The following is a 69,359-nucleotide window of genomic DNA, read 5'->3' as shown; positions in this document are numbered from 1 at the left end:
TAAGCTTTCTGTTCCACACAAGAAATATTGGTTAAAAGTTGCATCTTCTTCTTCTTCAACAGATTGATCATGTTTGATCAGCAGGCTGTGATCTCCCTTATGAACATATGAAGAGTTGCATCGCAGAGTAAAAAGCTTCACTGCTTTCTACAATTTCAAACAGTAAAGCAACTACTTTTTACATTGAACGTCTGCAGACCTTAAATCAATGTAAAAAATAATTGATTTGCTGTCTGGGATGTAAGGTAACACATTACTGTCAAAAGTTAAACGCAACTAAATTTAATAATATAAATTGATAAGACCAACTCTGATGGCTGGACTTGCACAACTAACTGAGCACCCGGAAGGATTATGACATAACAAAGTATCACATTGCAGCAAACAACTCGACCACATGGCATAATTATGAATCGAACAGAAGTTATGACGTAACAAATCGGGCAAACGAAGTGCTCATTGTTGTTTCTACGAACATCTGATGAAAGTAACAAAAACACTGCATTCAATCAAAATGTAGGCCCAATTTTGACAAGCAAATTTGAAAGTTGCTTATTTTTGGATTTTTATATGCATTAAAACAAGTCTTTCAATGTTGTGAAAGTTTTCAGCCAACAACCAGCAAACCCACTTAACATTTAAGGCACAAAACCGACAAACGAAATTGAAAGGACCCACTGACCAAAGGGGTGCCCAGTTTCCACATTTTGCTTTCCGGGGCATTTCACTTCTCTCTCAAGTAAAAATGGGATAAACTTTTTCTTATGAAATATGTAAAAAGCTTCACCTGAGCAGGCCCGGATTTAGGGTGGGGCAGAGGGGGCAGGTGCCCCGGGCCCCCCGACTTTTGAAGGGCCCCCCTACGTGGAAAAAATGTAATTTTGTGTTATTTTTTCTTCCTTTCAAGTTTCTGCAAAATGCTGTGTAGTGCTGGATTGATGCTATTGTAGACGCAGAGGTGGTTTTTCGCAGGGAGCCCCCCGATCTAAAAGTGCCCCGGGCCCCCCATCAGCTAAATCCGGCCCTGCACCTGAGAAACGGTATAACCTAATCTTGTTTCTGGCAAACCAAGTTTATCTACTAACTCAGGAAAGATGATAATGAAATACCAGCTCACTGGCCGAGCGGTTTCGCCTTCGGTTCCAGTGCTGGTAGATCTGAGTTAGACCAGATCGGGCCAAACCGAAGACTTTAAAAACGGTACCGATTGTGTCATAATTAAGATTGACAAATAAATCCGTTGTTTAAGGAAACAAAGTTATTCATTACAATTAATGTGTAATTTAGGCAGATATGTAACTAAATTAAACTTCAAATTAAGCGGTTTTGCTTAATTTCTATAAAGTTATGTGTTCATCAGCAGGATCCCTGACATTGAAGTGGATGTTTTATCCGAAAATAAAATGTTTACTGATTCGAATATGTTTCTGCTATGAAACTTATTCGGTTTGCGTTGTTCTACTTGATCACCCAAAACAAACTTGGTCTATTCATTAAGGACGTTTATGTGATACAGTAGACTATTTCATTTATTCGATAATTTTAACTTATGCTCCGATTTTCAGTGGAATGTTATTTTGTTATTATTAAAAAAAAGGTGAGTCCCATATATCCAAGCATCGGGGTATGAGAAGATAAGGTTCTCATTGTAGCCTACTTAGCCTTCGGCACTAAGGAGAGTTGGGTGGCCAGTTCCTTTCTCTCGGCCGCCTTTACTTCAGCAACTACGCCCACCTAATTTATTACACCCTGGGTAGAGGTGAGCGGTGTTTGTCAACAACCAGCATAAGCCGGGAGTCGAACCAGGATTTGCATGATTGGAAAGCGAGCGCCTTACCCGCTGCACCATCCCACCGCCTTGTTATTATTACGTAATCGCAATTAAACAAACAAAGTATGATTGCTATAGGCCTGTTGTCATGTTCGCTTTTTAAGCGACATTTTAATCAAGCCACATTACCACGTGCCCAACAAACGGGTAGATAAGTTTACACAGTTCCATGAAATGTTTCAGAATTTGATGGCCCCGATAGCTCAAGTTTGTTCGTTCACAAAGAAACCGATAGAATGAGCAGGTCGACTCTCAGGGTGTGCGTTTGAGCAACAGACTCCTCTCTATTCAACGACACCTAGTGGATTTAGTTTGTGATACGACTGTAGTTAAAAGTTCACACAAAAAATATCCATACGAAAAATATCCGGACTAGAAAATGTCCATATTTTTTAGAAAGAGGATATTTTTCCATCGGGATATTTTCGGTATGGATATTTTCCGGGTGAATTTTTTCGGTATGCGAAACTGCCAGATTACGATCTCAAACACGCTTTCTCGGAGTTAAGCTCATTGAAACAATGTAGTAGCCTGGTGTTAGCAATAGTTAGGGGGTGCTGAGTAGTCCAAACTTGTTTATAGAAGGTGCTAAGGTCAAAAAAAATTAAAAATACTGCTTTAAAGTAAACAAAGCCTGAATAGTTTGCAAGGATTTGATGTTTAAAAAAAATATTTAAAAATCTTTTTATAGTTTTGATTATATTTGTGGAGCGATTGATCGGCGCACTTCAAAATAATCTCAGAGGTAATTTTTTGTTTGCACAAGACTTTCGCTTTGTTAATTTAAGCCCATAAGTTTCAGACACCCCCTTTTTCCACTTTGAAACATTGCAAATGAAAGTAAAAATAGAAAATTGAGCAACCGTGCCAACAAACCAGATCTTTCTTGCAACTATTTGACGTTTACAAACGTTGAATCAATGTAAAAAATACACTGATTGTTAGCTAGGATGGTTTATTATTTGCTCTAGTGATCCGAGTCATGAAAAAGTGTGAAGTTTAAATAGTACTCAGTAATTTTAAACTTTCATCTTTAACTCCTTCGCATTTCCAGAATTCTTAACAAGTTCCAGTTTACTCTGTAAATAGTTTCTTTATGAAAACAAAAATAATTTAAACCGCCAGCATGAATGATGTCTATTGCACATCGAAGCTTAGAACAAGCTCAGATATTTCGGTTCTAAGTTTGTTTACAAAACCATCGCCACAATCTCACACAGTGACCTAACGAAATGTTTGACAGCAAAAGGAAACCATATTCAACTTTGAAGGGTTTGAAACAGTGATCTCCCAATATGGTTGAAGAAATCACTATTTCAAATCCTTCAAGATTTTGTATAATTTCCCGTTTATTGGTGTGCTGATTTATCGCCTGTCATAGCTAGTGCTGTACTGTCTTTTATGTTTTGGATCAACAAATGAAGATTAAATTGCAATTTCGTGAAAAAAAACAGAAAGTAATTTTTCATGGACGATAAAGAGCCACTTTTCTTCATCTTTTTCTTAATCAAGTTTTCAAAAATTGTAAAGAGTCCACAAGCCGGCATTTGGAAATTTCCATAATATTCCTCAATGACAGTAGGCATGATTAAATTACTTTTCTCAAAAAGAACAAGGATTCCTCACAATTTAAATTTATTCGATGACATTCTTCCACATCGTTCTAATAAAATATTTTACTTCTCAAAAACTCAGACAGGATATGTTTTATGTACTCACCTTTTATGCTTTTCAGTTCCTCCTTCAAGTATCTATTCATACCATGATACTTGTCGTCCGAATCAATGTCATCTTCATCTGTGTCTGTCCCGTCTATCGTTGAGTCAAAGCTTGAAGGGAAGAGGCTTGTCACCGACTTGCAGATGAGATATTCCTTACTTTTGTGGCTAGCAGCAGCCCACGAAAGCATACAGACTAGCAAAAGTAAAATGTTTGATAATTTCATTTTCGAAAATTGAGCTTTTCTTAGTGTCTCAAATCGCTCGGCTGCATAAACTTACGCCACCAACGTACTTGGAAAGCGATCTACATTTTTTCTTGCACTAACACAAAGACCTCATTGCAACGAAGTTTTATAAGATGCTTCAAGTCTTTACTGAAGTTTCAAATTTTTTTGTCAATTTCTCGTTTGAGGCCGACAAATTGATGAAAAAAGTTCTGCCCTGTTTGAACTGCAATGGTTTCCGTGACGTCACTGCTTTGTTGGAGCAGTTGCTTGATTGAGGTGAATTCATCCAATTTGTGCAGATTGCGTTGACAGATAATTTCTTGACGTTGAAACGCAGAAAATGCAACGTATTGCAATTGCTGAGAAAATCACCATGCCAACACTTCCTTGCCTTAACAAAGACAAATGTTCTTGACGAGTTAAGACGAACAGAACTTGTTCAAGTTCAAACAAAACTTACAGAAACGCGATAAAAACACGTCCTTCAGTCACCACAACGATAAAGAATGGATTGGCAAAGATAAGTTGTTTATATTCTCTTTATTTTACCAAAGTCAGTTTTATCGCAGCAGTGGTGCTTGGTGTAAGTCTGCAACATTTCCATATTTGACAAGTTCTGTTTCAAACTGAGAAAAACTTTTTTCACCATGCCCTCTAGCCTACTTATCCCAGGTAGTAAAATCTGTCGTTTTTACATTGATTCAACGTCCGCAGACGGATTTTGTTGTCCAGGTAATTGTTCCGAGTTGGTTCTCAGCCAGAATGCAACGTCAGAAAGACAATGCTTTCGCAAAGAGAATGGACACAACTCAAAATCAGAAAAACTATATCCTAGCCACCTTGAAAATAAAGTATTGTTGGTTGCGTGTGGTGAGAACAGTTGCGCGTCGTTAAAAATGACGTCAGTTTGACGCAGCTTCAGAGCACTCGGCTGCGTCTTGGCAAAACACTAAATGGGCTGATAAAATTGGACCAGCTCACCACGATTACCATGTATCTCTATGCTGCTTCCAGCTGTCTCTTGCTTTGCTTCCGAAATTGTCATCCGATCGTGTCATGACAATTGGCTCGAAATAAAGAACAATATTATGCCTATTATTACAAAAGAATTGCAGCGTATGACACTATCAACCATCATCTCCTTATTTCAATGATCCTCAATATCTCCAAGAACTTTCGATGTCAACTGCCGCTTCTATGTTTATTTCTGTGGCAAAAACCCAAGTTGGCCCCTTACATAAAAATCCCATATCGAAGAAGTAAGAGCGAAGGTTGATTTTCGAAACAGCATCTTACAGAAACTTGAAAACTCTGATTGGGGCGCCCTTCTTGATACAATAACCTACTGTCAACTGCAGTATTCTTATGCAGTTCATTTGCAGAATATGCTTGCCCAGTGTGGGAACGCTAAACACATACCAAGAAAATTGACCCATATTGAACCAAAGATTCCGTTCGATTACAGGTTGTCTCAAACCAACCAACATCACGTCGCTGCATACTCCGTCCGGAATTGCTCCTCCCAGCATCAGAAGAAGCGTGACCAGCAGAAAGGAAAGATTTTGTCAGGTAAGATCTTGTCTTGATCAAAAATATGAGTTTATGGACATATCTAAATATCCCAAAAACATAGACATATCTAAAAACTAGTTATAGAAGATACAAAGTATGGACACGGAGATTGGAAATTCAAAACATGGGCAATGGGCATAAGAAGCTCAAAACATGAAAATAAGATATCCAAACATGGGCATAAATAAAAAGCATGGCCATCAGAGCTCCATTACATGAGCATAGGAGATCGGTTATGCCGATTTTATATCAGGTTTACGATATCATCACATTATTGCCCGTCATCTTCACCGCGTTATGCAAAAAAGAACGCAATCGGTACAGCTTTTCAAGTCTTCGACTTGACCGGACCTGGAATCGAACCCAAATCTACCATCACGAGAGCCAAAGTCGAAACCGCTCGGCCAGATAAGCTCCAGTCATACTAAATGAGAAATCCAGTAAAAAAGATCCGGAATCACTGTCTATAAGCAATTAACTAATCCGTGTTTGCTTGATTGCCGGAAGTGACAGAGGAAGCGCGGAAACAGATAAGACACCACCACGTATCATTCAATCATGTGACTTCCTGTTCAGTTGGTTTGGAACAAGTGAGAGCAGTTTGTAAGACTTTTGGAACCGTCACTGCAACGAAGCACTGCAAGACATTTTGGTAAGTACAATCTAGAATTGTTTGAAATCACCCAACTTTGTGATAGTCGGTTAGTTAGAAAGATTGTTGGAAATATAAATATTTTTAAATTATTTGGAAACGTAACTTCGATTTGCTTCTACACTTTATTGAAATTAACAAAGAGTGAATTCGAAACTTTAGTAAACTAATGGTAAACGTAGAAACGCGATCAAACCGTTATTAATTCGAGAAGTTAATATTTCTGAAGCTTTATGTTTCTCGGCAGCCGATTGTAGCAAGAATTAACAGCGATAAACACGTGTTTCGCCCATGAGGCCTTTTTTTTCTTTTCTTTTTAATCGCACCGAATTCTTGCCACAAGGGTATTCGACCACCGCTTTACCAGTCTGTTTAACTTTTATGTTAGTAGAAAGTAAAAGATATTTAGCTTCTTTTTTTCAATTTTAAACATAAAAATCTCCACCTAGCACGCACCACTGTTCGACAGACCGAGTTCGACACAAAAAGTAAATGGTATTTTATCATAATAATAACAATCAAGTTTTGTTTTGCTCCCATTGCTACAACATAGGCTACAGTACACTGCGATGATCACAGATGCAAAATAACCCGAAGCAGCAAAGTGTCATAGCCTGTAGCCTTCGAGTCCGCTTTGAAATTAAAACTACCGGTACAATACAAATATCAGATACAATGATAGTAACAGCAAAAAGACCAGAAATATGCACTTCGAACGACTGTTTCTACAAGAAACCTCAAACAGTGCATAGTTTTTTTTCTCAGTCTTTTATTGTCACTGGCTCTGCTGTGATACGCTGAGAAGTTTTATCTGCAACTGCTGTATCGTATTTGCGAAATTATTGAGTTACTGCAGACAGTGGCACACCGTTTCGGCCTTACAGCCTTATCAGTGTAGTAGGTACACTGGGTATGACCACGGACCTATAGCCTCCCGCGCGGCGATTTTCCAGTTGTTTGTGATAAATGAAATATACTTCTGTTAAAGTATATTTAGTATCCAACTCGTAACTGCAACAAGTTACGTTCCCGGATGTACAAATGCCAAGTCGGACCCGAACCGTCACGTGACAACTTACACATTCCATTCATTTTGACTCAGAAATGTAACAAACGAGGTCGTTGCTGCACTTTACGCTCTTGGCGCACATCAATAGAAAACTAAGTTTAACTGCATGACCAGTGGTTTTCAATCAGTAGCCACTTGATTCCGCGAGAAAGTTGATCATTTCTACCAGGAAATGTGCTGAAATGACGATTGTAGGCTACATGTTTTTTAAAAATAGATTCAATTTCATGAGTTGTCTTCTAATCAATTTTAAATTATTTGTTTTTCATTGCAGATTTTGGATTTCTATTTTCGTCAAAGCATGGACTGTCTTTTCCTCACGGTTGTTGGGAAATTGATTTATTGTGAAAAGTGTCCAGGCATTGAAGATTAACCGTGCTAGAGATGAAAGTATTGGTAAACTGAAACCTAAAAGAAACGTAAGCTGCACTCTCACCAGCACTGTCTTTGCCTTGCATGAGTTGTTTGGTTGCGAGTAGCTGGCTGAAACTGATTTAGGAAATTCTTTATCCTTTGAGATCACATTTAAGTATTTTGAACATGTAGATTGTAGAGTATAAATATAATTTCAGCGCATGAGACCAAATCAGGTAGAAAGCGACTAAAACATTCTGCGCCAACATCACGTCACCATGCGAAACTTTATACAAATTAACTACCGCTAGGTGACCTATCTGGCTATACCACACTCCATTGATCCGGATCTACAAACTCCCGGATGTGTTTTGGGGTTTTGTCTGGATTTGAGACACGAGTAATCACGTGGCAAGTGTAATCGATCGCGATGCCATTGTTGTAAGAGGTCCGAGACTCCTTCAGGCGCCCGAGATTGTTGAAAGGCGTGTGATGCTTTCGCGAGACTTCGGAGACTTTCGTAAGATGTCTGAGACAGTTGAAGACGTCCGAGACTTTTTAGGATGTCCGAGACTTTCGTAAGACGTCCGAAGCTTTCGCAAGACTTTGGAGACTTTCGTAAGACTTCGGAGACTTTCGCAAGACGTCCGAGATTGTTGTAAGACGTCCTAGGCTTTCGTGGACATACGTCCGCGCCTGTCGTAGACAGACGTCGGAGACAGTCGTAGACAGACGTCTGAGATTGTTGATGAAGTCTGAGACTGTTGAAAAATGTCCGAGATTGTTGTCGGACGTCCGAGATTTTCTAAGACAGACGTCCGAGATTGTTGTAGACAGACGACGGAAATTGTCGAAAGACGTCTGAGATTGTTAAAGAGGTCTCGTGATTGTTGAAGACGTCCGAGACTTTTGTAGACCGGTGCCTGACGCTGTTGTAGACAGATCTCTGAGACATGGCGTCGTAATTCACTTCATTTTGATCTGCATAATTCCGAAGTACATCAAATGAAGTTACTATTTACTAAAAAGTTTAACACACTGTTTCACCCCTATTGGGATCATCAGAAGGTTCTTATCTGAATAGAATATTTTTTTCAAATATTCTAGTTAAATAAGAACCTTCTGATGCTCCCAGTAAGCGTGCTGAAACAGCTTGTTAAGCTTTTTAGTGAATTTATAATAACTGTATTTGATGTGATGCGGAATATATATATTTTCTGAAGAAAAGGTACAAAAAACTACATGTATCTCTTATCTGGTCTTAACGTAAACATTTTTAAATTAATGACAGTTAAAAGCATCAAATTGTGATCGATTAACATTTTCTGATTACTTCATGGCTGCGCCAGATTGTGCGAGTCCTTGGCTTCCTTGTGACTTGCAGTCAGGGGGTGACGCGCCGATGTGCCGATCCTTCCGAGAATGTCGTCCATGGTTGCCCTGGTCTTGTTAATGCGGGAATCAAGGTGTGTGGTTAGCTTGTGCCTTAAAAGTAACCTTCAAAATGTAGATACTTATCGAAGTGATAGCACAAATTTCTTAGATGCTATACGTAAAAATAAGTTTCAATTAACATGACGCTGCGTAAAATGACGCAAGTAACATGACGTTGCGTAAAATGGCGCAAGTAACCTGACGTTGCGTAGGATACAAACATAACTCAATGAATGACTATCGAGACGTTCGAAATCAATAGAAGATGCTCTGCACTCAGATGGTAATGATTGCGCATGCTTCGGTAGTCATTGATTGGGTTGTACGCTATTCGTAAAGATTCGTTAACGATTGAAACATGCATAATCAACATCAAAGTTTTGATGCGGATATAACTTGATAATTTTTGCTGCCAGGTTCCAGGTTTCATCCAGTCCACTTGGCAACATCATGTAATTGTGTCACATTTTGTTGTTTTCACATTTGGATGTTCATGTATTTCCTTTGCATGTGTGTTGCATAGTTTCCTCTGATGGTTCCTCTCGTGATTCATCTTGTCTAAATAAGTCTGCTCATTTGTATCCATTGTTATTATTATCTAAATTTATTTCAATCACATTTGTTTACACAGGTGGAATGTAAATTTACAGTAGGCCTACTTTCCAGAACCTATCATTTGATAACTGTTGGATCCACTTAATCGGATCGGACCCATCTCAACTATTCAACTTGACTAACAAAAGGTAAAGATGATCTCCAATCTTCATATTTGCACCCAACCATTCAAAGAGAAAAAGATAATGTTCTCATTACACTGAGCGTTCGGCTCTAACAAGAGCATGATGGCCAGTTAATACCTTTCTCTTGGGCGCCTTTCCTTCAGCTTCAAATCTACCTTATTCATTGTATCTTGCGTAGAGGTGTGTGGTGTTATTACTTTAGCAACTACCTAAACACTTAACAGTAATTCAAGATCGCGTGGTTTAAAAGCGAGAGCCGTTGTCACCACGCTATCCTACTGTGAAACTCAAACTTAAAGGGGCTTCAACTATAATGAGTTCCACCAAAAAGGCTCCAACTGAAAGGGGCTCCAACTGAAAGGGGCTTCAACTAAAAGGGGCTTCAACTAAAAGGGGCTTCAACTAAAAGGGACTTCAACTAAAATGGGGCTTCAACTAAAATGGGTTCCACCAAAAAGGCTCCAACTGAAAGGAGCTCTAATTAAAATGTGCTTCAACTGAAAGGGGCTCCACAAAAAGGCTCTAAATATGAGGGACCAACTAAAAGGGACTCCACTAAATGGGACTCCAACTAAAAGAGGCTCCAACTAAAATAGGCTTCAACTAAAATAGGCTTCAACTAAAATGATCTCCAACTAAAATGATCGCCAACTAAAAGGAACTCCGACTAAAGGAACTCCGACTAAAGGAACTCCGACTAAAAGGAACTCCGACTAAAAGGACCTCCGACTAAAAGGACCTCCGACTAAAAGGACCTCCAACTGAAAGGCTTCAACTAAAACGCTTCAACTAAAAGCCTTCAACTAAACGGCTTCAACTAAAAGGCGCTCCACTAAAAAGGGCTCCACTAAAAAAGGGCTCCAACTAAAAGGTGCGCTCATAATCCTTTTTCCTTTAACCTTTTCAATCGTTATTCTTGTATACTTTGTATTTGATTTTCAGGTGACTTCGTTGAAATCATTCAAAATGAAAAAAATCTTCATGTTTTCAAAGAACAGTCGCTTTAGTTGCTGGTTAGGGTTTGTGTTTTATTTGTATTTTATTTAACATTAGCGAGAGCCTTTTTTGCTACGCTATCCTAGTACTACACTCTAACAAAAAAGGGCTCTAAAAGGGACTTTGATAGTCCACTAACATAACTAGATATGTTGTAATCGGAAATAATCTTTCTTTTGCCTTTTTAATCATTATTTTTGTAGTTTAAAGGCTGTTTGATTTTCAGGGGACTTTATTAAAACATTTTGAATATTTAGAAATAACAGTCGCCTGAAGTGTTGGTTGGGTTTATATTATTATACTGACCGTTATTGTTTTCTCGATGCTGTTGAGATAACATGTCGGTTGCGTAACCGAGTGGTGTGAACGTCTACGCGACCTTCAAAAAAATGTGAGTTCGAGACCGCTCCAGAGCACACGGTTGTGTCTCGGCAAAGACACTTAATGGCAAGCCAAAATAAGGGGAGGAGCTTACTCGAGGACTATGTCACTTCTTTCTGTCGTCTGTTTTATCGCATCTGTGATCGCAATGGACGCAAAATAAAAAGGAGAGAAACATGATAATTTTATGACGTAGGCCGCCACTTGCCATTCTTGTCACTTTCTTTATAGCACTAACTTACCATTTCGTGATTACCATTTCGTGATTACCATTTCGTGATTTTTGTATTGTTTTCATGTGATTTTTGTCTTGATTTTATTTATATCTGCTTTCAGCTTTACAGAAGATAATCTTGGACAGGGAATGAAAATTAAATTTTAGCTGGATAGGATTGAACTGACTAAACATGAAGTTGATCGATTTGTATTTCTAATAGCATTGAAAGTGCTTTATCTGAACTTAGACTCGCGTACTGATATTTTTATTAAAATTGGGAGGCTAAACCAAAAATACAAGCCGGCTTGGCTGGTCCAATTAATCAACCAAAACATAGATGTTATACACCTTTTACAAACAAATAATTTAAAACAAAGAGTACCGGTACTTAAAAAGAAATGTTGAAAGTTCTAATAAGAATGAAAAAAATATTGGTAGTTCTACTACACGAGTAACTAAACAATAGCCTAGATTGCCATGTATCAAAAAAGCACTAAAGTTTTGATGGTCAAAATGTTTCAAAGGATTAGCCGAACATATGATACGTCACCGATAACCTACTTTTGGTTATTTTATTAGTAATAATAGAGAGGAGGAACGATGGAGCTTGAAAGTGGAAAAGAAGGATTTTCAGTATTCAAGAAAGAAAATACATCGGAAGAAGAACTGACTAAAAAGTAAAAGCTACTGATTTAAAACGACCGACACCAAACGGTATGAATAAAATTGACTGACCTAAACAGAATGACAGAAAACTAATTGACTTAAACGTATGACCAACTAAGAAATGACCTAAAAATAAGTAACCAAAAACTAATGCCAAAAAACTGACTATCGAAAAAAATTAACATAAAAGCGACTGACCAAAAACGATCAAGCAAGCAGATGTTGATCATCTCAAATTTAAAAGGAATGTCTGAAAATAGGGAAAATCGTGTAAACCAAAAAGTTTAAGTTACTTGCTTTAGCTTATTTTCACTGCATCGTTATTAATCTTTCTTTCATTGTCAGCTGAATGGTCTAACTAACGGGTAAAAGCGTTTGCAGTAAAGGACATTGGTTCGACACCGCTCAAGAGAGCGAGCTAGACTTCCAGGATTGGATGTACTAACTTGCAAATGAAAACATTGTTGCAACGTCGGACAACAGATATTATTCACGTAAAAAAAGTGAAAGAAACAAAAGGTTACCACCAAAGGAGCGTACCACAACATATCATTGTTATTACAGAAAGTAATCACATAACACATTTGAATCCTCTCGTGCGTCGCATATGGCCTGCAAACCATGCAAGGACCAGCTTTTAGCGAAAAAATTGTATCTGAACAAAACAATTGGTTCTGATACGATTTGAGCAAAACGTCTTAACCTTGACACGATCAACCGAAGCAAAAATGCAAGTTTATTTTCTTTCGTGCTTGTATACGGTGTTATGGTGCTTAGACAGGGAAAAGACCCCCTGGAAGACCAAAAGTGCGATATAAAGGCCAGCTGAAAGTCTCCTTCAATAATAGCCACTGTGTAATTGTAATGGGAAATAATTTACTGTGATCATCTCACAACAGACAAAAAGAAAAGTTTTTCTCTTCCTTCTCAACGAAAGAAATTGATTGAACATGCTAGCCTATACATGGTACTACTGACAAAACCTTTTGATAGGTTATTCTTTCCATGCCAATTTCGCACACTTGTAGAGGCTTTGAATCACTGACACAGGGTTTGTTACAGGGATTGACAAAGTGAGGTTTCCCATTGTTGTTGAAGCTGGTTGAAGTGTGTTGCGAAGAACTATTCCATTCACTTGGTGCCGCTGAATGAAAGCAGTCCTTAAAATGAAATTCATTGCTCAAGCGCACACCCGCTTGATCTTGAGTTGGGCTTTTAACGACTGAGCTAACCAAAATCTCGTGTACCACCTTGCGCAATGTAACCAATATGATTGTCACAATTTATTATTTCTATCTTTTACGTAAAGAGACTTTGGCGTTAAACGGTCAGATAAATGGTCGAATAGTTTTACTTGTGAGCTGATGATAGATGAAATCCATGAAGGATTAAACAAATAGTTTACCACTTCCAGCACGTAAACAAATTAAATTCTCAACAGCAAACGTTTTCATCAATTTCAAAATAAATATAGGGCCTACACTCCTATACTTGCATCAGCTACTTTACAACTGGCAACTTACACTTTCACAATCTATTCAATATCGGCTAGAACTCTTTTTTTCATTCATTTTACGTCATTAACGCGTCTGGAACGAAAAATATACTGCTGACTACGATAGTCGATATATGCCTCCCAGCACGTTAATGTAGGCTAAGGGAAACGTTTGGTTTGGTTTTGAATCTTTATCCTCGGACTGACAAAGCCTTGATAGGTTATTCCTGATAGTTTCACATGGGCTACTTGTAGAAGCTCTTGACGCAAGGCTGGTTACCGAGATTGGCAGAGTGAAGTTTCCGATTGTTGAAGAGTTGTTGCCAGGCAATTTTGCCATTCACTGGGTGCCGCTGAATGCTCAAGAGCACACCCCAAGAGTCGAACCAGCGCCGTGTGATCTTGAGCCTGGCGCGTAACCACTGAGCTAACCGGCCGGAGTAACCACTGGAGCTAAACGTCTTCAACAATCGTCTCTACAATCGTCTTCAACATGCTTTTCGTTACAACTTCTAATCCTTATAATACTCAATACACAACTTTAGACACAACTCTAATGTCATACTCTAATCACTCGGCTATTTATAACAGGTTTGCTCAGGGTTTGCTTTGAGTAAAGCTTCCAGAAACTAGGTTAATATTAGCCTACATCACAAAAACTCATTCTTCTGGTCAACAGGTCAGAGAAGTTTCGAGAATCGCACGTATGCAAAATCTTCTGGTAGTAAGTAAGGGTAAGTTAGGTTTTGCAATAAAAGATTGCATAATTAAAAGTTACCGTACTATAGGGCAGTGATCGACGAAGCACCACAACAGAATTAGGCTAAGACAATAATGTAGGCTAACCTGTCGGCTACGCATATTGATTGTGACAATAATCTATAACGTCACTATTGTATCAATATTATAAGTTTTTGGTGTCAGCTGACTGTAGAGTTGTGCATGATTGATTGATTAGTTTATTTTGCTGTGCAATAATCAAGCAAATGCTTCAAGTAACCATAACGGAAAGCTGTGAAGTGACCATGGCGGTCTTCCAGTCAAGCATTCAGGTGAAGTCGGAGCTGGTCGGAGTTTGCCCGATTTTCAGAAAATGGAGTGGATTCAAAGTTCCATTTTTTTTACAAAAGTTTTGAAGTGAAGTGAATTCGGAATTTGGTTTAGAAATTTTCATTTTAATTATAGCCTAGGCTATAAAATAAGTTTCGTACATTTTAGTTTTGTCTTAAAAAAAAAAAACTGTGCCCAGGATTTTTGAACAAGCGGTAGGCCTGTGCAACTGAAAACATTTTCTTGCTACTAAAGTTGACAAAGATATTTCCATGGAGTCGGAGTCACAAAAATCACACTCAGCTCAACACTGGTTCAGACTTCCTACCACATTATCTATCACAGTCTCACATATCGATCCCAGAATAAACATGTGTAGCCTACTTTGCAACGCTTGATGAACATACAATCCACTGGCTGCTGTGCCTGGATCAAACAACGTGACCTGCTGCGGCCTCAAATCTGGAAAGTGCCGTAGAATTATTTTTTAAAGCCATATCCATCTTCTATTTTTCCAGTTGGCAACACAGGTTCGGGCATTGTTAGAGCTGCCAGTTCAAGTGTTGTACGCGTCAATAAAATAAATTCACGGCGTCAGCGTCAGCGCGAATTGCCTAAAAACTTTACGGCGTAAAGTACTGCGTCAGCTCTTAAACAAATTGACGGCGTCAGCACTAATTTCTAGCGATATTTTAGCCAAGGTCTCACAAAATGGAACTACTGCACCCAAGTTTAGGCTAACAATGGCTATAAATAAAGAGCAGGTTTTATGTTTTGAGACTGTATTGTAATTAGCTGCTTAGCTTCTTAGTTATTTCCTTGTAGAAACACAAGCATTTCAAAACGTTTCTCTGACAATCTGCGTTTGAGACGCACAATGTCCTTTACAAGTGAAAACATGCGTTCCACAGCAGCGCTGAACGGTACTGGTGTGTTGTATTTCAAAAACAAGTCTTGAAAACGTTTAGCCTACGTGGAAAGGGATCGCTGTTCCAAGCGTGCTGTGATGGCTTAGCACAGGGGTGGGCAAACTTTTTATCTCAAGGGCCGCATTCATAATGTGAATTTGTTCGAGGGCCGCCCTATAGTATAATTAAGATTATAAGCAGTGATGGGCATTATCGACGATAATTTACCGGCGATAATTATCGGCGATAAATTTTTATCGCTTATCGTTATCGCTCAATTATTTTTTCAGTTATCGTTTATCGTTATTGCCAAAGGCAATATTTGATTATCGCCGATAATCGCCGATAAATTTTATTTCGGAGCAACACACAAGTGGAAAAACCATGAAAAGTAATATTTTTACTAGCCACCTAGTTAATGAAACTAAAATTGAAACCAGTTCTTCTTCAGTGCCTGAAGTGTGTGTGCACAGGTCGTTGTCAGGGGAGGGGCACGCCCCCCTGCAGCGACGGCCTTGATAACACAATAATTTTTAGAGTTGCAAATTGCAATTCAATGAAATGCATGCAACAATTCTCTTGTTGTTTTGCTGCAATCGGCAATCGTGACAAAGAAAATTTTACAATTAAAATGTAAGCGCAACTCTGATTGCAGCATCGTGCATTTTACCGCGCTCTTCAAGATCAAGACTCTGGAGAGTGGGATTTTATTGCATAGGCTTAGATTAGGGGCGTAGCAAGTTAAAAGTTGTTCCTGTTTAAAGTTAAAGAAAATTAGCCATGCAGTAAGCATGAAGTAGATAGGTTATGTAGCCTATGACCGTCGAGAAAAGATGCAAGAACAATACAGTAGACCTATAGTTCAGTGCTCTCGCCAGAGCGAAAAAAGTAGGGAGGGGGGGGCACCTGCCCAAAGTGAGAGGGCACCAAATTGTTAACCTAATGAACAAGTCATAAAAAAAGCCGGTCACATAATAAACGCCATAAGTTTTCGTGGGGCAACAATATTATGAATGCGGAATGGTAATTTTGCAAATCAAAGTTAACAAATAACTTATCAACATAATAAGAAATCGGTTTATAAGGAGAGGCCACAGAGACAAAAAACGTAACAAATAATAGCCTCGTGAATTTGAATGAAAAATCATTTAAAATTCAGCCAGAGAACTGGGGAAGAGCTGCAAACTCACTCAGTGAAATCCGAGGATCGGAAGCTCAGGGAGTTTATCAGAGAGTTTTTGGCATTAAATGGCTAATTTTAACATTGAAAATTCCGATATTGTTGTTCCGATATAGATTTTGTTTGATTTTGCGTTTTTTGGAATTTTTTCAATTATTGCTGACTTTGCTGTAAACAGCCTTTGAAGCAAAAAGCAAAATACAAAGTTTGGAATTTTTTATGGTATTTTCATTTGATTTAATTATTTTGCCTACTGCACGTAAGCGGCAGTGTAGCTCAATTGATAAAAGCATCCAACTGGTATCTGAAGGTATAATTATAAGCACGGCCGGCGGTTACCTCAGTGGTTTGATTCTGGATCAAGAGGTTGAAGATTCGATACCCACTGCCGCTGTTGCGATTCTATTCATGCATAGGCCTAACTTACAAAATGTTTTGTCCCTTTACAGTAGCCTATATTATGTTCGATTTTTCGTCATGTTGATGAAAACAGCTCGTGCTGCATGGGATGGGGCAGCGCTAATCAAGAAAAAAAAATTTATCGTTATCGGACATTATCGGCAATAATTTATCGTTTATCGTTATCGCTTAACTTTTTTTTGATTTATCGTTTATCGTTATCGCTTTAGGCATTTTTCGTTTATCGATTATCGTTATCGCTTAACTGAAAAATGAGTTATCGCGCCCAACACTGATTATAAGCCAAAACTTAAAGGCTAAAATAGTCAAAACATAAGTTTTTGTTTAGTTTTAAAGTGACCAAAGATATGGAGATTTTATATACAGTACTGAGTAGGCTATACAAGCCTACATGTGTTGCATAAAAGTATACACAATGTGTCTGGGGGAACAAACTACTACAATGCGACAAAAAAATATAATTTATCTTTATCAAGTTACCGTAAGTCATTGTAGTACGGCAATTACAATTTTCAAGCAATTTTGCTAATTAGGCTTATTATTTTATATAATTGCATCAGGCTTTCGCGGGCCGCACAGAAAATTGTTTCGGGCCGTAGTTTGCCCACCTCTGGCTTAGCATATATACAATTTTTAACGAGGTCCACTGCACCAACATCGCTCTTTTCAGGGGCATAGAGCTCTTAGTAAAGTATCTTCAACCTCCGCGATATGACATTCATTGATTTTTCGCTTTCTCTTTCCGATCCCTCGTTCTCGATACTGCTCACGATATAAGTGATCAGTGCTGATCACCATTTGGCGAACTTCTTCCGCTTGTATTCCAGATAGCCATTCGAACCAACGCGAAAGCGGGTAATTTGGATGACGGGATGAGTCGAGCTGGCCAGAATAGCCTACATTGTGAAATGAGATTTTCCATGAAAACAAAAAATGACGCTTTGCGCTTGACGCTTAAAATCGGTAAAATAGTTGACGGCGCTATCACTTCCGTCAATTAAAAAATGAACTGACGGCGCTAGCCTCAGCGTCAACAAAAAGTTGACGCCATCAAATCAGAGGTCAAATGACGCCTTGACAGCGTCAACGTACAACACTGCCTACGCGTGGCAATGTTGATGCTCCACAATGCCTGTTATTTTCAAAAGTTGCCAGATTCACAAATTTTGCCCGCCATTTGGGCTAGTTTGGCTTCCCAGTCAGAGTCAGTGTTACCATTTTAGTCGTTTTAAAACCAAATCTGGTTGATTTTGCAACCGTTTGGTTTATAGTTTATTTTTTTAGTTTATTTTTAATTTTTTTGGTTTATAGTTGTTTTTTTTTTAGACAAACTTTACGTCTTAATTTTTAGTTTATTTCTGCTTCAATTTGGCTTATTCTGGTCTTTTTTATTTAGCTTCATGTGTCGTAATGCGATTTGTCATCAGTATTGTATATTAGAGATGCAGTGAACCCAAGATTTTTATCCGCACACTGCACCGCACTTTATCTGGAACTTTGACACTGCACTGCACCGCACAAATTACAAAATTTTCAAAAAATATTTTAACGCCTTACTTTTTAGAAAGTCAATTGTGGCAAAAAACACCCATGGCATATAACTGGTAACCTACTGGTACAATTTGGTTTACCCGCGGGCTGGAACCGGCCCGCGAACTGATTTCATCCGCCCGCCAGGTGCTGCGGAAATAACAGCTGCACTACAACTGTTAAGGAAAAAGTTACCAAACTTTTTGTAAAGGACTGACGTTGCTGTTTATCATTAAGCCACCACAAATGGGGACAACCTAGGCCAAATTTGGAAAGATGTAGGCTAATGTTTTTTCAAGAGCACGGTGTCCTGTAGTGTATCACATTCACAGCAGGGGATAACTTTTCCGGCAACCTTTTGATTTTCATCACAACTTTGCTATTCCACCGCTGATTTTGTTATTTATTGTGCTCAATTCAAGTCAATGGAGATTCTAAATAATTGTATATCTTTTCGCAATTTGCATCCGGTCCGCAGCTGTTAATCTCGCAGCAATCCGGCCCTCAGAGAAAAAAGTCTGGTGACCCCTGATCTAGTTTATTTAAAAAAAAAACCTAGATGGCAACACTGTTCCCAGTTGTGGAAATTTTTGTGCGCTTGAGCAACGGCAGCGTTGCCAGATGGGGAAATAGGATACCAAATAAAAAAATTCTGGTGAAATTTAGAGGTCTTTGGTATTAACCTTTTTGACCTTGGAACCAAACAACGTTTTGGTGAAATCTGGTGAAATTTTCCCCACTCGAGTTTTTCCAAAATTTTTAAAAATATTTAGCAAAAATATCTCTGCTCGTACAAAAAACGTTTTGCAAGAGGTTTGCGCATGCGTGATGGCAGTGTGTTGCAAGTTCAGAGTGACCAATTTGCGCTCTTCAATCAATTTTTTGAATCTGAGAGCAGCACTGTACCAGCAATCGTGTAGCCTTTGCCACTGGCATGATTGCAGGCAGTGGCGAGACACTGGTTTTTGGAGAGTTCTTTTTACCAAAACTGGCCAAAATGGCAAGTTTTGTATTTAAAATTAGTGAAGGAGGTTGTTTTTTGCCCAAAAACTAAAAGTTTATCAACATCAGTGACCTTATACATAGGCTACATGCATACAGTGGCCACTTAATTCATTTTCATGGATATCCTGAGCAGGATAGGCTATGCCAAAATCTTTCAAATTTTTCATCAGGATGTTATTGCATCTTGGAGTGTATTTTAAGGTAGCCACTTTAACAAGTCGAAATTCTGCCACTGAAATTGATTAGAATGAAACCGCCAACCAATCACAAGCTACGGTTTAAGTGACGTAAAAAATGGCGAAAAGAAGATGATAGAAAGCAAATTAAGTGATGGATTTTTTGTCAGCTGGTTGGTTTAGGGGTTAGGGCTAGAAAGTAGTCATTTCATTGACGCGGGTTCGATTCCCACTACTGCTATTGCTCTTTTTCTTCTGTAATTACCAAATAAAGTTCAAAACAAGCATTAACTCTCTGGATAAGTGCGAGAAGGATCACAATTGGACGGTTAGTCATTCGCAGTGGCAGAATTTCGACTTGTTAAAGTGGCTACCGTATTTTAACCCTGGCAGTAAAAGTTTCCGCTTTTAAAGTAAAAATAACAACTTTTTTGGTTAAGAACTTTTGATGTTTATACTGACAATTATGACTGCTACAGTTATAATCCGTGTATGCAATGTGTGACAAAACATGTGTTTTGCATGATTATTCGTTTCATTTTAGTCTTATGTCTCAAAAACTGCTTGTATTTTTAGGCGAAATTGCTTTATTTAGGGTGTTTTAAATATCTGGTGAAATTGTATGCAATCTGGTGAAATCTTCGTTACTTTTTGGTGCCAAGCAGCTTCCAGCATCTGGCAACGCTGCAACGCAGTTTAGGGACTGCTTTTCATTCAGCGGCATCTATTGGACGGAGTAATTTCCTGGTAGAACACTTCAACAATTGGAAACTTCACTCTGTCAATCTCTGTGACCGGGCTTGCGTCAGTGATTCAAAGTTTCTACAAGTATGCGAAACTGCCAAGATTAAGCTTTCCCAGTCCGAGGATAAAGATTTAATCAAGCAAGCTTGATTGTAGCCTACCGGTATTAAGCTACAGTAGGCTACTCCTTTGCTAAGTTATTAAATATTTACTTGAAAATAAAACATTTTTGCAAAAAAAAAATATAATATTTATTTTAGTGGACATCACTGACAAATTGGTGCCAAAGTTTGGGTGGAGACATGTAGGGATTTTTGAATGTTGCTTGTAGGGATTTAGTACGATAGTGACCTGTCAAGGGTTACCCCATAATATGGGGGCTCTGGACAAGATTAAAAAAAACTTTGCCATTAGGTCCACCTCGTTAGCTCAGTGGTTACTCGCCCGGCTCAAGATCACATGGCGCTAGTTTGACTGTCGGGGTGTGCACTTAAGCAACATATTTCAGGACTGCTCTCCATTCAGCAGCACCTGGTAAATGGAATAATTCCCTGGCAATAAGACTTCAACAATCGGAAAAACTTTACTCTGCCAATCTCGGTAACCGGCCCTGTGTCAAGATCCTCTACATTCTACAAGTATGCGAAACTACCAGGAATAACCTATCAAGGCTTTGTCAGTCCGAGGATAAAGATTCAAAAACCAAGCCAGCTTTTTATATGTTCTAAATGATAGTAATCAATCTTCATTTTACTGAAGTATAATGTAACATCATATGCACATCTCAACCATTGTGTTTTTCAAACTTTTTCCTTTTGACATTGTTTCTGTATTATGTTTTTAACAATATCGTTTGTTTTGCATTTTTACAAAGAAAAGTAAATTACATCAAATCTGCGTCGTGTTTTATGGACAATCAATCACTCAATAAAACTTTTGAAACCGTGAAGTTGGCTTCACCAAATGTAGAAAATGAGGAATCTGCTTCTGATGAGTGTGCTTACAGTTACATCAATGAATCTACAAGAAGAAAGTTAGAACACAGAAACAAAATTATACCACACAATAACCAGGTCAGCACTACATTGTAAAGTGTTTCAACAAAACATTTCAGGTTCTTGACACTGTTTCTTCTTCTTTAAGTGCCTTATCTTCACAAGATGTTGAAAGCCATTCTCCTCCACAACTCTTTAGGCTATCCTTAGCCAATCTCTACAGACCCACTCAGGAACATGCTGTTATGCTTCTTTTGTTCAACCAGTTCTATCCTGTATAACGTATACCAGTACAAGAAGATTACCCTTCTCACTACATTTCTTTAATTTTTGATACACAGACATTTTTTGAGATCCTCCTTTTTCCTATGACATCCGAACAATCTCAGCTGATTTTGTTGTATGCTTTTTATTAAGATTTTATTTGTTGCTGCTCTATACAATACATGTTTATTGGATATGTATTTTGTGTTTCCAATGTTATCATTATTTTTTATATAAGCTTCAGCCCACAGCTTTCTAGACATTTTCGAAAACAGTGTCCATGTCTCGCAGCCATACTGTAACAACGGAAGTCTTATGTTCATTCTTATTGTCTGTTTTTTAAAAACATATAATATATACTTTGCTATTTCATGAATGTCATGTATTCTCTTTCATCATCTTATTTCGTTAGAACATCTGCCATTGTTAGTATTGACACTTAATTTAGGTATATAATTGAAATTTTTTTATCTGTTTTATAGATTCACCCACCTTCAGTGAGCATCTTGATGCTGCTTTTAAACTAATTAGATATTCTGTGGTCTTGTAGTTTAAAGATAAGTTTTTGTTCTTAATCAAATGTATGCTCTATTTTTGTTGTTGATATATTTTGCATTGCACTCTTGACAGACAAAAACCAAACATGTGTAGAAAATTTAAGCAACATGGAAAAGCACTGAAGGTCATTAATTTCATTTCAGTATTTAAAATTATTAAACCTATGTTAGTTACATAGATTGATGTGATGTACTATGCAGAAAACAACTTTAAAGTTTGTAGAACATAACTCCACAAAAAACTTGGCACTTCGCAACAATTTGATGATGACTTTTCATTCAGGATGTCAACTCACTCAACCCAGAAGCAAGAACATTGTCACGAATAAAACATGCTGTCTATAGAAATGTGATAAGTTATAATATTGATACTTTTAAGGATGGGAATGATCAGTAAGTTTAATAATCATAATGTATCATTTTGAAATTATTTTATTGTGTCGTATTCATGAGATAAATCCTCCACTGTATATATATGCAAAAATTGGTGCACGCGGTGAAAATCTGTCCAGACAGACAGAATGTCTTACAAATTTATAACTTCCAGTCAAACTTTTCAAAGTTGTATAATCCTTTTATTTTGCGTCTCTTCTGGCCACAGTACAATGTAATCACAAATGGACCAACTCAACAGGTGTTCGAAGACATAACCCTTCTTTGAAAAGTATATATATTCAGGTTATGGGTATTGGGCTGTAACCCTAGCATTGCCTCGAGGTACACCTTGTTGTGGAGCTCTGCATAAAAATGAGCAATTCTGTCCTGGGTACTGACATAGAACTGCAACTGGTGAGAAGACACCAAGTGTTTGAGTATGTAGTGCTTTGGGGTTGCCCCTTAGTTTTCAGACTATCAAGTCTTCTCTGGCCCAGAGCAGTGGTACCTGTCAAGGCCCCAGGGTTAAATACCCGGAGAAGACTTGGCTCGTGTAGGTGCATTGCAATGTGTAGGCTTACTGCAATGTACATATACTCAAACCAAGCCCCCAGCACTGGGTTAAAATAGTCCCGTGCTTCTGGAAAAGGTTCTTACCAGAAGATAAAACAAGAAAAGTCTGATAAAAAACCTACAACTCAGGGACTTAACCTTAAAACTCCATAGTGCAGGCTCAAGTTCACTATACATCAATTCTCAAAGTAATACTTTTCAGAATGATATTTTCTGGATCAAAACGGATAAGACAGGAGACACCTGTGGCAATGTTGATGGCCCATGATGAACCCCCCTATGACGTGTTCTTGTCAAGTGATGAAGGTATCAGAATATCTTGTGAAGTAAATATTACAAACTGCCTTGGAAAGCCATTTATCAGCGCAGCTTCTTATTCAAATTCACAGCAACTTAAAATCTTAAATGCCGTGACAAGGTTGAATAATAAAACAAAACCCCAAAATGTGCATTATGTACTAATCTCATTATTTACTTTTTGTATCTGCATTTTATTTTTTAATTAGATTGAACAGGCATTCCGACCATTTGCTGCTGAGGTTAAGTTCAACAATGCAGCCGAGTGTCTGCTGCTTGACGTTCGGAAGGACGTCAGTTCGACACCCATCGATAACACACGGCTAGATCTTAGTGGTTAATAACACAGTTAAGGTGGACATGAAGATTGGCATATTTCTCATTTGATGGAAATCTTCATCAAGCACATTTCTTTACATGCAAACTATTTAAATAAGGTTCTGCAGGTGACATCACTCATGCCGCAAGGATTGGCTCCATTGTGTATTATTAAGTTGGTGTCTAGCCTTAAACCAAACAAAATTGTATTCTTTCGTATACGTGTGGAGTGATCTCTGCTATACTTCTATCAATCAAATACTGTTTTCACAGATGACTTCAAAGAAAGCAAACAAAAAACCAAACTGATTCCAGTGAATGAATTCGTTTTAAAACGTCGCATAATCCCATGAAGCAGTACGGCTGATCGTCGTAAACTAGATGATGTGCTTTGTTGTGATTGGTGGAAAACTACGACAAACTTGTGGAGAGCAAAAATGAAGGATTCTCTCAAACTGGGTTTCGCTACTGAACCTCCTTAAACCACTCAGAACCTTTCCGAATTTCCAACATCGAAAAAATAAAATCAGACGATTTGTTACATAACGTTTGTAATATTTTCCTGGTTTTACGTCAAAACCTCAGTTGTATGTCGTGCATGTTGTTTGATTTGCGTGCAAACCCTAAAAATTCATGTCACAATGCGGTTGTGTACTTTGTCAAGGTGACATTTGTGAGTAACAAAAAGTATGGTGCTGGCACGATAATGAAAAAAACGACGAGTTACTTTTGTGCTGAGGCTGTTACGAGACTATTCTTCTGCGCAGGCTGAGACGAGCTTTTGTCAACAAGCAGACCAAAATTGTTCGAACATGGGTGTAAACATTAAATAAGAAGTAACAATAAAGGGTGTATTTAACAACCTTACATTTCAAATACTCGCGAAAATTCAATACATTACTTTGGTGAATGGTAATTTAAGGTAGGGATGACAAACACTATTCTTACAAATATCTTCGGCGAGTTATCCAAGTCTCCTACAAGTCAGCATTTGTGAACTGAGCAAATGGCAGTTGAGCAAGTGACAACTGAGCTAGCAACATTTCAGCAAGTGGCTGAAGTTGGTAAATGATGGAACTAAGCAAGTAACAACTGACCAAGCCTATACTTGGCATGTCACAAGTCAGCAAACGATGGACAAGCTAGGTCCGATGCTAGGTGAAAATCTCATTTGCTAACTTGGCAGTAGCCGAAATCTACTTGCTGAGTTGTCGCATGCCGAGTGGTCTGACGACTGAGTGACGTTCAAGACTTTAATAAACTGGCAGTGGTGGCAAAAGAGAGCTTGGAACAGTTGTGTAATCTCGATGGGTCGATCAGGTTTATAAGGTCAACCGCTTTTGGTAGGCGGCCCATCCGGCGTTGCGGAATGCCGTCGCGGTTTCGAGACGATTCGTGCTGTTCACGATCCCTCTCCCGACGATGATGACGTCACAATTCCGCTTCCCGATCACTTCGTCAGGAGTTAGGTACTGTTGACCGAGAGAATCTTTTCCAGGATGAAGCTTTACACCTAAGTTTATGTAAGAAATGCTGAATATACAAAAAATATAAACTGGGGGCAAAGCTTAATATTTCAGATTCTCTGCTAAACCTTGAGTTGTAGGCTAAGGTTAAACTAAGTCACAGGCAATCATGACAACAGCCTCAAGCCGAAAAAAAGAGTCATCAAAAAACAACGATGCTCCAGCCATTCGTTATTGTACATGGCTTGGGAACTGTGTTCTGAAAGCTTGCAAAAACGCCACTACCACAGCGAACCCGCAGCATCGGGCTGAAACAAACCATTCTATTCACATTTGTGGAATCAACTCATTTTTGTCAAAATTGTGCAAATAATTATAAAGATATACCTGGAGTTAAAAAGACGTGGTTTGGATTGTTTGAAACTTTCGATGTGCATATGAAGCCGATCACAAAATCTTCGTTTTCGTTCGCTATTTTCACCGTAGACTCCGTATACTGACCGCTTGCTAAGTTCCCCTGCACGAAAATAGATTTGCTGATAACAAACATGTCCGCTTCAAATCAAAGAACAATGCTCAACTCCCGTCCTGGATGATGAAACCCAGGTTTAGTTGATCTCAAGTAGTTCGGGCAACATCGCCTATCTGGGTGGGTGAAAGGATTGACCTTAGGCTTCAGAAGCTCAAACGACGGCTACTGCGTTTATAATTAATCAAGCTTTCTTTGTGAACGCAGCCTAGTCAGGAAGCTTTGAAGTGTCAACTTTTGTGGCAGATCCAGGGGTGGGGCAACTGGAACACACCCCTACAAGAATTTTAAACTGCCGGAAATATGTCGTAGAATCTGTTTCTGCAAGAAAGTGAATGTCACTGAAATAAAATATGATGGGGAAATGGTATGATAGTCTTTGGATAAGGCTTAGAACTAAATATCATAGAGAAAATATATTTCAAAAGAAAAGCCTATTATTGTTTTCAGAAGATAAATGCTTTTCAAATTATTGGAACAAAATGTGTAGCATCGGTATAGCATTTTTGGATCCAAGCTTGTGTCTAATTTAAGGCAAGGTACGTCTATTGAAAGAGCACATACCTTTGAGCTCATTTCCGCAATGAGCAAGCACCCTCGGTCGCCATGGCCCTGGGCCGCAGCTTTAAGCCCGTCCACAACACCAGGGCCGGACACTGAATGGGCGTTGGTCAAGTCGGCCCACTCTGCTGTCTTAAACATTCCGCCTAGACACAATATAGTGAAGTTAAGTGCGTGGTACAAGTAGCATCTTTGGGCACTTTAGGCAGCGATGATGGTAAAAATATTTGGGACGTTTCGCCACAAGCAAAAAAAGAAGAATCTTGATTACAAAATCTTTAACGGTTGTTTCAACGTTCCTGGCTTTTGCAAGATTATCCTTCTCTCAAGCAATCACAGCTTCATCTGTTTGTTTCATCTTCAGAAGAAGTTCACAGCCTACTGTTAGTTGGCAAACAGGTTTCAAACCCATGAGGTCAGTTTTCACAAATTCGTTTGATATCACCAACCTTCTATTGCGATATATCATTTACGCACAAAAATATAAAAACTTTTTTTTAAGATGGACGCACTTTATTGCTTAGCCTATAACAGGCCAATGGAACCAAAAGCCTTCAGAAAATGAAAAAATACGTGACTGCTATATTGAAGTGCTGGTTTCAAACAAGCAGGATATACGATAAAATAGTGTACCGTACAAAACAAAAGTGTTTTTGTAATAAATTGCGACCTGCGTACTGAAGCTTGACTGTGTTGCCGATATCCGCATACTTTCTGTCTTCAAACAATAAGAATTTGTGACGTTCAGACAATTCCACCAATTGTTTGACAACAGCTGGTGAATAGTCGTCCAAAATGTCCACATGCGTCTTCACGATGCAAACTAATGGTCCTGGAAAATTACAAAGATCATATCATGGAGTTTCTCGCTGGATTTTGATGGAATTGTGAAGTGAGATATCACACGTTAATTCACAATTTGTAGTGCACTAAAAGCCCTTTAGCAAAGAAAATTAATGCTCATTGTAGAGTCCATTTGCTAAAGTGACAATAGGTAGGAGAATTGCTGAGGTGCAGCAGTTTAAATTGAATATGTGAAATAATATTTAAAACTACTATACTTTTATAAAGTCAAGATGTCACGATTCGTTATTGTGGTTAACAGCATCCAGCGAAATAGGCCTACACAATAAAATCTAAACGATCAGAAACTTTCTGAGTAGTATTTTAGAGCAACCACTACAAATCGTAAAATGACTCAATGAAAGCTACAGAGCAAAAGTGTTGGAATTATGTTGGAAGTAACGCACAGCAGGTTGCGGAATAACCCTCGAGAACGTTCTAAAGAAACGTTGGCTGGACAACATCCGGGAAGATCTGCGATTTCAGAACCTTGTCGACTCTCGGGACCGGGTTGCAACTTACCAAAAGGTACCATAAAAAATCCCCTATGTTAAAACTTCGGAAGAACAAAGGAAAAACGCAAATCGTAGCTGAAGTCATTTCATTGGTGTGGGTTTGATTCCCACCACTGCTATTGCTCTTTTTTTTTCTGTAATTACCAAAGTTAAATTGCGTACCCTACTGATCAGCGCGACTCTGATTGGTCAAATTTCAAAGTAGGGAATTTTTGTATGGTACCCTTTGGAAAGTTGCGGCCGGGTGGCATGAAGAAATGCCATTAGACAAAGTAAACATTCGTTGGCGTCCAAGCCTCGCCATATGAGGAACAAGAGACGTTAAATCTTATAGATAGTAAAAGATAGCTTTCCAATTTAGAATTAAAAACTTAAAAGATTACCTAATAATTTAACAAGTTCAATTAAGTCCATGGAACTCTCCACATCAGCCGACAGGCAGAGATTTGTCTGCTTGCTTTCCATGATCTCAAACAGCTTCTTGGCCACGTTATGCTTGGTATCCCTGGCGCGATGCGCATAGGAGCGTTTCCTGTCATCAAGCTTGCCATACGCCTTAGCCGCTGGTTCCACTGGCTTGTACATCGGTGCGGAGGAATCAGAGCGAAAACTATTCAAAAACTTGTTCACCTGAGGCAAAACAGGAGTACCGTATGTAACCGTACAGGGTCTGCTACTATTCGGAGAGTCCAATTCGGCTAGTCCGATTCGGCGAGTTCCCCATTTGGCGATTTTTCGATTTTTTTTTTTAAATTATCGGGTACCGTAGCCTAATTATCATTGCCGCTTTTACATCGTTTTAACGTCGCTAAACGTTCAAATAACCCCCTAATCCTTAACCCCCTAACCCTTACCCCCTAACCTCCTAACCCTTAACCCCCAACCTCTAACCCCAACCCCTAAAACAGCAATGATAATTAGGCTACGATACCCGATAATTTAAAACAAAAAATTCAAAAAATTGCCGAATAGGGAACTCGCCGAAAAGGGCTCTCGCCCAATAGGGCACTTGCCGAATCGGTCTCGCCGAAACGGGCCATTCCGAACCGTACATACTGCACAGTGCACACATTCAATATCCATTGCATAACCAGAAGGAAAACCAAAACGGGCACTTGTATTAACATGACAACATTGGTCACATGCAAATCTATACATTTGGTGATGCAATCAGGGCTGTGGAACTGGAGGGATTTCAGCATGCCCAGAGTCGGCCAGTTATAAACCAAGGAGTCGTGTATTTTTCGCCCTACTCCACAGCCCTGATTGTCATTTTTCTGTTTTTACTCACATCATTAATGCACTGCAATTAATGAGACACCAACACTTTTCACTATTATCACAATTACCTTGTCAATAAAATCCTTTTCAATCTTATCATGCTTGCATAAACACTCAACAACTTCAGTTAAGGTCAAAACAGATTTTAACTTGATTCCTGCTTTTGCAAGGTTTTCTTCTCCTATAAACACACATAGTAACAAGTAATCAAAGAAAAGGAGGAAATACGAAGAACTGCTGGACTACAAACAATTTGCAGGGAACTATAATTGGTTGCTTTACACGAAATTTCACTTTTTAACTTTGTCATATTTTCTTCTCATCCAGGCTCTTGCCCGGTGGCAGAAAAAATGAACACCAAACATGGCATAACTCTATAAGTCTATAAGACTACAATGCAACATCACATTTTGACAACCCTCTTGCAGATGACATATGACAATTGAATGGCTCCAAAGATGTCAAACCAACACTTTTTTTAACATCGCTTTAAAGGCATTTCTCCACTCGGCTATGCAGCGGACTTTGGTCAACACTTTCTATGCCTCTCAGTATTCACCAATTAGATTTACTTCTACTACATTTTATCTCCAATAACATCGTATGATGCAAAAGTTTCTAAAAGCAGTTCAAGTAAGTTCAGTGTCAGGCAGAAGCATACCTCCTTGCTGGCGATTCAGCAAAACAACTGCATCAGTCACCACAAGCCCATGTTCAATCAAGAGGTTTGCAGTTTCTTGCACACTGGAGCCTGTTGACACCACATCTTCCATTACCAGAGATTTTGTGCCTAAAGTAAATTAAGAGATTTAACAAATATAAGCAACTAATGGTTTGTAAGACATAGTAGTTTCACTGCAAAGTCTGAGTAAACTTTTCAAAACAAGTTTCAGTTGTACCTACTATGAGCAATCAATTTGATAAAACTTTACTGCAAACAAGACATTATATAATTTCAAAAACCAGACATAACAAAGATAACGCTCACACAGATAGAAAAAACAACAGGTAACTTTCTTCTAGTAATAAAAAAGGTACCATACTTATTGAACAAGTGAATAAAAAATTTAAACTTCATAATTTCAAGAAATACCTTTGTCGAAGTAACCTTCTACCATTTTTTTGGTTCCATAATCTTTTGCTTCTTTTCTTCTGATCAACATTGGAATATCATGTTTGACAGACACACAGGTAGCAATGGGTAGTGCTGTGTATGGAACACCACAAATTGTAGAATACTCCAAGTTGGATGATAATTCCCATAATAATTCCGAAACCTCACTAAGAAGTGATGGGAATGAAATGATTACCTAAAAAAATTTGAAGCTGTGTTAGTAAACGAAATTAAACTATTCATCAGCATTCAACACTGCTTCAATTGCACATGACATTTGAAAAGTATAAAGTAGATTCCTGAAAATGCTACTGAACAATAACATCTTGTCATTCTCATTGAAAAAAGTCAGGCAAAATTTTGTCACACATGCATTGTAGGGATGGGGAATTTTAAATATTATATCTAATACCGTAGTTTCATTGGGGCTGTACAACGAAGTTGCAACAATATGCAGCTGTAGGGTGTATTTGGTGGCTTTAGGCATTATATGATCGGGAATTACTTCAGTGAGAAGTTTTATTGCATTTAGTTTTTTACGCCAACTGCAATTGAAAAAGGCCAGCTTTTTGGAATTTGGGCTAAAACAAGGCCCTCTGGCAACTCTGGTTCTAACTTCCCCACATGTCACCAAAGTTGCCAGATAGATAGTTGCTTTTTTCAGGTATCCCATGAGCTTGTATGGTTGATGTTTTCGAAGATATATACGGTATTGCTGAATATTTTATCTTTTAACGCAAACGCAGAAATTTTGCAATTTTTTGACTATATAATTCTTGCAGGTAAACTTTGAAAAGCAAAGATAATCATATCAAACAAGGCTCCAATACTTGCATATTATGTCTGTTATAACACAAGTGAAAAATAATTTTTAAGAATCACCCTCAAATCACAGTAAACTGGTGACTGTATCCCACTCTTCAATGTGTAATCTCCAAATTTAATTGCACCGACTTTAAATAATTGCAATATCAGTCCCTCACAATTCCTTGCGTTCGAAGCCATAATGAACACTTTCACTTTAAACACAATATACTACTTGGACCTGGAAAATTATAATATATAAAAAGACCGCCTTGTTGCTTTTTTCAAGACAAGAAATCAAAATACATTTTGTTTATGTCCTTTTGTAGTAACACAATAAAGAATACCAGTACATAGTAATAATTATGCAAAAGATCTTGAAAATGAATTCACATCCTCTAGTTTAAACTTCACAATAATAATGCATTTATAATACTTTGCAACGGTGTCACGAATGTCTTCCCTTGACCATGCGCCATGCCATATAAATCGTATCCACCACAACACGTCTAAACTTCTGTTTATTTTCTGATGTTACTATTTACCGTTCGTATAGTCATTACCGGTAGTCATAGTTTATCAGATATGATACAGTTTCTGCTCAATAACTTTTCAGAATACAATAAGCTATGAATTTTTTTGGCAGTGGCTATTTGACCGGCTTCGGTCTTTGAATCTGAAACACTATTTGACCGGTCATGACGTCACTGCATAAGCACTTTTTTTTTCTCTTTCAAAGCAAAAGACGAGAAGCGCCGAGATAAGTTCTAAATTCAACACGTATTCTTCAACTCAGTCCGTGGCGCGTGCGATACGTCTCCGGCTGCCAATCTAGAGGGGATGAGTTCGATACCATCCGGAAGCATTCTTTTGTTTCTTTTTTTTCATTTTTTTTATCTAAATTTTGACCCGAAGCGCATTTATGTGGTCAATTTTTAATTTGAGTAGCCTACAGTCCAAGTTAGTTAATAGTTCTCAAGTTAGTTATATACAATACTTCTTTTAAAAGAAATGATAATGGTAAAACCATTTTTTAAAGAAGTATTGTATATAACTAACTTGAGAGAAAAATGTAGGGTCGTTCGGCAACACACGTTCACTTATGACGATCGGAAAATTACTAAGAGAAATTCTCAAATTCCAGCAAATTAAAAAAACTCTAACAGTATTACTCACATTTGAAAAGACATAAAAAATGGGCTGTAGGCTACTCAAATTAAAAATTGACCACAAAAATGCGCTTCGGGTCAAAATTTAGATAAAAAAAAAAAATGAAAAATAAGAATGGTTCCGGATGGTATCGAACTCATCCCCTCTAGATTGGCAGCCGGAGACGTATCGCACGCGCTACGGACTGAGTTGAAGAATACGTGTTGAATTTAGAACTTATATCGGCGCTTCTCGTCTGTTGCTTTGAAAGAGAAAAAGAAAAAAGTGCTTATGTAGTGACGTCATGACCGGTCAAATAGTGTTTCAGATTAAAGACCGGAGCCGGTCAAATAGCCACTGCCAATTTTTTTCAGTGCCTTACATCCAGTTGGAATTTAAAAAAAAATGTTGACTGAAAGTGTTTAGGTACATTACGTAGTGGCTACATTAGAAACCGAATTAGCCTTGAACAATGATGCAACATGGGATTGTTTATAAGAAACCTTAACAAAACCGAGGGTCACAATAAACCTTTTTTGTCATACAAATCAGTGAAGTGCATCAAAATGGGTGGCAAATAAGAGATACGACTAACACATTTTATCGGTGACAGATATATGCCGTATGCCACAAATTCTCAAACTTATCTGAAAAGTAAAATGACATGTTAACGTGTTGCATAATCGATTGTCATGTTTTGGTATCATATCAAGCACGTTATAACGTGCGCGTTTTGTCGCTTCTACCATTTTCTAGACCTTTGCTATGTTTAACATGTATTGTTTTTCGCTGTGGAAGTCATAACAGACATACGTAAAATCAAACTGAACTGGTCTGTCGACTGTCTGTCTCTTCACTTGCTCTCTTGTTTTTAATTCTAAGCAGCGTTGCCAGATGCTGGAAGCTGCTTGGCACCAAAAAGTAACGAAGATTTCACCAGATTGCATACAATTTCACCAGATATTTAAAACACCCTAAATAAAGCAATTTCGCCTAAAAATACAAGCAGTTTTTGAGACATAAGACTAAAATGAAACGAATAATCATGCAAAACACATGTTTTGTCACACATTGCATACACGGATTATAACTGTAGCAGTCATAATTGTCAGTATAAACATCAAAAGTTCTTAACCAAAAAAGTTGTTATTTTTACTTTAAAAGCGGAAACTTTTACTGCCAGGGTTAAAATACGGTAGCCACTTTAACAAGTCGAAATTCTGCCACTGCGAATGACTAACCGTCCAATTGTGATCCTTCTCGCACTTATCCAGAGAGTTAATGCTTGTTTTGAACTTTATTTGGTAATTACAGAAGAAAAAGAGCAATAGCAGTAGTGGGAATCGAACCCGCGTCAATGAAATGACTACTTTCTAGCCCTAACCCCTAAACCAACCAGCTGACAAAAAATCCATCACTTAATTTGCTTTCTATCATCTTCTTTTCGCCATTTTTTACGTCACTTAAACCGTAGCTTGTGATTGGTTGGCGGTTTCATTCTAATCAATTTCAGTGGCAGAATTTCGACTTGTTAAAGTGGCTACCTTAAAATACACTCCAAGATGCAATAACATCCTGATGAAAAATTTGAAAGATTTTGGCATAGCCTATCCTGCTCAGGATATCCATGAAAATGAATTAAGTGGCCACTGTATGCATGTAGCCTATGTATAAGGTCACTGATGTTGATAAACTTTTAGTTTTTGGGCAAAAAACAACCTCCTTCACTAATTTTAAATACAAAACTTGCCATTTTGGCCAGTTTTGGTAAAAAGAACTCTCCAAAAACCAGTGTCTCGCCACTGCCTGCAATCATGCCAGTGGCAAAGGCTACACGATTGCTGGTACAGTGCTGCTCTCAGATTCAAAAAATTGATTGAAGAGCGCAAATTGGTCACTCTGAACTTGCAACACACTGCCATCACGCATGCGCAAACCTCTTGCAAAACGTTTTTTGTACGAGCAGAGATATTTTTGCTAAATATTTTTAAAAATTTTGGAAAAACTCGAGTGGGGAAAATTTCACCAGATTTCACCAAAACGTTGTTTGGTTCCAAGGTCAAAAAGGTTAATACCAAAGACCTCTAAATTTCACCAGAATTTTTTTATTTGGTATCCTATTTCCCCATCTGGCAACGCTGATTCTAAGTGTAACCAAAGTTGCCAGATACTCACGTTATAGTCAGGCCAAATACATTATAAAAAAAGGCCAAATTTTTTATTTACTTCTAAGGCTAAATAAACGCTAACAATTTAATTTTAAGAGAAAATACATTTTGGAAATTGCCGTTCTATACTCAAACATAACCAATAATAATTTAACACTGTCAAAGCATAATGACCGGTTTGTTTGCACAATCTGATTAATCTTCTTCTTGCGTTTCAGAGGTTGGTTTTTGGATTAGGTTTCATTGGGGTCAAATGTCCAAAATGGAGTCAAATCAGTTGCTTACACGTTACCATGCTGCTGGTACTATGTATGTACTAACTGCTGACTTAGCTAAGAGACTTCATTAATTAGGCTGCTTGGCAACAGTCCCGAAATCAGGCTTAGCTTAATGATGATGATGAATGATGTTCGCCCTTCATTTCCGAAGATGGCCAATGGGACTGAGATCAAGCTTTTTTTTTGTTTAGTGTTGGCTTTGGTCAGTGTAGGCTACATGAGTGCGGAGATGGCTGATGAGGCCTATCTGTGCGGTGAAACTTCTGCTGTAGGATGGACATTGGAAGGATGGTTGGCTAGGGCCAGGGTTGTTTGAGGCTCGGGCCTTGCGATGTTCTCGTTTTCTGACAGTGTTACGGCCAATCTCTGTACAAATCAAACGTCATATAAAACCGTTCAAGTCTACTGAATATTACGTCATGGAACTTGCTAGAAAATGTGCCGAAATTGCACCATTGTTCATAGACTTGTGTCAGACCTGTTTGGGCCTGTTTGGGCCTGTTTAAACAGGAAATATTACATCAGCTTTAAACACCTGTTGGAATGACTTCATAATTGTCTTTCATTATTGCGTCACAGTACTGCATACGTGAATTTGAGATATTGATATCTATTCTGGTCATTCGTAAAATGATTGTTTGAAAGTTGGCCGCACATTTAACTGTTGGCTTAGTGCTTGCTAGCTGGACAAAGGTTCCGTCTTTTATCCAAGTAATCTGTTCTGTAGTGACAGTTTTCAGTGGTGTACGCGTTGCACCCCCTCGTTTTTGGTAGCCGTGGGCTAATTTTTACAGAAATACACTGTTTGAAAAGAAGTTCAAGTGTGTGTTTCTTCGGTCATTATATGCAGACGAAAGGATCCGGGAACTTTAAGTTACAATTTTCCCACGAAGAAATTATGGTTTACCGCTGTGACCATAAAAAATAAAAGACGAAGTTGTTGGTTGGTAGGCTACAAAAGCAAAGAAATAATAAAAGAAGATCTTGTTGGTTGGTAGTCTAAAGAAGCAAAGAAAATTAAAGACATTTCTTCTCGGTAGGCAACTGAAGAACTTTAAGCTAAAAAGTAAAGACATTTCTTCTCAGTTTGGTACAGAAGAAAAAATAACTTTGACATTCATTGGCAAGAAAGAAGATTAAAGGCAATCCATCTGTGCTTGAAGATTCAAGTGGAAGAATCCAAGCAAGTTTTGTGGACGTTTGGACTTCACATACTCGTACAGCTACGGTATCGTGCATTTAAATTCTTTTTTGTATTTTTACGGTCTTTGCAGTTAAGTTTTTTATAACTACTGTAATTTTGTGTGTTTGTGTAACTTAATTTTTTAATTGTTAAATTTAGCCCTAACATTTAATATGTCTACACTCGGTGGTGACAGGGACTCGACCGCCGTCGACTCGACTGAGTTTAAGCCTGATGATGTTCTTTGCGGTCGGGCAGGCCATTCTGGGGAGGGACCCAATAACGATGAGGCTAAGTCAGTTCGAGAGGCCCGGCATCTTAGACGGGATATTTTGACTCAAATTGGGAAACTTTCTGTAGCCCTAGGTTCTTTGAGTGATAAGCAGGAACTGTTAATTTTTAGATCTAAGTTATCTACTTTAGAAGAGGAATTACGGCATTTCCATGCTCTTTTGAGTAAAATTGTTAACTCTGCAATCTTGGCAGAACTTCGTGATAGGGTAGATCCCGAATTTAACTCGTTAAAAAATAACTTCGAACAAAAAGAATTCGAACAAATATCGTTGCTGCGAACACTTTATTTCTGTATAAAATCTGTAAATAATCCATGTTTTGATAGTCCATTACCTAATTACAATATGTGTGTGTTAGTTTGTTTTTGTGATGTTGTTAGGTTCAGTCGTGTTCTCATTGCTTTAAGAATTGGCGCTTCAATTGTTTCAGCAACGAGGAGGCGACTGATTCTTAACTAATTCATCTAGGCTACTTGTTTTACAGTATCAGGTTTGGTGGCCGTGCTTAACTATACTTATCGATGCAAATACCGCAATATTAGATCTTTTTATGCACGTCTTAAACCATTAAGGTTTTGCCACCTTTTCCTTTTGTTGGTTTTGTTACTGTATTTCTTTTTTACAATATCATTTCTTTTGCATTCTGACAAAGAAAAATAAATTGAATTGAATTGAATTGAATTGAGTTCTCAGATAGGTTGGATGCTGACATACATCCTGAGGATAGCGCCTCAAATGTAAGCACTAGGATGTCTGAGAGCTCGTCACGGATAGTTGCACAAATTAACTTACAGTTAAGACGAGAGGAGCTCCAGATCCAAGCTGAGGCCGAAGCAAGAGCTGCTGAGGCCATCGCAAGAGCTGAAGCCATACGAGCTGAGGCTGCCGCGAGAGCTGAGGCCGACGCGAGAGCTGCTGAAGCCATACGAGCTGAGGCTGCCGCGAGAGCTGAGGCCGAAGCGAGAGCTGCTGAGGCCGCACGAGCAGAGGCTGCCGCGAGAGCTGAGGCCGAAGCGAGAGCTGCTGAGGCCGCCGCGAGAGCCGAAGCTAGAGCTGCTGAGTTCGCACTCAAAGACGCTCAGTTGAGGGCCGAACAACGTAAAGAGGTAGTTTTAGCTGAATATCGTTCTGAGTTGGGCTCCCGGCGTAGTTCTAGGAAGGGCTCTTCTAGGCATTCCAGAAGTGAACATCAATCACAGTTTAATTTACCTAACCTTTTCCAGACGCCTGTTCAATCCGTAAGTGGACCTGTACAATCCACATGTTTTCCAGCTGTTTCAGGAGGTCTCAGGGCCGCGGCTAAGGGTCTTCCGAAGGCTGTAGAGCCAAGGCCTGCAAATTACAACCGAACTCCTCCCCCAGAGCGTACAGGTCACGGGGCCGCCATTAGCAGTAATGCTTTGCCCCCTTCACAGTTTTCAGCGCCGCTAGTTTTTGATCGCCCAGCTACACGTAATTTGGGTGGTTGTGAGAGGCGTATCGCGTCTCCTGATTTTAACGTGTGTGAGGATCGTGATCGGGCTGTGCATGTGACTGAGCCCACTCAGCCCCTTAAGGGATATAGCTTGTCTTCTCCCGCTAAATCGAGTTCTCAACAGCAGGATTGCTTTTTTGAATACCAAAATAGTAGGACGTTCTTCGATAAGGCGGCCTTGATTGGTTACGATGGTAATAATATGCCATTTGTCTTCTTTAAAAATCGTGTTATGGCCTTGATGGCAGCTTCGCCCTTTAAGGGAACTCGTTTGACTTTGTTGCAAGCAGCTTGTGTTAGAACAGCTGCACAAACGATTGCTAATTTGGTTTCTGACACTCCTGGCTTGTCAGAGGAAGACAGGATAGAAATGTCGTTAGCTCGCTTGTCCCAACGTTTTGGAGTTCGTGGAGGTCTTTTCGCAGAACCAGAAATTAGAAAGTATCGCTATGGTAGCAAATTGACTTCTATCTCTTCCAGTGATTTGAAAGAGTTTAAAGATGAATTGTCGCAGTGTTTGCTTTACGCGAAAGCTTATGGTCAGCGTGATAAATTAGAAGGACGTTTTGTTTTGGATTTGGCTAAGCGACTCCCGTTTGACGCTAAGCAGCGTTATCTTGACTTTTTAGGTGATCAGTATGGTAGCACTGAGGAACCTACTTTTCAGAGTTTGTTTGATTTTGTAGTACGGGAGGAAACGCGCAAGTCGACTGATTTTAGCATTATGCTAATGGGCGATTCTGGTGAGTCGCAGCATTTTAAAAAGTTTGGCAAAGGAAAATTGCCTTCATGTCCGGTTAGGCAGACGTCGGTAAAACCCCATGATAATGTGATTTCAGGGAGTTCGCAGTACTCGACTGCTGTTGGCGCACCGCGCGGCGGTGTGGCCAGACATAGTGACATACCGGCGTGTTTTTGTTGTTCGTCACGTGGTCAAGTTGAATATCATTTTTTGTCTAATTGTAAAGAATTTTTGCGCTTGACACCTAAAGGTCGGAGAGATGTCATTGTGAAAGCTGGAAAATGCTTGAACTGTTTGCGCCAGCATATGGTTAAGGACTGTAATCATGCAAACAACTGTCGTCAGTGTGGGCCTAACAACGATAGGAAACACTATTTTCTTCTGCATGATTTTTATGTGACGTCACGTGATTCTCTGGATTTGGTCGGTAAAGATGATGCTGGTGCCAGAGTTCCTGTGCGTAATGTTAAGATTGGAAATGTTAAAGCAGCCTTTAACCGCGTTACTGCTGCTCGTGTTTTGAATCCAATGACTGGCAAATCGAAGTTGGTGTATTGTCAGCATGATCCTGGTTCGCAGTTGACCTTTGTTTCGAGTGACTTGGTGTGCGAACTTGGTCTTAAACCGTATGATGAAGCGTCGTTTAAAATGGATACTCTGGCTGGTCAGAAACCTACTTGTGTTGACCTTGTTAAACTCAACATCCAGTCGTTAGAGACTGATGAACTGTTTTGTGATATAACTTCGGTGGTTAACCCAGCTTGGGCTGACGATGTTAAAACTTTACCCCATAAACAAGATTTAAGTGGTTTCCGTCATTTTCATGACGTGAATATGTTTCATTTGAATGATTGTAGTACTGTAGATGTACTGATTGGCAACGACAACGCTTATTTGATGTGTGCAAAAGAAGAGCGTGTTGGTGAGAATCGTAGTGAACCACATGCTTTGCTCACTCCTCTCGGTTGGTTGGCTTGTGGTGGTAAGTCACCCTTAGTTGAAAGCGTTGCTAAAGTGTGCAGAGTGCAGACGTCTTCAGAGTCGGATGTCATCTCTGGCTTTCAGCGTAAAATTGAGTCTCGCGATATGGAAATAGCAGACCTGAATAAAGTCATTCAGGATTTGACTTTGCAAAATGAAACCTGTGAATTGTCTCGCAATGATAATTTGGCTAGAGAACTTGTCGAACCGAATATTGAGTTGAAAGGTGGTCGATTTGAGATACCTGTACCGTTGAAGGAAGATATTGATTTACCTAACAATTTTGTGTTTGCGTCAGATAGAGCTGCTGATTTAAAGAAGAAGGCTTTAAAACAATCTGAATTCCGAGGAACTTGTGTAAATGATGTAATGTCTTCTTGTCCTGACTTGTCTGCCTTGTTAAACCCTCTGGCAGATGTCTTGGCTAGATTTCGGCTTGAAAGATTTGGTTTCATGGCTGATGTGACCAAATACTTTTTTCACATTTTGGACTCTTCAATTCGTAAGCCCAATTTTATTGAACTGCTTACGTACACAGGCAGTACCGTTCGGATCGTGAACGAACGCCCTTTGGTACCTTTGAGTGACGACCCTAGGGATTTTACTGTCATCACCCCTGCCTCACTTTTGACCCCATACTTAGACCCATACTGTGCTGTTGGGCAACCACATGATCGTGACCAATTAAGAAGGGATTATCGGTTCAATTTGTCACTTTCTCAGCAGTTTTGGAGTAAATGGATCGATTTTTACTTGCCAGGTCTTCAGGGCCGGAAAAAATGGCTAAAAATGGCCGAGAATTTGGAGCCTGGTCAACTTGTAGTGGTAGGTTCTCTCCAAGACATTGGTAAACGTGGGAAGTATCAACTTGGGAGGGTGCATGAGGTAGTTCCACAAATTAGGAAAGGGAAGCCTGTGGTTCGTAGAGCCAAAGTTGCCGTCTGCAACTATGATGAGAGTACGGGGAAAGTGAAAGTAGACTACGTGTTGAGGGATATTTCGTGCCTCGCCCCCGTAAAGAACACCTAAGTGTTAGGGTTTGAGCCTGGTTTTGTCTGCGGTGGCCGATACTTGTCTGAGCCCAGAACAGTCGGTTATTATCGCAACAATTGTATATAGCGTCATTTTAGCGTGTACCTATTATGGTACCAATTCTTGTATCGTCATGTATTATTCTTATTGTTGTTCATTCTTTGCATGCCCTTTGTATTTGCGTATTAACTTAAACGTGAGTGACTCAAAAAATTTGTGTATCGTGTGTTTTATTCATTGGCACACGATTGTCCTTCAATTCTTTTTTAGTTATGCCATGTTAGACTGTCATAACTAGGGGCCGCTATGTTACGGCCAATCTCTGTACAAATCAAACGTCATATAAAACCGTTCAAGTCTACTGAATATTACGTCATGGAACTTGCTAGAAAATGTGCCGAAATTGCACCATTGTTCATAGACTTGTGTCAGACCTGTTTGGGCCTGTTTGGGCCTGTTTAAACAGGAAATATTACATCAGCTTTAAACACCTGTTGGAATGACTTCATAATTGTCTTTCATTATTGCGTCACAGTACTGCATACGTGAATTTGAGATATTGATATCTATTCTGGTCATTCGTAAAATGATTGTTTGAAAGTTGGCCGCACATTTAACTGTTGGCTTAGTGCTTGCTAGCTGGACAAAGGTTCCGTCTTTTATCCAAGTAATCTGTTCTGTAGTGACAGTTTTCAGTGGTGTACGCGTTGCACCCCCTCGTTTTTGGTAGCCGTGGGCTAATTTTTACAGAAATACACTGTTTGAAAAGAAGTTCAAGTGTGTGTTTCTTCGGTCATTATATGCAGACGAAAGGATCCGGGAACTTTAAGTTACAATTTTCCCACGAAGAAATTATGGTTTACCGCTGTGACCAGACAGCAGATAGCGTACGGTGTTTCTCAGCTGATTCTACGCCTTTATAAATAAGACTGCACCATGTTGGTCGTTCTGCGGCTAAGTCTTCCCACGAATCTACGTCGATGGAAAATTCTTTCATGGAAGCTTTTAAAGTGTCCTTAAAGCGTTTTTTTTTGACCACCTACATGACGTTTCCAGTTAGTCAGTTCTCCGTAGAGCAGTTGTTTAGGAATGCGATGGTTCGGCATCCGGTGGACGTGGCCAGCCCATCTTATTTAGTGCATTTTTTACGAGGGTAAGAGTGCTGGGCATGTTTGCTTTACTGAGAACTTCGGTGTCTGGGACTTTGTCCTGCCATCGGATCTTGATAAGCTTTCGGAGGCAGGAGAGGTGGAAGTGGTTCACCTGCCTTTCGTGTCTCCTATAAAGAGTCAATGCCTCACATGCATACAGAAGGGTCGTCAGAATAACTGCTTTGTAAACTTTTAGCTTTGTGGGCAGCTTGATTCCTCGCCTCTCCCATACGTTAGACCTCAATCTACCGAAGGCGATAGATGCTTTGGCAATTCTGTTGTTGATTTCCAGGTCAATGGTGGCTGTGTTAGAAAGAGTACTACCGAAATACTTGAAACTTTGACATGCATGTAGTTTCTGGTCGTTTACAGTGATGAGTGGTTTGCTATATGATTTTCCAGGGGCTGGTTGTTACATTGCCTCTGTAAGGGTGGTTCTATTAAGCCTCTTAGCTTAATAGAACCACCCTGTCCACAGCTAACACGTTCACTATACTCTCATGTCTCTACTCAGTAATTAAAACGGATACAGGTCAGACTCTAACTCTAAGACTCTAAGTGATACTTTTATTTGCATTTTACTTAAAATAATACTTTCTAAAGCGGGCAAAATTTGCAACCATTAAAAGGGCTAAATGAGGCCAGATTTTTTTGGCCTTATTTTCATCAAATTTTTTAAGCCAACTGCAATTGAAAAAGGCCAGCTTTTTGGAATTTGGGCTAAAACAAGGCCCTCTGGCAACTCTGGTTCTAACTTCCCCACATGTCACCAAAGTTGCCAGATAGATAGTTGCTTTTTTCAGGTATCCCATGAGCTTGTATGGTTGATGTTTTCGAAGATATATACGGTGTTAGATTTTCAACAGGTCCTTGATAGGCCTGCCTTTCGTTTTACCGCATTACTCCCGTTAATTTGTGTATTCGCCACCTAGCGTCGTTTCCCCTTCATTGTTATGTTATCGCTCTTTGCAAATGGCAACACTCACCACGAGATTGTCTATGGAACTTTCGAGACGTTTTCGTTTTTGCTGCTAGTTTGCCAGCTAGCCGAACTTGTTAGTTACTGTAGTTTGTGACTGAAAGTTGATTGATTGATGTTTATGCTTTGTTAGCTGCTTCTCTGTTATGTACTTCTACAGGACTTAAGTTTGACAACTGCTATGGTAATACTTATTTGCGTGTAGGTTGAATTCCATATTTGCAGCTTGCTATCTCTCAAAGTTCAACTTACTGGTGAGCGTACTTGTGATGTAATAATGTTTTTTGTAGCTGAATGTTGACTGTCTACCGTAAACAAACGTAACGTATCTCTGATGTGCGTAAATTGTTGTTAGGCTAATACTTCAAACTTAAATATTGCAGAGTCAATCACTATAGAATCCTTCGCGTACAAGTGCATCATTTGGCATTACTGATCCGGTCATACTACCGGTACGTTCATTATTCTGAATTGTATGATTGATTGATTTGTGTCGTGAATTGTGGATTTATGTTTACTACTGAATTATTGACCAATAATTTGTCAGCCTAATGGAAATTAATTCTCGTAAACCGATCTTAACTAGGCCAAGTGAATTGCCACGTTTCTTTGTTTTTTAATGATTATTGACCTAGCGTTATGGTTGTACGGTACGGTAGCCTACGTAATAATTGTGTAAGGTAACATCGCGAATTTATTTATTCAGTGCGTCATTGGCCAACCTGTGGAACTTGTGTACCGTACAGTGGATTGAGAACTGTTTGTCAACAAATTTGGTACGTTTATCAGTTCGACTGTTGTGCTTGCTGAATTGTGACTAGTGTCTTATGTTGTGTTATTTCTTGACAGAAAAACCGTATAAACTTCATTGCTGCGAAGCAGTCATTGGAAACCGAGTGATTTCTTCAAGTTGGCGTGCTTTAACAGTTGCTCAGTCCTGCCGGGTGGATTAGGAAAATCGTGACGTCACCGGCGCAATTAACTACCGTACCTGTTGTGTTCGCGTCGCACACAACATACGGTATTGCTGAATATTTTACCTTTTAAAAAAAAAAATTGGAAATCAAACAAATCTGCAATATTGTTAAACAATAAACAGTGTGGTTGGGCAGCTTTCTTTGCCAAAGACTGACACAACGATGCCAGCTGGAAAGGGATAGCCCAGTTTTGCTAAATTTGAAAATCCTCGACATAAAATTGGTTTGGTTTTGCATCTTTATCCTCGGACTGATAAAGCCTTGATAGGTTATTCTTGGTAGTTTCGCATAATTGTAGAAGCTCTTGACGCAGGGCCGGTCTTCGAGATTGACAGTGTGAAGTTTCCGATTGTTAAAGTCTCGTTGCCGGGGAACTATTCCATCCATTAGGTGCCGCTGAATGGAGAGTAGTCCTTAGAATGCGTTGCTCAAACGCATACCCTGAGAGTCGAACCAGCGCCCGCTTGATCTTGAAGCTTCTTCGTTCACGCGCTAACCAATTGAGCTAGCTATCAGGGCGGACAAAATTGCTGTGGAGGAAATTATTTTCTGTGTTATTTGTTTTGAGGATGCGCATTTGCATGGTGCGCGAAACTTCAGTGAAGAAATGAAGCAACATGTTACCATGTTTTTCCTTTATCAGATGAACGTTGAAATAAAAGATAATAATTCTGATGGACCTCGAAATTTATTGTAACTTAATGCTGTTGTTTTTCATAGCATTTCCTTCGATAACTCAGTGGAACAAGCGCCTTAACCGTATCTGTTACTGGCGTAGACCTTATGGTCTCGCCTTCTGCTAATTCAGCAATTTCACATAGAAGCAGTGACGCTAGAAACCTGAGATTTCTTGACTTTTACTTTTTTTTCTTGCCCCAACTTTTAATCCCGATTATGTTGGTATCGGATAATTGTGAAGTTCACAATAAACCTTTTGTCACAGCCAGTTATAAAATGCAAGAAATTTCCTGATATTCAATAGCTTGATTGACAGTTTACTATTAGCGTGCGGTTTCATTTTGTGTTTGTTATTCATTACGCGACAGCGCTAAAATTCCATTCTCTACCCAGGCAGCAAAATCCTTCATTTTTACATTGATTCAATGTCGATTTTGCTGTCTGAGTAGGGAGTTGGTCTTTGACGCGATATGAGTCATTCTTTGCTGGCAGACAATGATTAGAAAGGTAATTTATTATTTGCGCAAATTGCTTTGTAGTGCAAAAATTGCATGGAATACTGTTTGCACAGAAACGGAAAAACAAAATTGATGAAATTCTGTGTTCTATGCAAGAGGACTTTCAAAATAAAATGTGAACTGAGAAATTTGACCAAGAAATAGCAAAAATAGGTCAAAAACCGAGTCTTTATCACCTTTTCTACCTAAAATACACAATCACGAAATATATTTTGCGAAATAAATTGATTGAAGTGATAGATAAGGCTTTTGACCAATGGCATTCTTTTTCCCGTTGTAATTTGATATAAGCCGACGGAGTAATTAGCAATAAGAGAGACGTAGACCTGATGGTCTCGGCCAGTAACTCTTGACGCCAAAAGGAAGCAGTGACAGATACGGTTAACAAAGAAATGGAAAGTTCAAGCAAAGATGGTTCGACTCTAGGACTGGAGAAATACATTTCAAGGACAGCTCTCCAATCTTCATCTAGCGAGTGCAATATTTCAACAAAGCCAAGAACACTTCAGCGAGTGGGAACTTAAATTCACCAGGTCTGTGGTTCAAACCTCTACAAGTAGGCTATGCGGAACTGGCAGGACTAAGCTCTCCCAGTTCAAAGAAAAGGATTCAATGAACCGCTGGTTCGATCATCCGCAGACGACCTAGTTGAAGACCGGGGTGTCGTGATCGCTAGAGCAGTATGCTTGAGAATCTGCTCTCGGATGCGTAGTAGGCCAAACCTAATCATTCACCGCGATATCTAGCGGTGAAGGACAAACTCTCAACTTATCCACTTGAGCAACACACGTCAACGACACTTAGTGGACGAAGGTTGCCGACAACAAAGTGAATCTCCACCACACAAACAATCTCAGTAACTGAGGCTGCGTCGTTGGGTCAAGACACAAGTATGCAAATCTGCCACTATTCAGATTAAGAATTTCTGAAGTCGATGAAAAACAATTCCTGCGAGATCGTAGAAGGCTATTAGCGCAACATGCCGTGATGTCATAAACGTTTTATTGCAGTTACAAGCGTGACATTATTTACGATCATTTCCGCTTAATAATCAAAACTCAATATTGTACAATACGACTTTCTATTAATAATTACCAAATAAGGCATAATCGCGAATTTACACGAATTCTCATACAGCATTATGGCTGGCGAGGATCGGGGATGTCTTTTGGTATGAACCATACAGTGACGGAGAATGAATAAGCAGCCCAGCTAGCGCATTAACCTACGGAAACCCTCTTTGAAAGCAGGCTACCCACAGTCGGCTACGTTAGTTATTACATAATCGAAACCAATAGAAACTGGCACCAGTAAAGGGACAGAGCTACTCAGGGCAGTTGAGAGAATAATTTAGACCCTGTACCAATGAAATGCTCGGGCTCCTAATGAAGAAACCTTTGCACTATATCCAAAGAATACGAAGTGGTTTCTGCAAGTTTCGGGCCCTAAAATCACCCCAGGCCCGGGCTCATAAGTTCCCCCTTATCAACGCTATCGAGGACAACTACCCAGACAGTAAATCAACCATTTTTACATTGATTCTACGTCTGCAGACGTTAAATCAATGTAAAAAACGATTGATTCCCTGGCTGGGTATTAAGACAGTTACACGTTAAGTGCGATGTGGGTTGGTTGAAATAAGGTACAGGACATGATAGCAAAATAGGGCTTCAGTTCACTGTAGAGGGCACACACCGCCAGTTTGACGCGATCGTAGTTCTAAAAAAATAGTTTCATTTGCGATTGTAATTAATCTAAAGCAGAGCAATTAGAACGTTCAGAATGAGACCGACCATTGCTTCACCACAGCATCCTCCCCAGTGGACACAAGTGTGTTCTCGTCCAGCCAAGCTATGGAGCGAATCACTGACTTCGGGTGAGCCCCTGCAGAAAAAACAAAACGCTTGAGCTTCAACAAACTTTATAAGCTAGCCGAGTCAAAGCAACAACTTTTTGTCGCAACCGTGGCCTCGTGGAGATGCGGCCAGATTTGTCTCATTTTGTAGATTTCGATTGCGGCTACAATTACTGCCAGACTGAAATTTTGCAAAGTTTTTTTTTTATTTTTGCTGACTCGTAATGCTTTTTGCTTCCTTGGGGAAGCAGTAGAAATTCTGCTGAATGTAATAAATGAGGCCACATCTCTAGGTAGCCATGTCGTTGCCTTAATTATGTTTTCAAGTTAAAGTGAACGGGAAATCAATCCTTGAGTATACTGTCGAGCACGTCATTATGTAACTTACTATGGAAAAACCGCGCTCTCGGTAAGCGTCGAACCGATAACCCAGAGCGTCGACTTAGACTGTCAGTAAAGAAAGCTTCAGAAATCTTGCCAACAAATTCTCAAATGCAACCTAACGTCGACGGCAGGCCACTTTTCAACTGGTGCCACGCCATACAGGACCGGATTAACCCACCAAGAATTGAAACGTCCCGGCAAGGTGCTTGGGCCGATCCTTAATGAAAGGTCAATGACCTTTATTATTCTAAGAAAAGTGTGCGAATATTCATCACGTAAAAGTAAAGATTTTTGTGTAGTTGCTCTTTTAATTTCCTGCACTCATTCACATTAATCCGGCCCTGACTCCTTGTGCCACTGCGATTACTGCCTTACTTAATTGACTGGTTTTGTCGGTGCTGTCTGCGTCAAAGATCCACATACTGGAATCCACTGCAGCCGTTGCCACATATCTCCCGTTGGGAGACCAGGCCACAGATGTGCAGTTGTTAGAATTGCCAATGAACTTCTTCGGTTCCTTCTGCAACAGAAGCGTCGTGTCAATATGTTGGGCGGTTAAGGGTTAATGGTTTGAACTCTCGCTCAAAAGAAAGAGCTATTAAGAGGCCTGGGTTGTCCCAGGACCAAACGGAATAGCCTGCAACTATGCTTGCACCATCAGCGGAGTCTCACGGTTTTGTTGAGAAAAGTCTTTCAATAAACGATATTATAATATGTAAGATAACACCTTTTGATTGGGTGTAGGACTGCAGATAGTCTTAATAAATCCACTGGATCAACTATTGCAACAGACACATCGCCTATGTGTGAATGCTTATAATAATAGAAAGTACAGAGTGTTTCAGAAGCCTTGGGTATATTTCAAATCCTCACGTCTGCTGGACTATGATTGGTAGTAAGATGAAATTGGTACCATTTTAAAGCTTAAGTCATTAGGTTTTCTTTGTAATAGTGGATTGGGCGTCACAGGGTTAAACATTTAGACAACATCCGAACACAACACTGCCAGATGGTGGTCTTGGCGAAGTAATCAAATTCTCATGCCCTGGCCCCCGGGTCTCTAGATGTCACATTATGCAATTTATTTGTGTAGGGTTAAGGACTACCGTAGTTTATGTGCCCCTCTAAAAGGCGGGGATGAAATGAAAAAGCCCTAGCAAAAATCAACCTATGCTGAAACGCGTTTGGCAAGTATTTGAACTATAAGCTTGATGTGTGCAGCGTACTCCAGTCACATTTAGATATTATTTTTGATATGTTCGATTCCAAAATTACCCAAGACTTCTGAAACACTTTGTATTTACACTACAAGTGTTGGAAACGAAAAGTTTAATCTACATCGTTGCAATAAAAACAACGTCATTTCAAAAACCAAAGCATCAAAGCACTTGAAATAAAGATATCATAGAAAATTACATGTTTGAATATTGTTAACAGGAGACTGAATGTTTCGAAGACTGAAATTAAAATACAGCACATTCTACCAACAACAACAGACCATGTCATAATTTAAAATATTTTAGTTTGAATATAAAAAAGTTGTCAAGTTTAACATGCTCTCACCTCGAAACCGTCACTGAGCTCATACACAGCAACATCTTTCTGGTTTATCACAGCAACTCTGGACCCGTCAGGGGAGAAGGACACAGCCGACACACTCTTGGACACGTCAAAACACACTTTCGTGTCAGAGATTGTGTTGTTGTCAATGTCATAAACGTGGCACTTCTGACCCTCTCGGTTGAAGCCAGTCAATTGCTATCAAGATTGTATAAAGTTAGCAACACCAGATGCAGCTTCAAGCAAGCTGTGGCAAATGTAACAATCACATCTTCTCACAGTCCAATATTATTTCGAGGGCTCAAAACCAGAACTGGTTATGTCGATTTTTAGCAAAATTGAGTTAAGTCCATCAAATTACTTAGTTCACTATAGATACCATGTTGTGCCAAAAGTGGTTATGTCCCACACCTGCCAATGTATGGTTTTATGAAATTGAAGTTTTGATTTTGTCCTTTATTTCTTATATTTACAACTTTCAAATGCGATTTGTGAAAAACAATGATTTTGGACATAGCCAGTTATGGTTTTGAGCTTTCGATTTATTCCTAGAGAATCCCAGACAGCAAAATCCGTCATTTTACATTTATTTAACGCAATATAAAAATGAAGGATTTTGCTGTCTGGGAAGTTAAAGCCTAAAGTGAAATACTTTTTTCACATTCTTAGAACTTTCAAAGTTTAGTCTAGTAACAACAACGTTCTGCGTTTCGTTCGTAATCAAATAATTGTCGCTCACCTTTCCGCTGGCGACGATCTTCGATCCCCGCGCGGAAAGTTTAGCAGGATGTGTGGCTGTCCACGCCAACGATGATAATCTTCTTCCGTCTTTTATTAAAACAATCTGAAAGAAAATGCTGGTTTCACTGCTTGTGGGGCCAAACGCAGATGCAGTGATTCCAAAGACGTAACTTCAGTACCTTGCGACACATTTATGGCGAACAAACTTTCGTTTTTATCTGTTTGTTACAAATTTTCTTGCACTCAGCATTAAGAAATAAGTGTCTTACAACGTACGTAATGTAATGTACTAGGCTACGGTAGAACTATCTGCCTTGATAGGTGCTGAAAACACATCGACATCAAGCATTGTTATTGCTGCAGCACATGTCGTATTGAAGATAAATTAAAGAAAATAAGACACCATACCTCCTTCTCACAAGCCACAACAACGTAATCGTCCTCGGTGACAGCCAATGAGGCTGGTTCTGAGTCCAAGGAGATCGCCGAGTCAGCTTCAAACTCGCGCGAGTCAGCATCAGAATAACGAAGTTTATTGTCAAGCCCAATGCTGACAACCTGGTTAGACGAGGACAAGTAGCCGATGTCCTTGACCTAGAATTCAAGACACGATCGTGAGTTTGTATCAAAAAGGCTTCAAGGGCATTAGGCAATGACGAGGCATTCAAGGATATCTTCAAGTTGGTTCACAACTTCTCGTGACGCTTATTGCAATTCTCGAGTGCCCCGGCCGGGTTTGGGGAGTTGAATTAAAATGTGCAAACCATTTTTATTTATCATGTTTACAACTTGTATAGATTGTAGCCTAATGTATATTTCTTTTTTAAATATATGCTACTTTTAGTGGCTTCGTTGACATCATAAGAGCATATTATTTGGTTTTGTATTTGTTTACTTTTGTCTGCAGCATCAGCCCAATTGAACCAAAAGTCAAACCATAAACCAACTAACACCAAGCTCTGCGCGAGCTAGGGCTTCTCACACTACTGGCAGCAACACGCAATGAGAATGCAAATCGTAATTTTGGAGTCACAAAAAATTTTCAATAACGTGGTCCAATGATGGAAAGTCTGCAGTGTAGATCACCCATCAAGGGGCAGCATAAAACGGGCTTTGTGAAAATGAAAATTATGTTATCAGAAATGTGAAGAAACCATAGCAAAGCACGCACAAGTGCTCTTCTCCCAAAAACCGCTTTTTGAGTGATAAGTTACTAACAACCATTGTAATAATGTTTCCATCAACGTTCTTGTCTTACAGAAAATTGCAAGCAACAGACATTCTATTTCAGGAAATATGGAAGGAAACACTGAAAACATTCATAAAATTCACCATGTTTCACCAAACGCACACGTTTGATTTCGTCGAGACAGATTAGGCGATACTGTCAAAACATGGATGGCACAGTATCATGTAGCTGCGGAAACAAATACATCAAATGCCTATAACTTAGTGTCGTGATATAAAAGCTTTTTGTTGCCTTGGGGAAGCAGTAGGAAATGAAAAAAGTAAGTTGAAAAACGCTCAATCAGACTGACATCTTACCATAGTACCGTGGCCCTTTCCTGTGAACCTTTGAGCAACTCCCGTTTCCGGATCCCATCCGACCATGATCCCGTCAAAGCTGGCTGGAATGACACGAGCCACATGTCATGTCACGTGCCACAAAGCAACAATGTTACGTCACGTGTCACAAAACAACAATGTTATGTCACGTGTCACAAAGCAACAATGTTACGTCACGTGTCACAAAGCAACAATGTTATGTCACGAGTTGTCACGTGTCATAAAACAACATCATCAACAACGAGCAATGAATGTCATTGTTTGTAAAACTGTTGCAGTGCTCGTATTTTACGAGGCATGAGGTGAAACTGTACTGCTGACTTATGCCAAAATGAAACACCTTTGTTGCGAAACAATGGGATGAGCTATTACATGAATTGGAAGATCTATGATGGGATCACTTCACAACTAAGTCATTGACCAAATGTTATAAAAAAAACGAAGTAAACTTGGTCACAATGGCCGAAAAAATACATAGGCGCGTTAATCGATTGCAGTTGATTGCAAAGAAAACAAATTATTTTATCAATCAGAAATACAAGACGTAGACTTAGTGTTTAAACGTTGATCCAATGTCTTATTACACAGTATGTATATAATATGCAAATACAAAAGTAACACAGAAAATAAATACCTTAATAAAAAAAATTACCAAATTCAATAAAAAATGACAAAATGTTTTGAAGTCATTTCGGACAATTAAGGATAAATTGACCTAAAAGTCTCAGTAAAAAAAGAAAACAGCTACACAACGCAAGACACGTTTCATATCACCAAAACTTTTTCACAAGTAACAGTTCGTTGAGAGCAACAGTTACACAAGCTGGCAGTTTCGACTAAATGCCTAATAGCCCATCCTTAATCTACCTGTGAAAATAGCTTTTCCTGGCTTCACTGTCACACACGCAATTGACTTATTGTGACCGGAGATGATCCGGGAAGGTTTTGATGGGTCATTCCTGTCCAAGTAATTGATCTCACCTGGGATTGAAGAAAGTTACTTATTGTTAAATTAACCTGAAAGTTTAGTTAAATGTAATGTCGTTGGAAGACCTCTCTATCAAATAGCACGACCGAGCACGATCTTCCGAGACCATGGACGCTTGGACGGAGTGATTGCTTTGTTATGGCTTTGTTCATAACATGAGTGGCTATCAACTTGTGCTCGCTGGTTCTCTTCAGGTAGCGGCATCACCAGTATTTCACATACATTTAATTATTCTCGTTACGACGCACAATTGCCTCAGATCATTGGCTGCCACTCTTGGTTCATTGCCAGCCAAATCATTTTGATATGAAGTTGGCATTTCTTCCTCTAACATCAAAGGCTCCAAGTCACAATATCGTACACAATGATAAAAACCAACTCACCTGAAAAGGACACACTCAAAAGTTTATCTCCCTGCCATAGGCAGGCCAATTGTTGGTCACCGATATCCTTGCCCAAGACGAATTGACTAAAATGCACATAATTTAATGAGTCATTTCCATTTACTGTGCAGCTCAGTAAAGTTGGCAGTTAAGTTATTTTGTTTAGCTTCACAGAAATCGACAAAATATAACGAGGACGCAAGGAAAACTAGTCAAACTAAATTTAATCGCAGCAGTAGCAGTGTCGAAAAAATATAGCTTGCACGCATGTCGCATAGGGTACCGAAGAGTACAATATGAGTTTCACTTCGCCTCTATTATACTGTTACAAAACAATGGATAACTTTGTTTGAAACCAGAGTATTTCCATTGCAAACTCACACAAGCATTTGGCGTGTTTCCACGTTCCATATCTTACACGACTTATCAGCAGAAGCAGAAAGTAACTCAGTGCTGTCAGGGCTGAAGCAGATGCTGTACACTCCTCCCTGATGGGATTTCGGTTCTCCGAATGTACCAATCTAATATAATAGTAACATAATAATTAATATAATTATATCAATTGTTAAGTTAATAAATGATATTAATACCACAAATGAATGCCCAATGCTAAGCAAAGCCAATTCAGGTACATGAAGTCACTGTTATCAATGCAACCTCAACGGGCCGTTTCACCTCTTGTGAGATCATCAGAAGGTTCTGAAAAGCATGCAAAAAAGAGAAACAGGTGTGGAGTGTATTAGTGGTGCCCTTTGGTGAGTTCCGATGACTTTGATGAGAACAGAGTCAAGTTAATTCCTATCTACGTTTGCACAAAATTAACGGTTTCTTTTTTTTGCTTTTTTGTTTGCATGTTCCCATCATATTTGACATAATTCAATTTGCTTGGCATTGAGCACTTTTTACGGTGTTAGTAGTATGTATTGTTCATTTGTTCATATAAAGATATATAATAGTAGTCTTACCAAATCGGCTGTCTTCCCGTCGTACAAGTAAATATTTCCATCAGAGTTGCAAGTAGCCAAGTACTTTCCATCGGGTGAAAATCGGGTGCAATTGCTGAAGCGTGACCCATCCTATAATAATCATGCTTTATTTTGCGCCCATTGCGACAACATTACAGTACACTGCGATACAACAGACGACAGGAAGCAGCGAAGAGACATATTAGTCTTCGAGTCAGCTGCTCCCTTTATTTTGGTATGCCATTACCTCAGAAGAGTTTTTACCGCAACACAGCCGGGCGTGCTCTGGAGCGGTGTCGAACCCATGTCTTTTCGAACGTTGCCCAGACGTTCTCACCACTCGGCTACGCAGCCAACTACACAGAGCAATGTACAACAGGGTCGAAACATGTGCGTTAAGTTTTTCAAAACACCAGCAAATGAACGGAACCAACAAGCGTGCGGTATCAGATAAAGTCAGCTGGCAGTGCTTAGAACGCCAAAACCTATCTGTAGAAAATGAACTTGAGAATTGTAGTGCTCACTAGAAGTTTGACATTGGAAAAAATAACAAACTATGAAAATTTATTGTAGAATTTAGAGTGATGAGGATACCAATACATACTGTACATACAGGCTTAGGGACTAGGGTGGTCCTTATGTACCAACTTTCGAATTTTTAAACAAGATCTGCAATGTTGTGCGGCAGTGAGACATGATGCTTACAGGAAAACGAATTGACGATTTTAAGAAGAACTGAGAGAGCAATGGTGAGGGAAATGTATGGTGTGAAGCTGACAAAAGAAATACTAAAAAACTTGCTTCAAAGGTTGAATGAGAATGTTGATAAGTTGGCGAAGGCGAATGGACTGGAGTAAGGTGGTACGGGCATGTTTTGAGAAGGGATGAAGATGATGTTTTGAGAAGAGCGCTGGAGTTGCGAGTGGAGGGTCGTAGAAAACAAGGAAGACCCAAGAAAACGTGGAAAAGACAAGTTGAGGAGGAAAGCAGCAAGGTGGTCTTGACAAGAGAGGATGCGTTACACAGATTGATGTGGAGGCAGGATGTGACGGCGATTGGGGCACTTAAAGGTGAATCCGGCCACCATCAGTAACGAGGATATCACCGGATTAAAACTGGACTACATCTACGTCTCCTAAAATAGTTTCGAATTGGTTAAAAATGGAAAACCTCAAATTTTAATCGACATCTAAGATATGCTTAAAGACCTTGAATTTTATCTGCATTTTAAATTATCTGATTCAATTTGAATATGTTACTGTGCAGAAGTCAATTGTCATGGTGATTTCGCGGCTTTCTTGACGTCATGGCACTCCGAACGTCATAGCATTAATTTCCCTCAAGCCAGAAATGGGTTTTAGTCATGAACTTCTTTATATACTGCCTGGTTGCCGGCAGAAAAATGGTGGCCAGCCCCCAAATTCTTTTTTCTGGTGTTTTTGGCATATTTGTCAGGACTTGAAAACTACTGATTTTTGAATTTCAAATTGTTTTTTTTTCATTCCACCCAATTGAGCATACCTTAATTGTCGTTTAAAACAAAAAAAATATTTTACACTAATTTTTTTTTACATCAGGTGTAACCAATGTAAGGGGCGATCGAACAACTTCCTCCAACTAGCTACATAAAAGTACCACCCTAATATGGGCTCTACAACGTCAAATCCACTTTATTTTAAACAATCTTTCAAATTCAATAGCAAAAAGCGATCTTTTTTTGCATTTTCCATACTTCAAAAATGTTATGATGCCCAATCCATGAGCGCTTGGTCTTATTGCAAGGCGACGCAAAATATTTCGTTTTTTCTATTCAACTCTCCAATATCAATGACCAGTTGACCACGTTTGCATTCTAAGTTCAAAGCCCCCACAAGTATGTGAAATTGACAGAATTAAACTTCAACAAAAGGAATGTTTGTAGTATTATGCTTTCTTGCTCGAAGCATAATACTACAAACATTCCCATTTAACATGGAACCTGATATAGAAGAAATTTTTAATGTCAAGAGAAACACATCAAAAAACCAATCCCTGCTATAACTTAAGTCTTAAGGAAAAGGTTTTCAATCAATGAAGGCATACCCTTAAACTACGGGTGTGTTTGAATGGAGGTCCTTCGTAAAAGTAAGCCGAGAAATCTTCTGAAGCAACAGCACATCTGTAAGGTCGTGTCTTCTTGATGTCAACCGAGTTGGCCGATTTTGAAATTATATCCAACTTTCCAACACTTGAACCAGAATCCCAAAGAAAAGCATGAGCATACCTGAAACAAGTAAATGTACCGTACTTTTTATATGTGCTAATAAGGAGAACCATTGAGTGAGTGGAATGGGCTCTTGGAAGGTATTTTCATTTTACACAAAAACGATTTCACAACAGAACTGTAATTTTTTTGTAAATGAGTTGAAGTCTCAGATCAAGATTGATGATTTTCAACCATTTGTACGCATTTGATGATTTTAAAACTTTTCATTTCTCTCCCATTACATAAAGTAAGCAGATTAACTTTCAAATAATAAAACCTTGTTGGTAAAATGACTTAAATTGCATAATGCATATTGTTGGTTGATGTATTATCTTAATCGATCACTTAAGTTGCGTTTTTAACTTCTGAATAATTTTACACTCAGTGCAACAAATGCATATTGATTGGATCTCTTGGTCAATAGTTTTAATTGTTTACATTCTAAATGCACAGCTGAGCAGTGACAGCGTCAGATCGGTTTAACATGAGCTCATAACTCGATCATGGAACTTAATTGTGAAACATTTACGAAAAAATGTTTGAGAAATGCCTATTTGAAAGAGACGTTTCTTCTCCCATGTTACAAGTAAATTTTGAGCATGGCACAAAACGTCTGGCATGTCTGGAATTTTTAAATTCGACAAAAGTTTAAATATTTTAAGAACATTGTTCGATGTTTGCTGATGGGGTAAGTTGAAAATCTTTGTTACAAACCAGTGACAAACCCCAAAACAGGTCATTGGTATCCACACCCGTGAAACAATCATGAGGTCTGATATAACTGCATCCTTTTTTGTTTAAAAAAATGAACCACACAGTATACAATGCACTGTAATGCTGATTGCTGAGACCTAATGCAGTCTAAATATAAACAATTTCAAATGAAATCAGCTCTAAGTCAAGCCTGGTTGTGTGTCAAGCTTATTAATTTCTGGTCCCAAAATAAGTATATAAACTGTTTTTATTGCAATTTCGTGAAAATGTTTTTGTATTAAAAAGTTACAAGCAATTCAAATAATGCAGTTTGAAGTGACATTTTTCAACTAACCATGAGCAATTGAGCATGATGTTAGTTGAAAAAAGTTGTTTCTTTAATATAAATTACATTGAAAGCTGAATGAAGACAATCTTTCTGATGTAAAATAACCGATGATTTGAGCTCTTTTAATGTCAAGTTATCCGTCCGTTCTTTTTTCAAATTTTACTTAAAAAAAGATTTCCAACTAACCAGTAACCAACTCTCCCGTGCAATTCTAAAGATTCAAGTGCTTTGTATTAAAAGCGGAGGTGTCTTGAAAAAATAAAACTATACTTAACATTATCTTGTCGTTAATCAGCAATGCAACACCACATTTAAATGGTGTTGTGTACTTGTGATCTACATAACATTTAAATGAGACAGTTCAGTCACTTAAGGCCAAACCACTGGGAGCAAGTCTTTTAGGCGCAGGCAGTTAGGCGCCGGTCAAATAGGCGCGCACACTGTAGCGTCTGGATATTTAGGTGCGGAGCACTGTGGCGCCCGGTCATTTAGGTACTATTCCTAGTAAATTCTGCAGATTGTTTCAGCTTGGCATGTAGGGCAATGCTTTTCACACAAAATGTTGTATTGCACAGAAAAATATGTTATGGCTTCCGTGAGTGAAGCTGCTTAAACCGGCAATGCTTTTCACACAAAATGTTATTTTGAACAGAAAAATATATTGTGTTTTAATGCGCGTGTTCGGCATTTATTTGTTGTTAGTCGAGGTTTGCGTCGGCGAAAGCTTTATTAATAAATTAATTATTCAAGTTTCCGAACATGACTGAGTTCACTTTCAGGCAGGATGCATAGAAAATGTTCTGTGGAGAACTGGAGATGTGCTAATATCAAGAGTAGTAGAGCGTTGTCTCGCACCTCATCTCCACACGTGCATTAACAAAACAACATATTTCTGTTCAATATAACATTTCGTGTGAAAAGCATTGCTCTACATGCCAAGCTGATACAATCCGCAGACTTTACTAGGAATAGCACCTAAATGAATGGGCGCCACAGTGCTCCGCACCTAAATATTGAGACGCCACAGTGTGCGCGCCTATTAGACCGACGCCTAAAAGATGTGGACCCAAACCACTTACTGCTCTCTTCCTTCCCCACACACAGCAATGCGTTTGCTGTCAGCATCCCAAGAAAGGTCTTTGATTTTGCCACCAAGAGGTTGATATTCAGACTGCAATTCAAAAATTGTCATTGAGATTTGAGTGACTTTGCTAACAAATTCAATATATAATATATGTGTAATGTGTATCATATAGTAAATTGTTGCGTAAAAATAGGTTTCTTTCTTCAACTCTGCTTAAAAGAAAGCTTTACACTGCACCAAAGTAATGATTTATGGACACACTTTCTGATGTAAGATACTATCTTACCAAAATTTCAAGGATAGGCTACAACATATAATCCGGTGTTACATTAGATACCGTACAAACATTATATAATTTTGACTTACCACTAAAACTGATCATAGCACAAGTGAATAAAGTCACAAAATCATATTCGATATGAGCTTGGAGGCAAATAAGACAACCAAAAACACTCACCTTCAATATATGTTCCACTTGAGTTGTATCCCAAATACGAACTTTGCCTGAAGAATCACCAGAACAAATATAATAACCACTCGGAGAATATTTAGCACAGCTTGGGGGCTTCTGATGATCATAGTAACTGTCATGCTCAATCGGGTTCTGAAATTAATTGAAGATAAAAAACTCAAAACATAAAAGAAACCCTAAACCATAGTTATAGTTCAGCTGTCTTACTTGAAGAGCATCACTTTATAATACAGCACATAAAATAAGATAATTTAAACAGCACTAGGCAGTATAGTTTACCACTTAATAATCTTACTTCAATATCTCTAATCACGACGCTGTTACTAGAACAATAAAGAAAGTTCTTTCCTTTGGGGTCTTCACCTAAAACCAAGGCGGTTGCTCGAGTAGTTGGGGGAAGACTTGCAAATGAATGCTCTAAAAATAAAAATTCAATTGTTTCATTGATCAACACTGTGGTAGCTTAACCTGCAATCACCAGAAGAAACAAAAAAAAAGTTTATGTGAACTGTCTCATTCTGCACGCATTTAAATGTTGTGTACATTGACTACTACTGTGATTCTACATACTGCACCTCAACTATTTTACAAATTAGACAACTCAATACTAGAAACGATGTTATAATAATTAAATATTGTCTACACAACATCAATATCGTCTGAATTAAAAATAAATATAGAAAGTTTTCTGGTAGTACTCACTAATTGTCATCTTAACCATGATTGTTGTTTGTGAATTTATAATCCTGAATGAAACGTTTGATAATTTGAAACACTTTCTGTCACCTTAATGTAGAAAATTAAACTGCAAATTAAAATGAAAGTGCAACCATTAAACATAAGTTTACACATCGTCCATTAACCTACTGGTACGGTGAGTAATAAGTATTTGCAAATACAAGTTAGTTTAAAATTGTACAATTGCAACCGAGTGTCTACTGTATACTGGTGCTTATGCTTGATCAGATGTCAAATTGAGTGATAGCAGTACTTGAATTAATTAGTATTTAAGTACCTAAATAGCAGTACCGTACCTATATTCATATCCTAAGCTAACTTATGACATGATTGACTGGTTTATAAGCTCATGGTTTGTTGTACCATATTTCAAGCTGCCCATAGAATGAGTCTGCACAAACATTTTATGGTACATCATTCCTGACAGTTTTGCATACCTACAGAGGATTTGGACCACCAATGAATATCTGGCCACTGAAGATTTATGAAATGAAGTTTCTGCTTGTGGAAGTGTTGTAGTCTGTAAATTATTATTCTATAGCGGAAGAATTTGACATGTGGAAGAAAATGACAGCCAACTTTCGGATCGGAGACCGCACGTGATGATGATGAAACCGGTACCATACACTAAGTGCCGCTACACCACTCATAAAAGCTTTTCTTTATTTCTATATTAAAGTTCTAGATATGCAGTTTCTTTATTGTTTGTAAGAACCTTATAACAATTGCTCAAATGCTCAATCTGCATTTATGCATGTCTGCTTCTTTGCATATATTCCTGCTATTGGAGCTAATTCAAAATTCAATGCATATCGATCAGTTTTTGATCAGAAACAAAACTTTGAACAGTTTTTGAATCTAATTTATGTTATTGCCTGCTAACTTAACAAGAACATTTATCAAAAATCAATCGAATTCTTGTTTCATTAGGCTAAATTAATCTCATTTTTACAGTAAAAGCTGCCAAATCACGAAATAAACCTCTACTTCCAAATTTCTGATACAATGGCGTTTTAATCCTAGAAAGAACCTGCTCAGGCAAACCATTACAATACCATCAATTACAGATGAAACATAACCCTTTATAAGCAGTCGCGTTATTGCACCATGGCAGCGATTGGCTAAGTGTGTTGTGAAAACCCCTCACGATTCAAACACCAGATCCGATCACTCCCACTTATGGCAGCGACACCGGAAAATTGCCAAATTTGGTAAATAAAAAGTAACTGAAGCGGAAAAAACCATTCAAGCGAAAATCAATTACGTCATAATCACGTGTTGTTAGCGTAAGTGTGATTAAACAGATGTCCTTGATTTCGTCATAGACGACTCGAACTCAGTGGCTTGACTGTAAGCTTGAAATCGATTGGTCACTGTTGTTTGTCTTGAATTGAACAAACGCAGACATTGAAGGCTTTTACCATACATAGGAAGAAATTTGTACAATATTTTGAATCTGCAAATATGGCTTTAACTCTACGCCATTTCACCAAACTTTCATCATCACTGAACCAGGTAGCCAAAGTTACGATTTAAATATACAATAATATCAAACTTGGATATGGCATAGCCTAGAAGAAAGTAAATGTAATGTGTTGTTAGAAGGGAAATTACTCACTTGTACTTTATTTAACTTACCATTTTTAGGCTACTCAGACTGTCTTTTTTCTCTCATTCTGATGATATCAGATGTAGTTTTTATTTCTGTATAAAACCTGTAAATAGTCCTTGTTTTGATAGTCCCCTACGTAATTACAATATGTGTGTGTGTATTAGTTTGTTTTTGTGATGTTGTTGGGTTCAGTCGTGTTCTCATTGCTTTAAGAATTGGCGCTCCAGTTGTTTCAGGAACGAGGAGGCTACTGATTCTTAACTTATTCACCTACTTGTTTTAATGTATCAGGTTTGGTGGCCGAGCTTAACTATATTTATCGATGCATATACCGCAATATTAGATCCTTTTATGCACGTCTTAAACCATTATGGTTTTGCCACCTTTTCCTTTTGTTGGTTTTGTTACTGTATTTCTTTTTCACAATATCATTTCTTTAGTATTCTGACAAAGAAAAATAAATTGAATTGAATAGTTAAAAGTCAGAAAGTTTATTTTGGCACGCAAAAACGGCACTGCAGACAAGTCAATTAAACATACTGTACACACACATATATATATATATATATATATACAAGATAGCAAACCAGGAGGCCTAAAAAATGCAGGCGTATCAAGCCGAAGCCTCCTTTTGCATTCTTTAGATGAACAAATAAGTACTCATTATCTACAAACCTTGGTTGAAATGACATTGAGATCTTCTGAAGGTTGTTATATGTAAATAAAATGTATTTTATTTCATAAATGTATTTTTATTGCTAAACGCATTGCCGTTTTTGATTAACTTCCTTTAAGCTATGATAACTGGTTAGTAACTTAATTTGTTGAACCTAATGTCTGCACGACATTCAAAAGTATGTGGGTTCAACATTGATTCAGAGCATGCGGTTGTGTCTCAGCAAAGATACTTGTGACATGCTAAAATAAAGGGAGCAACTGAGTCAAAAATTATATGTGCCTTTGCTGCTTTTTGTTGTTCATTGTATCACAGTGTACTGTATGTTGTTGCAACGGATGTAAAAAATACATTATGATTATTATTATTACCGTACCATTATTGATAGTGGTTTGGAGAACTGGAAGTTGCTTGAAGGAACGATTGCAGAAAATGGATTTGTTAAAAATAAACTTGCTGCCATGACACAATTTGTGGAAAGCTGTAAATTTAATAAAAACTATTACATTGAACCACTGATGTAGCTGACCATATCCATATATAGTGCATGTAAAGGTTAAGGTTAGTGTACTGTAGCCTACTTGACATACCTTTGTCATACCTTAGAAAATTTGTTTCAGATTATCGCATCTCCAAGCTCAGCAAACAAAGCCATCAAGTCAATTTTATTACAAGTAAGAACATTTATTTCATCTATTTTCAGCTAAAATGCCTGCTTTTATAAGGGTATGTTAGCAAGCCAAAATATATGACTTTTCTATCTGAAATGTTTTAGTCGCCTTTATGATATGATATAGTTGTAATGCCATGATGTAATTTATATATATGTACAGAGGCACAGTCAAAGGTTGAGAGAAAGCTTGACTGGAGGCATTCTACAAGACATGCAAAGTTTTTCATTGTGTTTCAGAGAAATGCTTTGTTTAGTGTTGCTGCAAAGGCTGAAGCTCCAGCCAAAAAAGAAAAACTCCGTGTGACAATGATACCAGGAGATGGAATTGGACCTGAACTGATGTTTTCTATTAAAGTTTGTAGTAATAAAAAATGTTTACCATTTTAAAGTTTTGACCATTTTGAAGTTTAGGCATAGCCAGGGGGGGCGAAAGGGGCCATGGCCCCCCCAAATTTTCAAAGTTTAGATTCCAAAGTTGATCCCTTTGTTGAAAATATAATAAAATTTGTAGAAACTTACAAAGTTTTCCAAAAGATCTGGCTATTAACACCCCCAAGGACTTGTTTTAGACACACAGAAAGACACCAATAAATTTTGCAATCGTAAATCACGCAAAATTTACGCGATTTACGTTTCTTTTAACTAATTTGTGGAAGCAATTTCAGAATGGCTTACTCTGTTGGGTTTTTGTGTAGTTATTGAGTTTTTGTGTAGCTGAGTTTTTGGTGTTCTCAAAGTTTAGCCGTAGTTTTTGCCTGTTTGTGTGTAAGAGCTACCTTCAATAAGTTAATAGCTTTTTATCTGCTAATAAATTTCATACAAATATTACCTTAAAAGTGTTTGCAGAATGCGCTATAATCCATTATATGAGGGTAATTTTGCAAAAAGTCGAACTGGGGGGGCATGCCCCCAGACCCCCCTAGAAAACGCGTGCCTTTGGCACGCTCTAACCCCCCATCAGCCTTATTGCTTCTCTTGCTCAACCCACCAGGATACGCCACTGCACATCACATGGCAATGGCTCAAATCAAACACTTTGTCGTTCTCTTCAATTCATCAAATATTTGGCCCCCCCCAAACTGTTTTCCTGGCTACGCCACTGGTTTTGACATTACCAAATGTAAGAATATGAAATAATTATGGATACCGGTATGTCAAAAACATCGTAATCATATTATTTCCTCTTCAGTTATATCAAAGAATGTTCATTTATTGGAAGAACCATTGGAAAATAGCACTTTTCAAATAACATTTTTTTATCATCCGTTGCAAGCGTATATTAGAGAAGGTAATTTGAATACAGGAGGTGTTTGCTGCTGCCGATGTTCCTGTACAGTTTGAAGAGTTTTGGGTTAGTGAAGTCCAAAACCGGTGCTCTGATGAACAAGTTCAGCAGATGATTGATTCGGTTAACATCAACAAAGTAGCGATTAAAGGTATATACATGGGTTTGTGCTGTGACTTTGGAATAGAGAACTGTGTGGGTTGTATTTCTCTATTATCAGCATATGGTGTCACTTCAGCACAATGGTGTCACAACCGAAAATAAAATGCCCGCACAGTCATCAAGTCTACTAATTCCATTTTATTGTGCCATTATTAAGGCACAATTGTGTGCTTTAAAGCAATGTTCATCCAAGCATCTTGTTGGTGTTCCCACTACTCAGTTATGCAGTTTGAAGGTTGATAGTGAAGCTTAAATTGTCAGGAAACTAATGGAACCAACCTTCATCTCCACAATCAAGCATGATGTTTAGTATCTTCCCAAGACACATATCTGTGCACTCAGCTTCCAACATGGTCGTTATGAGTGTCAGTCAGTTCTTAAGCACTTGGCCATGAAACTATACTGCCAACATGTTGATTGTTGATGCTCTTCATTTTGCAATATAATTTGTTACCATTTAAGTTCGCTTATTTTTTATCATGCAAACTGAACATTTTTATTTAATCTCATCATGGCCATGCAGTTGAGAAGATTTCTTTTTCAATAATTTTGTTTAATACGATTACCAGGAATACTTGCCACCCCTTCTTGGTACGACTCTGGGGAGCTGCAATCTGTTAACATGCAGATTAGGTATGATGTGTTTTAACTGTCTTTCCATTTAATCAGTATGTAGTTCAATTTTCACAAACTTCTTGTGGTGATTAAAATTTTTAATACAAAGTTTTTAATCTAAATTCATCTACAGGCTTATACTTTGAGTTGAAATTTTGAGAGTAAATTATATAACTTGAGATTGGGATTTTTTTAAGTTTTTACCATATACTTTTGTGAGTTCTCAAGATTAAAAAGATGAAAAAAATGTATGCACTTTAACACAACAAAGCATTTATGTGAAGGTCTGATGCAATGAAGTGCAGTCTCACTATTAGACAGCTTTATTTTACCAAACATCCGTGCGCAATTGCGCATATGTACCTGCAGTGATACTTCATACCTACAATACATGTAGTTTCAGCGATTTCACCCAGTAAGCATAACATTATCCTAACTGTCCCTTGTATTAAAAATGTTGCCCAATGCCTACCACTGATGTAATGGTCTCTAGGTGTGCCTAAAGGTGTTGATTTATTTCTCATACAACACTTTGATATTAAAAATAGTTTTGTTTTGAATATCATATTGCAAGTTTAATTGCACTATAGCAACATAGTTCTGTGTTCTGTCACGCTAGGCCAGTGGTTCCCAACCTTTTTTCTTTCGTGGCCCATTTTTGTGCTTGCACAAAAATTCTTATGGCCCATTAATTGTTTATGCAAGAAAAAAACTGCAAAATAGATTTAAAAACAGCAGAAAATGTTCCTAAACAGATTGTACCGTGCATCAATGAGATGCGTGCTCCTGAACGTTATTGACCAACTTGTAGTTACAGTGGTTCTCAACATTAATGCTGTACAACTATTGTCAATTTCTCCCCACAATAGACCTTTTCACAAAACAATACTAAAAACAGATCTGCACAAATTTCTGTGGGCTACCGCTTTCAGTTAGTTAGGCCATGACTTGATGGTAATGGCAAAGTGGTCTATTACATCATAAAGTGTTGTAAAAACTCAACGTTGATCTAATTCTAAAACTATTTGCTCAGTCAAAAATAAATTAACCATTTTAATAGATTATTTAGATAAATTTACATTTCATTTACATTTCTTCCCAATTCCATTCAACACGATTATTCCTCCCTTTAAGTTAAAAATTTCTCCTTACGGAGCCAAGTGGCTCCCTATAAGAACCACACTGTTGTAGTTGCTTAAAATCAACGTTCGTATATTATGCAACAGACGGTATTGATTACATCATGCCACCAAAATTATTATTTCAGTAATTAGAATGGAAATTATTACCATTTTGCAGCAAATTACAGCAGCACCATTCATTGTTGCTACAATCAAAACAATTAAACAAAACACACAAGTGTAAAATTAACTATAGTAACACAAATGAAACTAAATTTTTCACTAACTCTGGCAAATTTTTAAATAGATCTGTGGCCCACCTCAAAATCTTTTCATGGCCCACTAGTGAGCCATGGTCCACCGGTTGAGAACCGCTGCGCTAGGCTGATGGAGATAATAATAATTAATCAATACCTGATCTTCTCCCTTTCCCAAAGAAGTTATTTGCTGTGCTCAACAATGTGTCGAAGTAAATGTGGTTTATTATAAACAGCATTTTGCAATAATGGTACTTGTTTAATTTTACACCAAAAGAGCGTAACACATTTTTGAATTTTATACGAGTTAATATTGTAGGAAAAGATTGGATCTGTTTGCAAATGTCGTCCGCATCAAGAGCTTGCCTGGAATTCAAACACGACACGGCGACCTGGACTTTGTCATCATCAGGGAACAGACTGAGGGGGAGTACAGCGCTTTGGAGCATGAGGTACCGCCCTGGCTTGTCTTGTGCCTGCCAACTTAACTCCGGCCATTGCAGGGTTATTTTGGGTTGGGATAGCTAAGGCCTGCAGAATCGCACCAAAATTGATTTTGTATTCAATGCAAATTTACATTTATTAAATTTACTAGTAGATCGTTCCAGCTCAAAATATTTCAAGCAAATAAAACTTGGACATCGTGGTTTGAGACCAATAATAATGTTGTAGCTGGGTTAGTAAGCATTTGTATTTGTTGAGGTGAGTTGGTGGATTGTCACAGTCAAACGTCCATCAAAATTGTAAATTCATCTTATTGTATGTCTGCGATACTATTGATATATATAATCAAAGTTATGTGTCCCTACCGCTAAGACGATTGCAGCGTTAACTTTGCAAGCTCAACTAAACTGCGGAATTGTTCGTTTCGTTTTAGTTCTTGCCACAGAAAATTTAAACGCATCATTCCATTTCTTTTTATTTCGGTTGTTTGAATTAAAGTTGTCATAAGATTTTTAACATTTCAGAGTGTTCCGGGCGTAGTTGAGTCGTTGAAGATCATCACACGCGAAAAGTCGGAGCGGATCGCTAAGTTTGCGTTTGACTATGCAACAAAGCATGGACGGAAGAAAGTAACTGCAGTACACAAAGCTAATATCATGTGAGTGACATCTGTGTGTTATTTTAGTGTAGCCTTGACTTGTATTTCTGTCAGCATATTTGCAAAACCAACCTTTCATCTTTATTATCGAGGCTATGTTGTCCTTTTTACGTCATAGAATGCGATTATTTGCTTAAAATGCAACTTGTAATTATGGTCGGATTGGACGAGCTGAACCAAAAACCAGACTAAGGCTAAAGCTATATTCATTATCCAACCAAAAATCATGCACAATTGCACAATCAATGGTTGTTAACGGTTCGTAGAAACAGTTTAAAAAAGCTACAAAGACAATTTTTACTGATTATACTGTACTTGATGACTGAATGATTTTGTTCTGATGCATATCCTTGTCATTATTACCTGATACTTGTCTCATTTTAGATGGTACCTGGCGCTTGTCCCCACCAGCAGGGGTTTGTAAACTTGTAGCCTTTTTTAACGTGCTTCCTGGTCGTTGAGGTGAATTTAACGACAATGTGCTTGCTCACTATTTGTAGCTATCTTCGGTGTCTCTCTTCTTCTTTCTTCTTCCTCTGAGGAAAAATATTTTGTTACCATCGTCCTCGAGATCAACAAGCTGCGATGAGACATTTTGTCGGAAAGCTTTTGTCAGTTTCATTTCTCAACAAGCAATAAAATTTTATTTAGTTTATCCAATGTTGTAACTAGTGAAATGCCCCATCATCGTCATGTGCCAACCCCAACCTCCTAGCCGAAGGTCAGCTGCCATTTGCTTCCACATGTCACGTTCTTCCGCTATTTTTTTTGCTTCTCTGATAAAATGCCCCAAGATTTCAGAAGCTGTAACACTTTGTTGGGCAGGAAATTGGCCGATGGAATGTTTCTCGACTCCTGCAAGGAAGTCTCTAAACTTTATCCGAAAATCCAGTTTGAGGCAATGATCGTCGACAACACGTGCATGCAGGTGCTCATCTTATGACTTATTAATCCACTTTAAAAAAAAAAACATATCACTCGTGAACTCCTTACATCCGTGCTAAAAGTGGCGTCACAAATGATTTCTTAATTTAAACGCATGTTATTGAAAAATGAAACAATAAATTGAGAGAATTGAATTAAGAAATAGCAAAAATTTATTCTTACATTATAAAATATCAGCTGGTTTTAACTTATCGTTTGTAAATCCCTTGTTCGATACTTGTGGTGGGTGAGAAATCGAAACTTTCTGTATTTATTTTCACTAGCGATTGCTTGATACGATTTCTTTGATGCTTTACCTCAACTGCGCGGCATTGAGGTTTGAACTAAACCAAGTATCTGTTCCACAGCTAGCTTCATATCCGGGACAGTTTGACGTCATGGTCATGCCAAACCTCTATGGCAACATCATTGACAACTTGGCCGCTGGTCTGGTTGGGGGAGCTGGTGTCGTCCCTGGGGAGAGCTACAGTCCTGATTGTGTCATGTTTGAAGCGGTGAGCGATTAGTGTACTGTTACCTGTCTTAGGTGTCGTGCTTGTGCCTTTTGGCAGTTAGTTAGAAGACACACGATGATGTTTCTGTGTGTCTGCTTTGCCTGTTTTCATTGTTTAATTCATAAAAGAACATGTACGTGCAAGGATTCCAACATTTTTATGTTCGTTCACTTATTGGTGTAGTTTATCCCTAACGGGCCAGTTCACCCCATAAGTGAACTCTTGGTTTGTTGCTTCTTTCCAGAAACGAAGCTTCCCACATAATATCTAGTAAGTTGTCACTTTCATTTATTTTTTGTTCCAGGGAGCACGGCACCCGTTTGCCCAAGCAGTGGGACGGAACATCGCCAACCCAACAGCCATGTTGTTGTGTGCCTCCAACATGTTGTTCCATATGAAGTTAGTCGCTTTGTGTTTCTGTCATTGTTTTGTTTAAGAATATTGTAGTCTTGGCGAGAATCAAGTTGGAGAGAATGCTTTGTGCTCTTTGCTTCAGAAAATTGAGATGAACCAGTTGAATTGCAGTTGTGTTGCTGTAGAAACAAGCAATTTGAAAATCAGACAATGCTTTATTTTCCCAGGCAAATAATTGCTCAAAAGCTCCTTCAGTCACTCTTCAACAGACTGATTATGCTTCATGAAGACAAATCAATAAAAATTAAAAGTTTTTAATCTTTTTAAAAAATCTGTTTTTTTAAATAGACAAACCTACCTTCTAAGCAAGTTAAAAAATAACTGCTATCAATGTTACAAAAAGAATGCCAAGCCTGTTACATTTTAACAGCCCATTTCACCCTTATTTGGGTTCATGAGAAGGTTCTTATTCAAATAGAATGTAAACAATTTATGCAGCATAATCTTGATAAATTGAGCCTCCACAAAGAAGATGCACTAGAAATATCTCCCTTATGAACTCTTCCATTTTGTTATATGCTGTTTTATTAGTAATTCAAGTATGCTTTGATGTCTTGCAGTTTATTTGATATTATCAAAAATTTCATTTTTATCTGTGATGCACTATCCCAGTCAACAGTATATTTTCTAATATGCGTTTCACATATTTCTCATGTTTCTTCTACCACAGTTTGATCGACCAAGGCAAACTGGTGCAAGGATCTCTGCTGAAAGTTCTCAAGGACAGGAAGGTAAATTGATGTTTTGTTATTTTGTATGAGTCATACTTCTTTGGTTTCAAATACATAACCAACACGTTACACTTACTTTGAGTAATCTATGCGGCCTATTTAGTTCTATGCATAGTTTCTACACAGTTGAAAGTGACGCGGCTGCTTTGAGGTCTTAATTGTCCATCCAGCTGTCTATTCTACCTAAATGTGTAGTGTGTACCAGTTGCGAACAGTAGAATACGTAACGAAAGTAGACATGTTGTATTTGCTTGGGTAATATTTCAAGCTCCAAAGTTTTATTTTGAAATCACCGATTTTATCATCCCTAGATTCTAGTATACTGTTTGTGCATGACGATTGTTGACGTCACAATGTGAATTTCAGTGCCGCACGACTGATTTGAATGGGTTCGCCTCAACGACGGAATTCACAGGAGCAGTCATCAGCAATCTGGGCCGGAAAAGCGAATAATTTCTGTATCTTTGTTTTTATATTATTTATTTATTTGAGTTTGCAACTACCGGACCGCGCCTCGCCTCGTCAACATTGTGACGGTCCAAAGATGCAGCATTGTTCGTTATACTCATGCTGCTCTCTCCTTTGTGATACACGTCTGGCGGCGTTGAACCAAACGTATCAGTGATGCGGTGACAACGACGGTGGTGAGCAGCATTGACCGATAGCTTAGTTAATACACAAGTGCCACGTTTTGGGTTCCCAAAGCAATCATTGGATTACTTATGTCTATGCTGTGACGAATTGTTTTCTATCTGGATTTTTTGTCTTCTGTCATATCACTGCTTT

At 38.5% G+C, this 69,359-nt stretch overlaps 5 protein-coding genes across 6 annotated transcripts in view; 2 read left to right on the top strand and 3 right to left on the bottom strand.

The window, feature by feature from the left end:
- The window catches only part of LOC145778727 (uncharacterized), an 18,372-nt gene extending 14,468 nt beyond the window's left edge, over nt 1-3,904 (bottom strand). Inside the window, exon 1 of the mRNA XM_082590286.1 lies at nt 3,551-3,904. Within this exon, the coding sequence (XP_082446412.1) occupies nt 3,551-3,776 (226 nt within the window). The 5' untranslated portion in view covers nt 3,777-3,904. The remainder of the gene's footprint in view (nt 1-3,550) is intronic.
- A 17,342-nt stretch (nt 3,905-21,246) lies between these two features.
- Nucleotides 21,247-24,473, top strand: LOC145778676 (uncharacterized). Of its 2 annotated transcripts, XM_082590219.1 has the most exons (5): nt 21,396-21,441; nt 22,258-22,309; nt 22,468-22,577; nt 23,335-23,438; nt 24,021-24,473. In XM_082590219.1, the coding sequence occupies exons 2-5, from the start codon at nt 22,271-22,273 to the stop codon at nt 24,098-24,100; spliced, it is 333 nt and encodes a 110-aa protein (XP_082446345.1). In that variant the 5' UTR covers nt 21,396-21,441; nt 22,258-22,270; the 3' UTR covers nt 24,101-24,473. The 2 variants fall into 2 exon arrangements, with proteins under 2 accessions (XP_082446344.1, XP_082446345.1); XM_082590218.1 differs by lacking the exon at nt 22,258-22,309 and having other exon boundaries at nt 21,247-21,441.
- Nucleotides 24,474-24,545: 72 nt separating this feature from the next.
- Nucleotides 24,546-31,097, bottom strand: LOC145778675 (uncharacterized). Its single transcript, XM_082590217.1, has 9 exons — nt 30,939-31,097; nt 30,036-30,252; nt 29,604-29,732; nt 29,011-29,123; nt 28,045-28,291; nt 26,974-27,135; nt 26,307-26,449; nt 25,601-25,730; nt 24,546-25,260 (listed from the first exon to the last, which is right to left on the bottom strand). The coding sequence occupies exons 1-9, from the start codon at nt 31,059-31,061 to the stop codon at nt 25,070-25,072; spliced, it is 1,455 nt and encodes a 484-aa protein (XP_082446343.1). The 5' UTR covers nt 31,062-31,097; the 3' UTR covers nt 24,546-25,069.
- A 14,351-nt stretch (nt 31,098-45,448) lies between these two features.
- On the bottom strand, nt 45,449-58,555 carry LOC145777982 (WD repeat-containing protein 1-B-like). Its single transcript, XM_082589359.1, has 15 exons — nt 58,451-58,555; nt 58,044-58,165; nt 57,734-57,880; nt 57,272-57,363; nt 54,988-55,168; nt 52,906-53,016; nt 52,322-52,461; nt 51,941-52,026; nt 51,437-51,550; nt 50,549-50,631; nt 49,412-49,597; nt 49,002-49,106; nt 48,266-48,460; nt 47,078-47,222; nt 45,449-46,347 (listed from the first exon to the last, which is right to left on the bottom strand). Exons 1-15 carry the CDS (start codon nt 58,467-58,469, stop codon nt 46,241-46,243), a joined length of 1,833 nt encoding a protein of 610 aa, XP_082445485.1. The 5' UTR covers nt 58,470-58,555; the 3' UTR covers nt 45,449-46,240.
- Nucleotides 58,556-59,821: 1,266 nt separating this feature from the next.
- LOC145777997 (isocitrate dehydrogenase [NAD] subunit beta, mitochondrial-like) overlaps nt 59,822-69,359 on the top strand; it is a 9,827-nt gene continuing 289 nt past the window's right edge. Inside the window, exons 1-12 of the mRNA XM_082589376.1 lie at nt 59,822-60,001; nt 61,395-61,448; nt 61,685-61,801; nt 62,751-62,883; nt 63,464-63,527; nt 65,207-65,339; nt 65,856-65,989; nt 66,815-66,917; nt 67,282-67,428; nt 67,733-67,827; nt 68,513-68,573; nt 68,940-69,359. The exon at nt 68,940-69,359 is cut by the window's right edge and continues 289 nt beyond it. Coding sequence (XP_082445502.1) covers nt 59,951-60,001; nt 61,395-61,448; nt 61,685-61,801; nt 62,751-62,883; nt 63,464-63,527; nt 65,207-65,339; nt 65,856-65,989; nt 66,815-66,917; nt 67,282-67,428; nt 67,733-67,827; nt 68,513-68,573; nt 68,940-69,026 — 1,179 coding nt within the window. The 5' untranslated portion in view covers nt 59,822-59,950 and the 3' untranslated portion in view covers nt 69,027-69,359. The remainder of the gene's footprint in view (nt 60,002-61,394; nt 61,449-61,684; nt 61,802-62,750; nt 62,884-63,463; nt 63,528-65,206; nt 65,340-65,855; nt 65,990-66,814; nt 66,918-67,281; nt 67,429-67,732; nt 67,828-68,512; nt 68,574-68,939) is intronic.

The sequence above is a fragment of the Aplidium turbinatum genome, chromosome 10 (genome assembly GCF_918807975.1).
Source record: "Aplidium turbinatum chromosome 10, kaAplTurb1.1, whole genome shotgun sequence".
In the NCBI taxonomy this organism is placed as follows: Eukaryota; Metazoa; Chordata; class Ascidiacea; order Aplousobranchia; family Polyclinidae; genus Aplidium; species Aplidium turbinatum.
The sequence above is the reverse complement of the archived record's forward strand: the minus strand, read 5'-3'. Positions and strand labels throughout refer to the sequence as shown.

What these genes read in the sequence shown, in the direction of transcription:
- LOC145778675 (XM_082590217.1), bottom strand. Translation starts at nt 31,061, where the DNA reads ATGGCTTCGAACGCAAGGAATTGTGAGGGACTGATATTGCAATTATTT. An exon ending in AAAAGGATTTTATTGACAAG is followed by an intron (nt 28,292 to 29,010) that starts GTAATTGTGATA and finishes GTTTTGCCTCAG; the next exon opens with GTGAACAAGTTTTTGAATAG. An exon ending in TTGCGGAAATGAGCTCAAAG is followed by an intron (nt 25,731 to 26,306) that starts GTATGTGCTCTT and finishes ATTTTCGTGCAG; the next exon opens with GGGAACTTAGCAAGCGGTCA.
- LOC145777982 (XM_082589359.1), bottom strand. An exon ending in TGTGGGGAAGGAAGAGAGCA is followed by an intron (nt 55,169 to 57,271) that starts GTAAGTGGTTTG and finishes TACTTGTTTCAG; the next exon opens with GTATGCTCATGCTTTTCTTT. An exon ending in TTGTGGCTTGTGAGAAGGAG is followed by an intron (nt 49,107 to 49,411) that starts GTATGGTGTCTT and finishes ATTTTCTTTCAG; the next exon opens with ATTGTTTTAATAAAAGACGG.
- LOC145778676 (XM_082590218.1), top strand. Translation starts at nt 21,277, where the DNA reads ATGGACAATCAATCACTCAATAAAACTTTTGAAACCGTGAAGTTGGCT. An exon ending in TTTAAGGATGGGAATGATCA is followed by an intron (nt 22,578 to 23,334) that starts GTAAGTTTAATA and finishes AATACTTTTCAG; the next exon opens with AATGATATTTTCTGGATCAA. An exon ending in GTTCTTGTCAAGTGATGAAG is followed by an intron (nt 23,439 to 24,020) that starts GTATCAGAATAT and finishes CTGTTTTCACAG; the next exon opens with ATGACTTCAAAGAAAGCAAA.